The 72,089-nt window shown below is 34.3% G+C and overlaps 2 protein-coding genes and 2 long non-coding RNA genes across 8 annotated transcripts; 2 read left to right on the top strand and 2 right to left on the bottom strand.

The window, feature by feature from the left end:
* The first annotated feature begins 23,788 nt into the window (after positions 1 to 23,788).
* LOC103489630 (glyceraldehyde-3-phosphate dehydrogenase GAPCP2, chloroplastic) lies at positions 23,789 to 27,629 on the top strand. Its single transcript, XM_008448864.2, has 13 exons — positions 23,789 to 23,875; positions 24,152 to 24,302; positions 24,428 to 24,466; positions 25,595 to 25,695; positions 25,787 to 25,899; positions 25,989 to 26,088; positions 26,213 to 26,359; positions 26,449 to 26,509; positions 26,596 to 26,693; positions 26,785 to 26,927; positions 27,048 to 27,131; positions 27,360 to 27,449; positions 27,543 to 27,629. Exons 1-13 carry the CDS (start codon positions 23,789 to 23,791, stop codon positions 27,595 to 27,597), a joined length of 1,269 nt encoding a protein of 422 aa, XP_008447086.1. The 3' UTR covers positions 27,598 to 27,629.
* A 761-nt stretch (positions 27,630 to 28,390) lies between these two features.
* Positions 28,391 to 32,895, top strand: LOC107990846 (uncharacterized). Of its 3 annotated transcripts, none has more exons than XR_007821728.1 (4): positions 28,391 to 28,510; positions 28,654 to 28,756; positions 30,602 to 30,876; positions 32,326 to 32,895. It is a non-coding gene; the product is annotated as an uncharacterized LOC107990846 (long non-coding RNA). The 3 variants fall into 3 exon arrangements; XR_001762620.2 differs by lacking the exon at positions 32,326 to 32,895 and adding an exon at positions 29,872 to 29,995 and having other exon boundaries at positions 30,602 to 31,010; XR_001762619.2 differs by lacking the exon at positions 32,326 to 32,895 and having other exon boundaries at positions 30,602 to 31,010.
* Positions 32,896 to 44,589: 11,694 nt separating this feature from the next.
* LOC127149867 (uncharacterized) lies at positions 44,590 to 47,284 on the bottom strand. Its single transcript, XR_007821690.1, has 4 exons — positions 46,946 to 47,284; positions 45,553 to 45,618; positions 44,853 to 45,358; positions 44,590 to 44,776 (listed from the first exon to the last, which is right to left on the bottom strand). It is a non-coding gene; the product is annotated as an uncharacterized LOC127149867 (long non-coding RNA).
* Positions 47,285 to 48,721: 1,437 nt separating this feature from the next.
* On the bottom strand, positions 48,722 to 53,073 carry LOC103489629 (uncharacterized). 3 transcript variants are annotated; one of them, XM_008448862.3, is made up of 11 exons: positions 52,905 to 53,073; positions 52,459 to 52,520; positions 51,361 to 51,497; positions 51,170 to 51,228; positions 51,011 to 51,034; positions 50,388 to 50,470; positions 50,236 to 50,300; positions 50,064 to 50,113; positions 49,837 to 49,938; positions 49,291 to 49,359; positions 48,722 to 49,120 (listed from the first exon to the last, which is right to left on the bottom strand). In XM_008448862.3, exons 1-11 carry the CDS (start codon positions 52,905 to 52,907, stop codon positions 48,983 to 48,985), a joined length of 792 nt encoding a protein of 263 aa, XP_008447084.1. In that variant the 5' UTR covers positions 52,908 to 53,073; the 3' UTR covers positions 48,722 to 48,982. The 3 variants fall into 3 exon arrangements, with proteins under 3 accessions (XP_008447084.1, XP_008447085.1, XP_050942104.1); XM_008448863.3 differs by having other exon boundaries at positions 49,300 to 49,359; XM_051086147.1 differs by lacking the exons at positions 48,722 to 49,120; positions 49,291 to 49,359 and adding an exon at positions 49,580 to 49,614 and having other exon boundaries at positions 49,764 to 49,938.
* Positions 53,074 to 72,089: the final 19,016 nt, after the last annotated feature.

The following is a 72,089-nucleotide window of genomic DNA, read 5'->3' as shown; positions in this document are numbered from 1 at the left end:
TATTTACAATTTAATTTAAAAATATTATACCACATAAAAAATTAATTAACCCAACCCATTTAACAATTATCCAAAATAAAATTTATCACAAAATCCACCTAAACCTACCCACCTAACCCTTCCCCCAAACACATTTTATCATAAAATTCCCATAAAACTACCCACCTAACCCTTCCCCCAAACACATTTTATCATAAAATCCCCATTAAACTACCCACCTAACCCTTCCCCTAAACACATCTTATCATAAAATCCCCATTAATCCTCCCCACCTAACCCTTCCCCCAAACACATTTTATCATAAAATCCCCATTAACTCTTCCCACCTAACCCTTCCCCCAAACACATATTATCATAAAACTACCTTTTTAAACCCTTCCCCCAAACAAGGGTTATGATAAAACTAGGTTTAACTTAATACTAGTTTTATCTTAATACTAACCCTTCCCTAAATCAACCCTTCCCCCAAACGCACCCTAGGTGTGTGAGATAAACAAGTTTTTATTTGTTTTACATGTAATTTCTTTGCTCTCGAAAAAATTTTATCTTTGTGATATCATATGACATCAATAAGATTTCTCTTAAATTTTTCATAAATTCAATGATTCCCTTCATATTACCTACTAATGTAGTTGTTTATCATTGTGGGTTGTATCTCTAACCATAACATTTGTTAGGGCAATTCTTTACCATTTTTATAATAGCTTATTCTTGATACATGACGTACATATATGCATTATTTTGATATTTTTATGCAGAATCTGATAACAGTTTGCTACGAATCTAATGCAATGAAAATCACCTCAAACGAAGTCCGAATGAAGGAAAACGAGCAATTTAAAGATCCAGGACATTTTGGTAAATATCACAAAATTCATAGACACATGTCGTCTTCTCATTCACCCGTGCCACCTCTAAGTCACCAATTTGAATCCAAGGCGTGATATTCTTTTCTAAATTTTCCAATACCAAATACGTCATTGTTTTGATCAAAGTCCACCTTCAATGCACGCGTTCGAACCTTACTTAACGTGAAATAAATTCAAATCTTTTTTTACCAATCCGAGGCATTCTCTTCCGCATGTCCCTACTCGTCACGTACGTGTCAACATACTGTGCGTCGCACCTTCTTCAGGTCTCTGATTCGAGTCCTGCATGCATTACTTTTATCTTTTTTCATTAAATCCATATATGAAGCTTTCAGCCTCATCTTCTTCACTATTTTAGCTGGTTTTCCTCCATTTTGACTAGAAGTTACATCCTCAACCGCCTTAAAGCCTTATAAATCCCTTCCCTCACTTCCATTCCTTCATTCATCAACTCTCCAACTCAAAATTTCTAAAAAATATCTCTCAAAATACATTTCCAAAACACTCTTAGATTCCATTTAAAATCTATTCCAAATCCACAAATCTTCTTCCATTTTCAAGATTCTCATGAACGGGCAAGTTTTCTTTGAGGTAAAGAGAGTTTGGTAAAGTTTTCTTTTAAGGGATTCTATTATTTTTTAAGAACTTTATGAAATTTTTTTCTTTCTTTCTTCGAGAATTACTACATTGCTTTCTTTTTTAATTGTTGTAATTGATTTTCTTGTGTAGTAATGATTCTTGATTAATTCAAGCAATTTTCTTTGTATGTAATGTACTCATTTTAAGAAATAAAGAATTAGATTTTTTATGATAATTTTTGTTTCTTTGATAATTTTTGTTCATAGTCTTGATTGAGCTTGCTAGATTTACTTTAATTTCTCTAAAAATTGTGTTTAATTGACATCTTTTCTCATGACCAGTTTAAATTTTTTGTACTCAATTTGTGATTTGATTTAAAGTATGCAATATACCTCTTTTGTGAAATTAGGGTAAACTTTGTAGATTGATGATATTTTTAATTCTAGTATCAATTCTTTAGCATTATAATAGGCAATCTTTAAATTTAGCCAAAGTCTTGGAATAAAGATTAATTCCCCAATTTTTTCGTGGAACAAATGATATGTGATGGAAGCAATTTCTTTTATGCATTTTTGTTTGATTCTTGGTATGTAGAAAGGTTCTGAATCTTGATCAAATTAATTTTGTTGATTCAAGCAATTTGATCCCAAAATTAAATGGACCAAGAACTCTTAAAACCTCTCAATCTTTACTTTGTATTTTTTCTCTGACGATAAAGAAAATTCTCCATACCTAATTACTCTGGCCTCATTTTAATTCATCTGTCGAGTAGTTTTTACACATTCCAATCCCTTGAGTCGGAACAACCTAGGTAGCATTCACTTTGTTACTTGTCACAACTTGATTTTTGAAATTTCTTGCTTGACCTTTTAATGCTTGCTTAGTTTGTCTAACAAATTTTCCAAGTTTGAATTCAATATTGAATCTCCTCCACTCCCTTGGGTTTGACACCCTCGCTTGCCACCACACTACGGTAATAAGTAAGGGTTTTATTTACAAATAATCTTTTGCCAAGGCAATTCATTAAATCTTTACCCTTTTCCTAATTCCTTTCATTTGCAACTAGTTTTCCCTTCTTCATATTAATTAGCATATATTGTTGCATAATCGTTCTTTAAACGTCTTTACCAATTAAATATTACACATACCTATCAAGTCTTGTCAAAAAATAGCGTTGTTGTTGGGGAGTGGCATGACTTAGAAAATCTTGAATTCTTGCTTGCATATATATATATATATATATATATATATATATATATATATATATATATATATATATTTGTTTAATATCTTTGAAAAACATTCTACTTTTGTAGTTTCTTTAAGAAAAATAGAAAAACATATTAAAAGTTAGTCTTTTAAAAAATATAACAAAGTGGCAAAATATTTACAATCTATAGAATAACTCCGAAAACGGAAAAAGCCCACAGGCCCACAATGGAAAATATAAAATATGTCCATTAACCACACCATCAACAATGCGCGCAATATATTTAGTACACGATCGTTTAGATTTGACTCCAAATCTAAACAATTTATTTTTTCAATTAATTTAGTTACATGGTCGTTTAATCTGATTACACGATCATTTAGATTTATTTGCACGATCGATTAAATTTGATCGTTGTAGCCAAATCTAAACGTTTTTTTTTTCAAAATTTGTTACATGACCGATTAGGATAAACGAATTTTTTCAAGATTCTTTTGATACACGATCGTTCATTTTTTCTGATTCTTTGGCACACGATCGTTTAGATTTGGTTAAATGATTTTTTTAATTCTTTTGGTACACGATTGTTTAAATTTGTCTACACGATCGTTTATTTTTTTTATACGATCATTTAGATTTGGCTACTCCAATCTAAATGATTTGTTTCAAGATTTTTTGTACACAATCCTTTAGATTTGGATATTTTTTTAGATTTGGTTACCCAAATCTAAACAACATAAAAAAAGTGGAAAAGAAGAAAGACGATGAAAAGAAATCGTAGCGAAAAAAAGAAGAGAAAAAGAAGAAAGATAATAGAAAGAAATCGTAGTGAATAGGAGAGAAACACGGAAGGGCAAACCTAGAATATTTAAAATATAGCTAACTTCATGGGATTTGTTACATGAGCTGTAAATATTTTAGTGGTTTGTTATATTTATGAAATTTTCCTTAAAAGTTTGTATGTAATCTTTTTTTCTCTGCTTTCCTTAATGCATGTTTAGATTGTTAAAAACATCTAGTCTTCAATATTTTGATGATATTACTTTGCGTGAAAGGAAACTAAGAAAAGAAAAGAAAAGAAAAATGCTAATAGCTCATATAACTTAGAATCTCACATACTCTTTGAAGAAAAGCCACCACTATGAGAATTTTCGCCTTTGTTGACATAGGAAATGTGGACAGTTCTTACGAAAGACTTGGGCAGAGCTTCTGTTGACTTTTTTTTTTGTGTGGGCAGTTATGTGGCTGAAACACGTCGTCTTTTCCTTTGTCCATGTTTTTGATGTTGCATCGGCAAAAATACCGCTGGATGTTAAAATAGTGGATAGAAAAGATATTTCTAGCCATGAAAAAAACGTTTGCACAAAGATATTTTTGCCTACGATCATCATCACGTCGACAAACATATTTTCTGACCACAAAAAAAAAACGTCGATAGAAAGGTATTTTTACCCACGGTCATCATCACGTCGATAAAAATAAACTTTCTAGCCACGTTTGTTTCGTGGGCAGAAATTGTTTCTGCCAAGAAAAGGAGTTTTGTCGGAAAAACAAAATTTCTCCCCACACTAAATTTATTTTTAAATAATATTTGTTTCTTTTTTGCCCACGCATCGAACATCGCCAGAGCTTTCTAATTCCCAACATATTTCTAGCCACACAAAGAACGTGGAAAAAATGATTTAATTTTTTTTACATTTATTATTAATATTGTATGCTTCTAAATTAAATTTCAAACATAGAATAAATTTCTTGCCTATAACAAAATATACTGAACACTGCAACCAAAAATTTAAAAATGAAAATATTTCCAACCATTAATATTTTGTCAAAATATGACAAAAAATCATTCTCTAGTGTGCCAAGGTTCATGAGTTATATTAAATTTCATTTTGGCATACCAAAATGAACAAAAAAAAAATATTACATACTAACAAAATGGTTAACTCAGTCAGAAAGTCTTCATTTCTCGCTCTTTCAAAATTCATAAACCTGAAAAGGTACATTAAAATGGGACTTATTAAAATGAATAAGTCCCATTTTAATGTGAATGTTCAAATTAAACAAGATTCATGGTCTACGTACTACTTTCAAACCCAAACCAACCTAAAAAGTCCTCAAAAAGTGTCTAGGTGACACCTTAACTCTCAAAACAACCCTTACAGGCCTCAACTGTGGTTAAAGACATGAAATTTGGAAAAACATTCATATTTTAATCAATATAACAAATAGAAAGAATTGAAAATGTTATGACCATCGAGTAAAAAACATATAGACAACAAAGAACCAATAAATATATATTATAATGAAGATACTTGTTAACATGATAGGACTTACCAAGTAAACAATAGGCCTGGCCGTGAGCAATTGAAAAGTATTGAGAATCTCAACATCAACAACTTTCCAATCACCTAAACGAACATCTTTACCTTCCTCAATCGACGCCTTGACCTGTAAATGTAATTACAACATTTCGTTCTAAGGTTTCTTGGGATATCATTCTCATGTGAAATAAGAGATTAACTGAAAAAGAAAGATCAAAACACTCTCGAATTATGTTTGAAGTATTTTCTAATTCCATAGCAACCAAAACCAAGAGCTAACTCAATTTCTTGTTTGAACAGATAACTTATATTTGTGTCAAAAGATTGAATCGAGACTGAGGTATTAGTGTAAGTATGACTTATTCTTTTTTTTTTTTTAAGACAGCAACAACTTTCATTGAAAAGAGAAAAATGAAAAAAAGTACACGGACATATAGAAAACCAAGCTAGCTCCCAAAACCATCACGTTAGGGGCTCTAAACCATGCAGAAGAACATCTATAGAATATTTACAAAAGATATTCAAAACCAAAATTGACAAAGAAACGTGAAAATGGATAAGAGACTAAACTTTGCTAGAGTTCTTATCCAATAAACATGAAAGTGTTGAGCAAGAGTATGAGTACTCATTGAAATGGAAAGAAATTAGAAGTACCTCATCACAAAGAGGCTAAAAAACCAAACTTTCCTTTTTTACAGTCTTTCTTAATCCATTAAATGCCAATCTATCATATGCAAATATATAAACCAAACAATCATTTTGCTGAGTAAAATTCTCAATGTTTAATTGCAAGATATGAGATGGAAGAGAAATATTACAAATACACATTATTGTTTTTATAACGTTAGTCAGCTTGTCCAACCACACTTAAATTGGAAGCACCTCCACATTGCAAAATCTCTATGTTCCAAATGACATAATGTAATTAACAACAATTTATTCCCCAATCAATCTCCATAAAAAATGAAGAAAAATGGAAAAAAAAATAGTAACAAGTATGGTAATATTATTACCTACCCAGTTGGAATTACATGAAGAGATAAGCTCCTCTCCATTAAACGACCACCTTTGCACTGTCGATCGTGAATATATCTAATTTAGTACTTACTTGGCATACTGGTTGCATATGCAGACATAACTCCTAAACTTATCAAGTTAATAGTAGAATGAAGAAAAAGTTCAGAGTAAGTGAGGAGACTCACTGTGTTAATCTCGGATTGTTGGAGCCCATGATCTATAGGTCTAGTAGGTTCCCCTGCTAGCTCATATGGAATAAACTTAGAATAGCATGATGGAATGAGTCGAATTATTTGATTTTGGAGAGGAGAGAGAAACCAACAAGTATATGTGATATAGTCGTCAGTTTTTAGATTACTAATAGAGCTTTATGCTTAAATGAGATTTAAATATTAAAGAGATGAATGCGGATTCATACTCGAAAGCTCGAAAAAGATGGAAATAGTCAAAGTTGAGACAAAATGTGGATTTATGCTCGAAAGGTCAAAATTAGTCAAGATGGACAAAATTGTAAAAGGTCAAAATGTTGACTTTTTGGTTTAAAAAGTGAAAGTTTGAATTTGAAAAAATGACAATTTTACCCTTTGACCAAAGTTAGTGGGAAAATCCAACATTTTGTTGGATAAACCCACTAACTATAGTGCACTAGGTGTTAGCAAACTATGAAGACATTAAACCCACTAATGGTTAGTGGGTTTTGTATTGTTGGTCCATGTGTTTGCATTCACATGCAATCTTGTAGGTAAAGTCTCTATAAATTGGGCTCTTAGGGCATCAAGGAAAAGGGTTGACATTTTTTCTTGTTTTTATAAAAACGAAAGGCCCAACTCTTTTTTCCATATTTATTTTTCATCTTTTTTTCTCTATCCTAGTTTCCTTCATCCAACGAGTCCCACAATCTGGTTTGAGTCCGGAGGATAGTAGGTCAACCTTAGTGGTGGTTCAAGCATCAATCGTAGCTTCGAACGTAAATTTTTCTTAAAAAACCCTATATTTAATCTTTTTTCGGTTTAGGGTTTATTGTTAATTAATTGCAATTAGGGTAGAATTTCGATCTTTCTTCCACCTTGCTCGTTTAATCTTTATCATGTGGTATCAGAGCATGCTAAATTTTACACATTTGCATATGGTGGGTATTTCAATTTATTTGATAAATTGTTATGGCTTGAACTAAAATGGATATATTATGGTTTTGCCCATAAATTAGGTTTAAAATTGTAATAATTGTTGTAATTAGCCGGTTTGTAGCTTTGTTTATTATTGCAAAGGGTCTATAATTTTATTAGAGTCATTAGAGTTTACACTAGGTTGTAATTGCTTCAACCGGGAGAGAGAAAAACTATTTTTTAAGAAAATTAGAGGATAGACCCATTTTTAGCATAGACCCTACCGACCAACTCGAAACCCGACTCGCGAATCGAAACCCGTCCGGCCTGCCCCTCAGCGGTCGTGTACCTATTTAGCCCAATCGTCACATACAACCCAATCATTCGGCCCAGCACGCGCCTATGCGTTCCGCCTTGACTCAGTTTCCACCCTGCACCGCGTGCCTGACCTAATAGGTTGGGCCAGTTCAAGCTTAATGGTTGGTTTTGGACCGGTTCAAGGTGGTTTTTGGGTCAGTTTAGTGCAGATTCTGTGGTTTTTCAGCCGGTTCGAGTTGTTCGGGAGCTGTTTTGTACTACATCAAATTATTATTGTAATATTTTAGTTTTTAGCTTAATTTAGGAGCCAAAACCAGTCCATTTTAGGGTGTTTAATTAATTATGCATGTGATGTATGTTTTAATTAAAACTTATATTATATGTGCATATAGTATGTCATATAGATTTAAAATCCCTCCATAGATTAACATATCATGCATTGAAGTGTGTTATATTGGTTATAATGTATAGTATGCATGTTAGTTAATTAATATGAATATTAGTTAATATAATTAATTAAGTGTTTAATTAATTAAATTAATTTTGATTAAATATGATTTAATAAAATTAATTAACTAATTAATTAGTAATTTATTTAATTTAATTAAATATGATTTAATTGAAAGTTAAATAAATTAAATCCATATTAATTAATTTCTTTATATAATAGTTATATATTGTTAGATGTATGTTATAGGTTTGTCTAAGTTTTTTTTAAAAGTGTTATAAAATGAATTAGACGTTTAAAATCTATAACAAAGATAAGATGCATACTTACCTAGGTTAAAAACATATATTCCAAATTTCATAGAATTAGGTCGATATCTTGTAAAACTAGTTACAAGAGGCTTACCTGATCCGATCTTGTCAACAAGTCAGATAAGATGACTAAGGTTAGAGGTTCTTAAGTTGACGGTTTACGGAACACCTCCTACCTGGAGATCATAATCAGTTCTTGAGCCTAGTTAACCTAGTTTTATGAGCATGCGTGAGAGGTATAAGGTAATAACATTGGTTTATCACCTTGACATCGTAGGTTAAAATCCAATATAATAAGTTATGCTCGGATGTTTCACTTAGACTTAGGATTTGTTTAAGTTAGCCTAAATATAATCCTAAAGTTTTAAATATCCTTAAAAATCATTATAAAACACTTCAGCTAGAGAGAAGTAGTGTACTTTCACCTAGACTTAGGATTTGTTTAAGAGTTCACACCGTGAGGTCCATGCAGGGCTTTGGACCGTGTATAGGAGCGGACTCCCTTCGAAGAGTGTTTGCATGGATCAATATCAAGGTAAATAGGGGAAGTAGTTCATAGTAAGTGGGTGAGGGGTATATGACAACACATCCCACGGTCTCTTCCATTAGGTCGCACCGGGAGATTCCTATAATGCGCTTGCATGTTTATCCTGGAGCAACATTCCCTTCGGAGGGTTGTATTATAGGATTTAAAACATCGTGAACTCCAAAGATGGATAGTTTTTCTTAGATCAGTTTTTCATATTGACTTTCCACTTTCGGAAGCATCTTGATTTTGATCTCTAATATCCGAAAATGGCGGGTTACACTTACAAGAATTACTAAATTGTTAATATATTCTCGACCAAATAAGAGATAACTAAATGCTATAAAGAATAAAAGTTATTCTAGAGTTAGCATCTAGACAAGATTGTCTTGGTTCAAAGGATGAATAATTGACTGCCCTTCGGTGGAGGTCATTGTAAACCTTTGAAATATCGTTGCAAAACATAAATAATGAAGGGTACACTATTAGTAATTGCTAAATTAGATTGGTTTATAAAGGATTATAGTTTTATTTCTAAAGAGAATATGTTTGTTTTTCAGCATGAATAGCTCAATAGTTTAACTGTTAGCTTTCGAAAAACTTAATGGCGATAATTATGCGGCATGGAAATCAAATCTTAACACGATACTAGTAGTTGACGATTTGGGATTTTTCTTAATTTAGGAATGTCCTTAAACCCCTGCCTCTAATGCTAACCGAACTAGTTGAGAATCATATGACCGATGGTTAAAGGCTAATGAAAAAGCCAGTGTCTACATTCTTGCCAGCATGTCTGATGTTTTGACAAAGAAACATGAATCCTTAGCCATGACTAAAGAAATTATGGATTCATTAAGGGCAATGTTTGGGCAACCAGAATGGTTCTTAAGACACGAGGTAATCAAATACATTTACACTAAGCGTATGAAGGAGGGGACCTCTGTTAGAGAACATGTCCTGGACATGATGATGCACTTCAACATCGTTGAAGTAAATGGTGGTGTCATCGATGAGGCTAATCAGGTTAGTTTTATCTTAGAGTCTCTTCCGAAGAGCTTCTTACCATTTCAAACAAATGCGTCTTTGAACAAGATATAATTTAATCTGACAACCCTTCTAAACGAGCTCCAACCACTACAAGAAATTTAACCTTAATTACAAGTAATTTTGAAATCTTTCTTAAATTTTCCATTCTAAACCCTTTAGATTTTTTTTATTAAAGTTCTTAAAAATATTTTAACCTTAATTACAAGTAATTTTGAAATCTTTCTTAAATTTCCCTTTCTAAACCCTTTAGATTTTTTTTTGCTTTAAGATTATATTTTTTAAAAACTCAAAATTAGATCTATGTTTCATAAGATTTCCTAATCAACTTTTTTAATAACCCACATTCATTTCACTAAAAACTCCTACGATGGAATCTAGAAATTTCTTGGAGTTCGTTATTTCTAAATTCTTGAGGTGGGGGGTCAATATCTTTGAGAGTTCAAGATTTGATCCCAAGAAAAAATGAATTTAATCAATGTTTTAAAAAAAATCTTTAATTGTAATAATTTCTCATTTTCTTAAGGTGAGAAATTTTTCCTCAATATTGTCTAATTAATGGAATATATTCCACTTATTTTATGGGATCATTGCTTCAAATATTGGAGCAATGAGTAATGAAATAAGACATAATAATAAGAAAATCTTTGTTTTTCTAAATGAATTTTATTTAAGACATTAAATTTGGCCACCGTTTTCTAGACAGGTGTTATGGGGTGCTAAAACCTTCCCCGTACACAAATAACTCCCGAACTCAACTTTAGTTTTTTTTTTCCGCAAACCATTTTTTTATTTAAAATTATTTACTTTATTTTGGTATTCAATCACACCGTAAAAAAGATTGGTAGAGACTTTTTTTTTATTTTTTTAAATTAACCCCTTTTTTAAGGACGTCGATCGGTTCGCGTCGTCTCAAGTACGTGGCGACAGTCATGATCGATCATTATGATTGATCGTCAAGTTAACTAACGTTTGTTGTTAGCAGTCATCAATGATCAATGGTAAGTGAAAATTTTTCTAAAACATATGACATTCAATTAAAAAAAATATATTCCAAACCCATGGGTTTGGTTTCTTAATCCAAAGAATTTTATTCTAATGATTCAAACATGGGTTTGGTTTCAAATGTCAAACCCCCCTAATTCCAAACCCATGGGTCAAACACCCCTTAAAAGGACTGGTTTTGGCTTCTAAATTAAGCTAAGACCTAAATTATTACAATAATAATTTGGAGAAGCACATATAAGCTCCCAAACCACTCGAACCAGCTTGAAAACCACCAAAAGAAGTTGAATAGACCCAAAAACCATTGAACCGGCCCAAGACCCAACAATTGGGATTGAATCGACCCAATCCACAAAGGAATTAATCAGCTGCACGCGACTCGTAAGCAACTAGACCAGGTCGAAGTGGGCCAGACAAATGGACACGTATCGCGTATAGGGCGGACAAGGACTGGATAGATTTGGGCGCTCAGGCATCAGTTGGGCCGAGACTATTAGGCCGTGCACAAGGCATAGGTCGGGAGGCTATTAGTTGGGTCTGAGCACGGACGAAGCAAACCGGGTCAGCAGGTGTCTTAGTCACGTCAAATTCAGGTTCTCGAGTCTGGAAGGGGGTTTTTCGGGTCTGTCTCTTTCTTTCATTAAATTTTGAATTTCTCTCTCCATATTGAAGTAATTATAGCCTAAAATCAACTCTAATGACTCTAATAAAATTACAGACTCTTTGCAATAATAAATTAAGCCATAAACCAGACTAATTACAATAGTTAAAACAATAAAATACTTAATTTAAGGCCAAAACCATAAACTACTATTTTAGTTCAACCACAACAATTTATCAAATAAATTGAAATACCCACCATATGTAATTGAGTAAAACCATACATGCTCTGATATCACATGATGGATACGAAACTACACAGTGGAAAGCAGAAACAAGTTATTACTCTAATTGTGCATCTAACTTATTAGAAATTAACATGCAAATTACCCTAATGTAAACTAAAAATAGGGTTAGTAGAAGATCATACCTTTGATACTTTCTGATTCCTAAAAAAACTCCTTATGAACTCGAATCGGGACCATCGCTAGTGTTGACCCGCTATCCTCCGAACTTACAACTGGGTTGTGGGACCCAATTTGTGAAGGTAATTTCGAGAGAGATGGAATTTGGAGGTGGAATTAGGTTGAGATATTTTGAAGAGAGAAAATTTAGGAATAATTTTGTAAGACAAAATTATTAAAATGACAAAAGTTCTTCAAATTTTGAAAAGATCGCTTTAAATAGACTAATTACATGCAAAATTGTATGTAATTAGTTTATTAAATCTCAATACCTAATAATCCACTAACCATGAGTGGAACTTAGTGGGCTAAGTGTCTAACAAAATGTTGGCTTTTTCCACTAACTTAGTCCAAGGACATTTTGGTCATTTCACCATTCAAGTTAAAGTCAAACTTTGACTTTTTACCATTTTATCTGTCTTGACTAATTTGGATCTTCCGAGCATAAATCTACATTCCTTTTTTTGAAATTAAAATCACATTTAAATATAAAGTCAGTTAAAGTTTGACTTTTCAAAGTCAAAAGTCAACATTTCGACTTTTTACAATTTTGACAATTTCCATCAATTTCGAGCTTCCAAATATGAATCTGTATTCCTAATTTTAATATTTTAATCACATTTAAATATAAAGCTCTTTCTCAAAGCTATAACCGATGACTTTATCACATATACTTGTCGGTTTTTCTCTCTTTACCTAATTTGAACAATTCGAAGTATTCCAACATGTTGTTCTAAGTTCAATCCGTATGAGCTAGCAGGGGAACCTAATGAACATATAGATCATGGACTCCAACGATCCGAGATTAACTAACTAAATCTTATAGATCGAGCTGATCAACATTTGTTAACTAATGGATCATTCCACTAAAGTCTCGTATTTGCACTCCCCTCACTATAGATATATTTTTGTCCATCCGATATAACCATGATCAGTAAGTTAATCCTTCACAAGTTGTTCATAATCTCAATTGTATCAAAATACTATTTTACCCTTGAGATTACATCTTGTTCCTTAAGTGTAAACTCACATTCCGTTCTCCTTTATTTTATTTATTTAATATTCCCTAAATAGTGAAAAACAAGTTGGAATACTTTTTATATTTCTTGAAGGTTGATTCATTTGAAAAGAAAATTTAGAACCATTTTTAGTTGGGTATAAGATTTGAGTTTTTATTAGATGTTGAAAATAATAAAGTTATAAGGGCCAAAAGTAAGTTTATTTTGAAGCGAGGGGCAATTTGGTCTTTTCAATATATTATTATATTTTTTTTGTAAATAAAGATGAAAAGAAAAGGGGGAGTCTTCTTCTTTGTGGAATCACACACCACTCTCGAAATTTTTCTCCCTCTCCTTCACGCTGACGCTGATGCCTCATTCTGCCACTGTCGATCATTGAGCCACCTCGATTCTTCCCGCATCAATAGTCTAGCCCAGCCGTCGTCGGTTACTCTTCGTGTGCCAGCCCACTTACGACCGTTGAGCTCCAGCCGACGGATTTGTTGAGCCACATACCGATGGGTCGCAACCCAGTCGTAGAGTTGCTGCTCCGTGTTGCGCTATGCCACTTTTTGCCATCTCTAGCCTGACCAAATTTGGAAGATGAGGTAGTTTTGGGTTGTTCAATGATTTTTGTGTTTCTTTTAATTGAATATCTATATTACCCAACAGTCTTTGTCTTCGAATGACTAGTTTATGTCATTGTTTTAGTGTTAGACTGAAGAGATGTGGTGTTGTTTAGTTGTTGTCTAGCGGGTTCGATAAGGTTTTTGTCGAGATTTAGGTGATTACTTAAGGTGAAATTATTAAGATGTGAAATAGAGTTTTAGGTAAAGATTTTCTTATGTTAGTTGTATGTTTTGAAGAGTTTCGACTTTGATTTTGCAATACCCATTACATTTTGTTGTTAGATTTGGACCCTTTGGAGATTTTAGCCGTTGTTCATACCGTGTTTCATTCTAATCCACCATTTAGAGTAAGATTCTTGTGGTTCGGGGTTGTCTTTTGGATGATTTCAAATACCCATTAAGTTTAGAATTGAGTTTAATATTTACCCATTACTTTTCGATTCTAGATTCGAGTTTTAAAAGAGTTTGAGTCGTTGTCCAGCCATTCGAAACCTCGAAATTAGGCGTTTGGCATAACTTGGGTAAGATTTTTATCTTTTTGGAGTCGATCTTGAGTACCCATCTAATCTTAGTGATAGTATTGAGTAAACCACTGTGGTGGATGCTTGATTTTGAACTTAGAAGGTGGTTAGGATGTTGCCCATTGAAGTTAAGAGTACTTTAATTAGTTCTAGGCAAGTTTTAGAGTAATTTAAGTAAATTTTCTTCGGGTTCTTACATGCCCATTGTATTTAAGCATTTAGGTTAGATTACTCATAAGACTCGGGTTCTAAAGTTGAGTGTTAGAGGTCAAGAAGGAACTTTCTTCTAACTTTAAAGATTTGTTTGGGTGTTGTGTATATAAGTTTCGAACACACAGTGGTTATAGATCCTAGATTCGAATTTAGAAAGGTGTTAACGTGTTATTAAGGTGATTTTGACAAGCTTTTGATACGGTTGTAGATAAATTTAGTGGGTTCTCTTGTAGTTCTTAAATACCCATTTAGTTTTAGCGTGGACTTGATTTTACCCATATTGTTTTGGATGAGGAATTGAAGATTTAGAAATCTTGGAAATATTGATCATCCTGGTAAAGGTTGTCTTAAATGAGTTTGGATAAGTTTCTAAATTATTTATTTGTTAGTTTGATATTGAGATTATTAATGGATCTAAACCTCTAAGGTATGAATATTGAATATAAGAGTGAGGAATTAAAAGACGACTTAAGTTTGGCTGCTTGCGGTGTTAAGAATTTAAATTGAAGTTTAAGGGTCCAAAAGTGAAATTTTAGCCTAAATTAACGCACTTGGGGAATAGTTCAATCTAAATCTTAGGAAGTGCTCAAGGTTGTGGGTCTTGTGTGATATAATGGATATAAATCCCAAAACATCATCGATAATGGAGATAAAAGTGTATACACATAAAAGACCCGTTGAGCTTGAACTAAGTTGGATGCTCATTGGGTTAAGTATTTAGACTTCAAGTCTAAGGATTCATAGGTGAAAAGTCTCGTCTAATCCAAGGCAAATTGAGAATTTAGGGACTTTCGAAACATAAAATAGTTTGAGTTGGCTTTACGAAGTATGATGAAGATTGTTGTGTCGTCTTGCTTTGTGAAGATAATTGATAAACCTTAATCTTTGCTTCAGGCTAAATTGAATTAGGGAAAGCATAAAATCCTGGGGGATCGAGTAATTGATTGTGAGTGGCTTATTTTCAAGTATTTTCATTATAAATCTAGTATGATGGTTTCTAGTACGAAAATTTAGAATATGATTATTTAATGAATTATATGTTAGAATGATTTTCAAATATGATTTTCGGGTTTCCATGAACTCTTGTATTTCAGAATTGTGGTTGAACCCAAACTTACTAGTGAATATTAGTGAATTTTGTCTATTAAGTCAACAATTTGGCCACTCTCACCTGAAAAAATTAAAGACACACGAATATGAGTTCATAATACACTTAGGATTAAGACTAAGTTACCTAGGTCATCCTTAGTGGTTACTATTTCGTGGTTCGATCTTATGAAAACTCATTGCATAGGATACTTTCATTTGCAGGTCGCCTACACGAACGTGTTGGATCATTGAGTTTGTATCAAATACAAAGTGAGTCATATTCATAGTGTTAATACGATAAGGTACCCAACCTTATTCCTATACTATAGATCTTTTAAGTTGTATTCTCGAACATTGATCCATGTATGTCTCTACATACAGTTCAAGAAACTCATCAAACAACTTAGGATGTTAGTTTATTGGATTTATGTTATTAAGACAAAACTAATAATCAACAACACTTTATTTAAATTACAATAATAATACTTTATTAATAACAGTCAATTGATTACATTTACTATCTACAAGTTTTAGAACATAAAACCCAACAACAAGAATATGAAGTTACCAACTCAATACAAAGCAATCTCATGTTGAATGCCCTTATGTTACCCAGTTTAGTTCCTTCTTTTACATGCTCATCAATCCATCATCCTATGGTCACACGTGTGGAAAATGACATTTTTAAACCTAAAGCTTTTCTTACAATAGAATTATATAAATATTGAGCCCAATTGTCGTCATTTCTGTGATGCCATGCAAGAAGAATACAAAGCTTTGATGCAAAATCATACTTGGGGTTAACCCACACACCCAATGGTAAGAAAATTACTGGTTGCAAATGTGTATTTAGATTCAAATGCAACTCAAACGTTTCAATTTCTCGATATAAAGCACAACTTATCTCTAAAGACTTTTATCAATCTCCTTACATTGACTATTTTAAAACTTACAGGCTTGTGGTGAAACCCAATAACTATACGTGTTTTGCTTACACTTGCTCTTACTTATAATTGAATTATTTGTTAAGTTGACATTAATAGTACATGCTTTTTTTACATTGATTTTTTTTTTTATATTGTCTACATGGAACAACCTGTTGGTTTTTTCTCTCAGGATGCCTCATCTAATGTCTGTTGGTTAATTAAGACATTGTATGGTCTTAAACAAGCATCATGTGCTTGGTTTGAGAGAGACTCACTTGCTTTCTTCTAAAAGTTGATTTTGTTATTGCAAAGGCCGATAGCTCTTTATTGTTTAAACAAAATTAACACTTATTGGTGTTGTGTTTTAGTATATGTTGATTACATTCTCATTATGGGCAACTCCTCATCTAAAATCTCTCGCTTGATTGCTACTTTGCATGCCACTTTTTCTCTTAAAGACTTGGTTAAACTTCACTATTTCCTTAGTGTCGAAATGTCTTATCCTTCGCTTGGCGGTTTATCTTTATCTTTATCTCAATCTAAGTGCATTTTTTATTTACTTCACAAGACTAATATGGAAATTGTCAAGTCAATTACTACACCTGAGTGGTTCATTACCTTTAGCTCATGGATGTAATGACTTTTCTAATGTGCGATTGTACAAGAGTGTGGTTGGGGCATTACAGTATGCTACCTAACTCGCCCGGGCTTATCCTTTTGCGTTAATAAAGCATGTCAATTTATGCATGCTCCAAAAGTCACTCATTGGAAACTTGTGAAATGGATACTTCGATATTCGCATGGTACTCTTCAACATGGTTTAATGTTTCACAAACCAGTTGACTTGTCTATTCATAATTTTCCTGATTCAGATGGGGCTTCCGACCCTGATTATTGTAAGTCTATATTAGGCTATTGTGATTATTTTGGTGGCAATCTCATCTCACATGGGGGTTGAAAAGGGAGTCACTACTAGAAAAATGGCCTACAATGACAGTTAAACGCTGTCATAGTTAAATTTTGTGACAGTTATTTGGAGTCATTGTTCCGGCAATCATGGAAAGTATATTATGACAATTTGAAAAAACTGTCACGATATGTGTTTTTCATGGCAGAAAATAAATGTCACAAATCTCTTATTGATAACAGATAATAACTGTCATTATTTATATTTTATGATAGATAATAAATGTCATTATTTATATTTTATGACAATGATTAACTATCGTCATTCACTTACCATGACTTTAATTGACTGTCAAGAATACATTTTCCATGAAATTTTTTTTTAATCCAAATGTCATAATTTTTTTTTCAGTCTTTGTTTTTCTTGCCCTATTTTTTTTCAATCCCTGTTTTTCTTACTGCCTTGCCATTACATAAACCAATTTAAGCACAAAATACTATACAACACACCCATATAGAAACAAACCGTGAATGCTTTAATATATATACGTTAACATACACTTTGTACTATCTGTATAATTGTTGGTAAAGGGTTTGTACACTATAGAATGAACATACATGTTTTAGTACCAACAAGCTATTTAAATAAGTACATTTGAACCAAAAATTCGCTACCAAACCTACAAAAAGACCTATAAATCAATCAATTGCTGCAAGTATGACTTCACTGCTCCAATGGATTCTTGCAAAACCTAGTAAGATAACAAAATGAAATTTTAGAGTATGAGTCTACACATCAAGAAAAGAATGTAAGAAAAGGTTTACATTCAGTTCATTTAACTGCAGCACATTCACATACACAGATTCACATACACAGCACATTCACTTCAATGGAAACATAAAGATGGATCACATTATCCAACTCAATGGAAACATAAAGAGAAATAGGAATGATTGTTGAGTATAGAGTAATCAGGGTAAACATGGTCAGAATTATAACCTATGGAAGTCATTATTCAGAATCAACAGCATGAGAAAAAAATGATGATGATGATGATGATAAATAAGAAGAGAGAAAAAGATTAACTAATTACAAGAAATTACTAAGAATCGGTTGCGAGGTTGAATTGGTTTTCACCCCCTCCCCCCTATCAAGAGCTAAGTAGTAGTACTTTTGGTTTACAAACACGCCATTAGAAATTCAAAACATCAGAGAAATAGAATAAATCATCAACAACAAAACTAAAAAACAATGAGTAGAAAAATTATCAATAAAACAAATCAAGTATATCATACCTTCCAATGGCTCCAATCAAACACATGATAAATAGAGTAGCAAATAGCGTAAGTATAAGTTTGTCAAGTTTCTTTTCCAGAGTACTTCTTTTGGAGGGAACATTCATAACATTCATCATAACCTGCATATTTATTCATTCCAAATAGAGTCCACAAAAACATGCATCATTATTCAAACTTAAAATGTTGCAATTTTCATACTGGCTCATAAAAAACATTACATTATTATTTACTAACAATATTTTTTTCTCTCCCCAACACCCTCACCCATTCCCCGCCTAAGTGGGGAATCCCTACCCCATTAGGAGCGGTTCCCCATGGAGAAAATAGAAATTTCTGACTCTAGTCTGAACCTAATAGAGAAGAAAATGAAATCAAACTAATGTACAAATATAAAAATTTATATAAGTTGCAAAAGGCCTCTCTGATAATCAATAACGCTTTTTTCTTTACATGCACATTACAAATCCTCATATATTTCCTCAAGAACTCTATTGTTTATGTCCTTCTAGACATCCCATGAGATAAAAATGATTGATTCCAGTTTTAACTGAATCCTTGAATTTTGAAACTCAGCAAAATAATCCATGAAATCAATATAATAACCTTGGGCACCTAAACCATAATAGTATTGTTATACAATCTAGTATGTCCACTAATTGAAGCAAGATAAGAGATCTTCGTTTCATGGCCAGTAAAAATAACAGCCTCAACAATATACTTAGTATTCCTGAGACTGTATCCCTGAAAACCATCATATGAGAAAGCATAAAAGCTAGTAGTTCAAAGAGTTAAACAAATATAGCATAAATACGAAAGTACTTGAGAGGTAATGCTTGCTTTTAGAGCAAATATAGAAACTCTTTTAGAGCTAAAAAAGTAAAACAAATAGCAAGAAACCAAGTAAAAAGAAAAAATTATACACGCAATAAAAGTTGGTTTGGGCTGAGAGGTAATGTTTGCTTCTGAATGATAACATTGCCTGTGAAAGTGTAGAGTGAATTGTTTGGTTGCTCGCATTGTACTTCACCTGCATTTTGGAGGGGTAAGGATAACTAATATTTTTCATGAATAATAATAATATTAAATAAAATAAAAATAACAAAAATAAACACACACAGAGAAAACTAAAGAAACGAAATCATGCATGGAACTATAGATTATTTTCATAATCAATGACATTCTTTCTAAGGGAGTATAAGAAAGCAAAAACTCAAAATGACTAAGCAATTTGAACTAAATTTTGAATAGTCAATGTTTTCAAGAGATCTGTTCATACCTTGAGATAGCACTGAACATATAAGGGGATATTTTTCACTTTCATAATGATCTATGTTTTGTCATTGTAAGTCCTTACAAACTGTTATTCACATCATTAAACATTTATTAAGTTTTAATATAGATGTTCAGCCTTCAGCTACCACATCCTTGATGCCAACTTCTATAAACCGGTATTACCATGCATTGCATTTATTATGTCATAATGTTCACATTTAATCAACTTCTGAGTCATAGAGTAATCAAGAAATGCTTAATCATTCCATGACATAAATAGCCGCAAAACCCACAAGATGATAAAAATAAATAAAGAATGTAAACCTTTAAATTCAGATGTCTTCTCTAGAGTCAGGTAATCCCAGGACTTTTCCAGGGCCTTCCTAATCTTCAAACTTGTCTCGCCATCAAGGTTAGCGGTCTATGAGGAAAAAAATCAAACATTTGAACTTCCTGGAGCCCTAAATTCATCACTGTTCTAAGGCCATCACTTATTCAAAACTAAATTGCAATTGAGATGGAAAAGAAAACCTCAATGTAGTAGACATCATCTGGATTTGAACTAGCAAGGAAAAGAAGATCCGTAGGAAAAAATCCATCTTGCCGAACTTGCATCCATGACAAGGGTAGTAAGTTAAAGGTCACACGATGGAAAGACCCCAATATATAAAGAACTCAAATACATTATCTCCCTTTCTCAACCATTGGCCTCTAGGTTGTTTCCCATGTAAAACCTCCTTTTGTAGTGAATTTGAATAACTTTTTCTTAAGGATTTTTTCCTAGATTGGTTTTTCGTTCATGAAGGGTGAAAATCGAGTTTTATTGAGATTGAAAAATAAATAGATAGAAGAATGCAAAAGGATATATAAAATGATATCCCAACAAAAGAAGCTAAACAGACCTAAACTAGCTATACAAAAATGAGACTTCATTCTAATAGAATAAAGCCTAATGAATGTTTCTAAGAAATCCTTTTGTAATGATCTTTCTATTCAAGCGTTCATCAATGCTTTTTTTAAACAAGGTTTCATCAAAATCTGTAGGGTGCAAAAATGTCATTGCCCCACATTCACTCAACCTAGCATAACCCTTACTGTACTCATGATCTACCTTAACCTTATATCTACTTCATTCAATGACAACCGAACCCTCAACATAGCCCTACACATCCCATCAAACCGAAGAAGCAATACAACATTTGAAGGGGAACAAATGTTTTCTAATAAGCAACAACCAACAAAGTGATAAAATACATATGCCACCAAAAACAAACCAGCTCATAAAATAAAAAGAATTCCCTCTACATAAAGGGGGCCTCCAATCCTGTGAAATGGAAGGGAACAAGTGAACGTGGAAGTTCTTTTCTTTTTTTTAAAAAAAGAAAACAATGATTTTCATTGATATAATGAAGAAAGTAAAAGCTCAATTTACAATATCACATAAAACAAAAGCGAGGGAAAGAAAAGGAAGCGGAAGAAGAAGAAGAAGCATAAGATAGAAAGTTCTGTAAATAGATTGGATGAAGAACACCAAGATGCAAATGTGGAAGGTAATGGAGATTAAAAATAAGATCACCACTCGAAATATTCTAAATTGAGAAAACACTTTGTTATAAAACCTATTCAACTTTCTCTTCACACTAATCCACCATCTCAACCAAACAATAAATATCATAATCAGAATGCGGAGAAATGCACAAAAAAGGAGGCAGGGCGGTATTCGAAAATCTCAATCTCAATCTCAACAACATAACCACAATTTCAATCATAATAATAATAAAAAGATAAAAGAAGAAGTGGTGAAAATGCGAAGGTATTCGAAAACTAAGACTTACGAAGGGTTTGAGGGAGCGGCGGCGTTCGAAGGGTTTGAGGGAGCGGTGACGTTCGATTGTAGTAGCGACATTTGAACGGTAGCAACAGCAGCGACGTTTGAAGACGGAAAAGTTAAGGGTAGGAGCGACCGATGTTTAGGAAGGAGACGGGAATGGGGACACTGTGGTTCACGAGGAGGGATTTTGCGTTTGAAAAAGGAAAGAGAGATGGAGGGTTTCTTTCCCTTTTATTTCTTTTGTATTTTAAAATAAGTTTTATTTTAATAAATTTGAATCAAAAAAATATTTTAATAATTTTTTAATGCCTTTATATATTATAACAACAAATAATTGTCATGTATTTGTGAAATCTAAAATTTTTTCCGTAAAAAATGCTACATTTTATGACAATTTTTTCTCCCCCTTTTAGTTTGGGATAGAATCAATTATCATAATAGGTCCATTTTCTTGAGTGAGTCAATTCTTTCTCATTCAAGTACTAAGGGCAAATATCATTGTTTGGCTAATGAGGCTATTGAATTGGTATAGTTGAGTTCTGTGATTTTTTATCTTAGAATTATTGCTCTTTGACCTCTCATACTATGGTGTGATAATTTAAGTGTTGTCTACTTGAGTACAAATCCTATTCTTCACTTTGAAACTAAGCATATGGAGTTAGATATTTATTTTGTACGTAATTTAGTGATGCATAAGAAGATTCTTGTGCAATATTTCTCAGGTAACTCTGTAATGTCCCAAGCTTAGGAGGAGGTCATGAATGAACTAATATCACATCTAAATGAGAGGGATCTTGAAGACATGAAAGTAATGTTAAGAAAGACTTAAAAGATCTAAAAGTAACTTTACCTATACCAACAAAGTGCATATTCCTTTTTGGTGGTTCGATTATAGAAACTCCAAAGTTAAGCATGCTTAACTCGGAATAATTATATGTTGGGCGACCTTCTGGAAATTTTCCTATAATGCATGTGAGTGAGGACAAAACATGCTGAAAGAATTCATGCTGGTTGTCTTCGTATTGGGTTGTAGGAACAACTTCCACTTCCATGATATATATGAGTGAGGACAAAACATCCTAAAAGGACTCGTGTTGGTTTGTAGAGACATCTTCCACTCCTATGATATATGTGAGTGAGGACAAAGCATGCTGAAAGATTTGTGTTGGTTGTCCTTGTATGTCCCAATCATGATATTTTGACAAAGTCATTATTTGCCACAAGTTTTTTTGAAGCTCAGATTCAAGCTCAACGTTGGAAAACCCTCCTTTGTTTCACTTGAGGAGGTGTTAAGATTGAGACCCATTAATGTTAGTCTAAGGCCACTTTATTATTATTATTTTTTTATTTCCATTGTTCTATTTATATTGAGATATGAAAGTGATATTCAAGATTTTTAGGAGGTTTTTTTCATTTGTCACCTTGAATATTGGGTGAGTTTTCATTGTCTCAATATTGAATTCTTTTCTTATTTTATGAATATAATATGAAAGATTTTCTCGTGAAAGTTGTTACCTTTTACGTTTGTCTTTTAGGAGGTTTTTGTATTTGTACCGTAAACTATTTCACTTTTTTACATTGCTTTCGACTTAGAGGTATTTTATTTACTTTTTCAGTATGACATGTTTTTATTATTTATTTATTCCCTTTCTTTTGTTATATGATTAGACTTTAAGTTAGAGCGTACTGATTCGGGAAGATAATTGGAGCACGTGCAGAATTTGATAGAGACGGTTCGAACTTTCCTCAAAAGAAGAAGAAGAAGATGTAATGAAGCAAAAAAATGCTATCTTGATTGGGGCCCACATAGAAGTCCAAATCGTGGAAGCAAGGCCCAAAAACGGCCCACATGTTGCCCACGTGGACTTCCTCACGGTTCACATCAGATCGGCCCATTTCACACTCCACATGTCGCATCACCAAGTCACCTAGTTAGCCAACAAATCAGGGTCGTTGAAGTTTCCCAAATCTGGAGATTGAGAACCTTAACAGTGGGACCGGCGTAGAAGATTCCTCAGTTTATATGATATATAAAAGGAAATAGAGGGCATTACGAGAGTGTGTTCGAGGAGAACTGGGAAGTAAGCGAGTTTTGTATTAAGAGCGAATTCCATAAAAAGTTCCGCTCAAACTCAGTTGGCCCTTTCCTCTATTCTTATTCCTCCTCTTTGCTTTTTCCGACTCCCAAAAGGCACTCTCACACACACCTTTTATTTTTCTTCCTTCTTTTATTCTAATTCTATTCCACGCTTTCTCCTCATTCTCCTCAAATTATTTGCTTCAATGGCCGCAACTTCGCTCTTCAGATCCGCTCCGGCTGCTTCTTTTGTTCAATCATCGCCTTCATTCTCTTCTCCCGACCAATCTACGGTCCTCTTCATCATTTCCCTATTATATACCATCTTGTCTAATGTTACAGCACTACAACACAAACACAAATTGCTCTTTACTTTCTTCCCTAACTGAATCTCTTAATAAGTTTATTATCGGCTGCAAATGGCTTCCCGTCATTATTAAGTTTTAGGCATAAGCTTTTCACAACTGACATAGCGCGTTCCATACTCCACAGTCCATAGCTTGTAATTTATTTGCATTGATCACACAGTTGTTTTCTTGCTTATCGTGGACTTCGTTTTATGTATGTAGGCTTCGTGTGTTAATTTGAATTCTTTGAAGTTTCAATCGAGCATTTTCGGTGCTCAAGTTTCAAGCGGATCATCTTCCTTGCAGCTTCGTAGAAGCCATAATATTCAGCCCATTAAAGCTACAGCCACTGAACTGCCTCCCACAGTTCAAAGTACAGTATCAAAATTTTTAATTTCATTTCTCTGACTCTTCTTTTTGTCCTTGTAAAAGATCGTCAATAATAAAGTACAAAAGTACTTCTTGATCCTAATAATTTTAATCTGTTGGCTTCTCAAGAATCAAGGAGCGGTGGAAAGACGAAGGTTGGAATCAATGGTATGAGTTGGTTGATTATTTACTACTCTACTTATAATTAATATCTTTATTTATTTGCTTTCTTTTTATCGATGGCATATGGTTTCTGTTTCTCCTTGTGCTAGATTTCTGTTCCTCGTGAGTGTTTCTGCGACAGTTACTTTTGAATTGTATCAAGTTTTATTGGTCGATATGATGGAAGAAGAAAGTTCTGAATAGGAAAAAGAAGTTGAGAAAATTGGATAATTGATTTACTAAACGACAATCTCCTTATAGAACTTAATAAAAAGCGTTGGTTTTCAATTTTTAAGAGACTTCAATTTCAAATTAGAGCTGTTTTTTTCTCAATTCAGCAATGGATCTTCCATCTTCTAAAGATGGCCGATTTTAAAGTTCGTTATTCATTGGTCACAGGTCATGTTCATGCTACTCTACACTCGTTTCTCTAGACAGAAACTGGCCTTTGTTAGTATCCAAACCTCTGTATGGATTATTGAATTTTACTCCTACAGGAAGTCGTCCTCAGTGATAGACAGCCATGACTGATGAGATTCTTCGTTCATTATTCTTTTTCAGTTTTATTTTTCATTATTGAAGAAATCAGATTATGTATTTTAGTTTACTTGCCTGAATGATGCGACTTATTTGACCAGTGACAACCTGGATACTTAACTTAGATTGGGTTACTTGAGACCTCATGCAACAGTGTACTTTTAACTTGATGTAGTTTTTGAAGGAAGAAAAATATGGCTTTATTACAAATTTGGTTCTTATAGTTTGGAGAAAGGAGTTCCTATTGTTTGACATAACCTTATAATGTTCTATGGTAGGGAATATTTACAAATGTTTTATCAAGTCACAGGACCAAGTTCTAAATTTCTAACTATAGACCATAGGAACTAAATTTAACTTTTTTCCAACCATTGGACCAAATTTGCAATTTAACTAATAAAAGAAGAAGAAAGAAAAGAAAAAAGAAATCTAGTTCGGTATTTGAGAAACAAGATCACTCTCGGTTGTCCCTATTTCTTGAAAATCAGCACCTACTCATATCTTGTAGACCTTGATCATGTGATCTGGACATTGCTTTTTATTTTAAAAAGAAATATCCTCACAAATAAGAACGTGAATTAACTCTTACTAATGCAGGTTTTGGACGTATTGGAAGGTTGGTATTGCGGAATGCAACCTCGAGGGATGATATTGATGTAGTTGCAGTTAATGATCCGTTTGTTGATGCAAAGTACATGGTAATGGCAACCTGGCCTACATACATGTTATACTCTTCATTTTATGTTAGATGTGGAGAAATGCTTTTAATATACTCTTCATTTTATGTAGGCATACATGTTCAAGTTTGATTCTACACATGGAAATTTCAAGGGCACGATTAAGGTCATGGATGATTCAACCTTGGAAATCAATGGGAAACAAATAAAGGTTTTAAGTAAAAGGTATTTCTCTGAAGACCAGAAATAACACAGTGCAAAAGTTTCGCATGCCTTCTAATTACCTGCCATGTATTCTGTGGTTGTTTTTATAGGGATCCAGCAGAAATTCCTTGGGGCGAGTTTGGGGCCGAGTTTGTTGTTGAATCATCTGGGGTTTTCACAACCACAAATAAGGCCTCTGCGCACTTGAAGGTCTATAGACATGCTGATTCAGCTTAGTTCTTATCTATATGTATATATGTGTGCCCCAGCCCCATCATTGTACCCATTTAGTATCGAGACTGAATGTCCCCATTTTCTTGACACCTCTTTGTAGGGTGGAGCCAGGAAAGTAGTCATATCAGCCCCATCAGCTGATGCACCTATGTTCGTTGTTGGAGTTAATGAGATGACATATAAGCCAAGCATGGATATTGTCTCAAATGCAAGTTGTACCACGAATTGCCTTGCTCCTCTTGCGAAGGTGTGTAAATCCCAAATGCTCAAGCATTTTATGAAATAGAATTAATTAACATATAAAGAAATGGAGTAATATGGAAATATGACGAGCAGGTGGTTCATGAGGTTTTTGGTATCGCAGATGGTTTGATGACAACCGTGCATGCAACTACAGGTCTCTCCCCCTCTCTTGTTCTCCCAAAAAAATAAAAGGCAAAGAAAAAAATGAGCCATGGATGATAATTTCCTTTTCTTTCTTAGCTACTCAAAAAACTGTTGATGGGCCCTCGATGAAGGATTGGCGTGGGGGTCGTGGTGCTGCTCAAAATATCATCCCAAGTTCTACCGGTGCTGCAAAGGTTGGTAGTTGAACTTGAGAGACTTTTAATAACTAAGCGTTAAAGGAAATTCAATAACTATCTGTAATTTATCATTACTTTCAAACTGCAGGCTGTGGGAAAGGTTCTTCCAGAGCTCAACGAAAAACTTACAGGGATGGCATTTCGCGTTCCAACACCCAATGTATCTGTGGTGGACTTGACTTGTAGATTAGAGAAGAGTGCTTCTTATGAAGATGTCAAAGCTGCAATCAAGTAAATGATCTATCATTGTGTTCTGACCCACATTATCTTGAGTTTAATCATAATTTGGTCTACTAATTAGTTATTTTTGTTTATCACTAATCTGTTGGTTAATTTGGCTACCAACTAAAGATATGCCTCAGAAGGCCCACTCAAGGGTATCCTAGGTTACACGGATGAGGACGTTGTCTCCAATGATTTTGTCGGTGACTCAAGGTACTGTTTAAATGAGAGAGACCGCATACGAAATATTTCCTATAATCCTATCTCATTCCTGACCTGGTGATTTTTATATGATTAGAATGATTTTTATCATATTTAAATGAACTCCATAACATCGATTTTGGAAGTGATTTTAGATGCGAAAATAGTGATTTTAAACTCAAACGTGGACATAGGTGCCTATGAATTGTGAATATTTAATTGGATTCTAACTTACTCCAGGTCAAGTATATTCGATGCAAAGGCCGGAATAGGTCTCAGCGATTCCTTCATGAAGCTTATCTCTTGGTATGACAACGAGTGGGGATACAGGTACTCACTCTCTCGTGAAGTCATTGGAAATGAGTGCCTACTCATCCGTTTTGTTTTTGGTAAATCTGACAATTATAATACTTGTTTACACAGCAACCGAGTACTGGACCTCATAGAGCACATGGCGTTGGTGGCAGCCAACAAGTGAAGACTATTTATTACCAGAGATTTAGACCTCTGCCATGTTTAACAAGAATTTTGTGGAAGATCACAAATTGTCTAGTCTTTTGGCCCCTCTCTTTTCTCGTTGGTGTTCTTTTCTACACCATCTTGAACAAGGTAAACATTGCATTCAAGTTTTTAAAAAATAAGGATGTTCAGATTGACCCAATAAAACACAATCGCCTTCTTTATCAAATGGTGCAATATATATTTGTAGGTAAGTTTTGTTTCTCAACTTGGGAACATGGAACACTGCATTTCCCTTTCCAATTCCCTATATTCCAAAATGAAATATACGCACAGTGTAAACACCATGTCCTTGCCATCGCGTAGATTTTTCTTTGTTTTCCTCCTTGCAAGTGCAACAATGAGGACCTGAAACAGCACCTCCAATTTTACTTGATTTAAATTTCATACGTTGAAGTGTTATGTTATGAATCGTTGCTAAGACGCAAGGTGAAAAGTAAACACACTTGACATTCTTAAAATGCAATTAAAAAAAAATTCTAACTAAAAAGGTAAGAATTTTTTTTTTAAATGTACGTAAATAAAAAAGAAAATCCAAGTATTAGCATTTAAAGAGTTGATTTGGAATGGAGAGTCGCCCACAGATTTGAGTGCTTTTAGCCCTGACGTAGACATGCAACGGAAACGAATGTAATTATTTTGTCATGATAGCCAAAGTATGGTTGTCTTATCCTAACAAAACAGAGAAAGCAACGTCAAATTTGGAAAGAAATATTAAAAGTATGGCTTTTCCAAAAAATATAAAGTGAGGCATCGAAAATAAAGTGTAGGCGTTGGAGTTCAACTTAAGGTAAGAAAGAAACAACCCATGGTGGGAGACGAATTAAGAAAGCTCACAATTCTTCTGCTCGTCTTCATAACCCTCCTTTCTGGTACTTGATCCTGCTCGTTCATTGTTTACTGTATAAAGGTTTATGAGGAGAAAAAATAAATTGTAATTGGGATTAAACAATCCAAAATATATATATATAAAATGAGAAATTGGTTCTAATAATTTAGGGTTTTGTTTGAATAGAATTTGTGTTCGGAGAAGAGGGATGGTGGAGCAGACGTGAGGAGCGACTTGGTATCAACAGAGAAAGAGGGCAACGTTTAGGGGACTGTGTGTTTCGGCTGATGTATGTGCTAGAGCTTGCTATTTTGAGTTGTGGTACCACTGATTTTATTCGGATGATTTATGCATTTGTACCCACCCTTGTCCACACGCTGTATGCTTGGATATGGAATTGACCACACCACACTTCATTCCAATGAATAATTTCGTGCTTTTATGTTTTAGTTGTGTTTTAATTCAATGCTTCACAATCATACACAATAGATAGAACTCGCTTTGTATCGTGTTTGGAAAGATCTTTTTATACTTAAAAAAAAAAAAGTGTTTTTAAGCACTTAAAGCGTCTGTCCATACAGATTTCTAATCTTCAAGATAGAATGTGGACTTTGAAGCGTTCGAGTAGGATGGCTTTACACCTTGCTTTCCCTTATTCCTTATTCCTCGATAGAAACCCACCAAGATAACTACACTTAAAAACTTAATTCTGCTCCTCAACTTGGTATCCTGCAACATGTTGAATCGGGTTTTAATTTCTTAGACTTTAAATACATGTATAATTTATTAATTACGAGTCCAAATTTAGCCTATGAAAAAATATATATAATTTGATTGTCCTGTCTAAAAATGCAATCGAAACTTCAATTTCATATCATTTTATGCAGATTATTAAAGGTAAGTAACGAAGAACCGATTACACTTGTATTTCAATAGAAACAGTTACTCTTACTTCGTTCAGCTTGTTGATTTTCCTTGTGGTTATAATCTTCTTTTACCTTCCATCCAATGGTGCAACAAGGGAAGCTGAGGCCTTTTTTTCTTCTTTTCTTGATCTCCTTTGTTCTTAGTCTGTTTAACTTGTTGCCAAATCACACAATCCCATCAAAATTTTACCAAGTTTCATGTCAATATTCCATCTATCGGCGTGTACTGCCAAAACTAGAAATAAATAAAATAGTATGGATATAGAAAGATTCCACTTTTAAACAAGAATGGCCAACACAGATTTAAACGCTTTTTCTCCCAAGAAGTAATCTTCATTACACTTGAAACTGTCATTCTGGAATTTCAGTAACAGAAACCCATGTGATTATTCTGTTACAATATCCAAAGCGTAGCTGTTCATTCCTTAAAAGCATAAGATTTTCAATAAAACATTAAAACAAATGATGCATTTGACAGAATATATAATGGGGAACCGAAATCCAAGTATTCAAATGTAGCGAAAGTGGAGATAAAGGAATGGGGGGAGAAGGATTAAGAAAGCTCACAGTTGTGGTGCTCATCTTCCTAGTCTTTGCTTCTGGTAATTTGATCCTCCTGCTTGTTCATGGTTTATGCCTTAGGACTCTGGAGAGCTAAATTAGACTGATATGTATTACTAATCAAAGAATCAAACTGTATTGTTTTTGTTTATCTTATGAAACGTTCAGCAAAACTTTTTTCCTTTTATTTATTTTACTGCTAGAAATGGATTACAAATTTTCTTAAGTGGATATACACAGTTTGATACCCGAATTGGAATTTGCAACATCTACAAAAGAAATTGGTAAACTCTATTTAGACTTGCGGAGAATTCAGTTGAAGTATGTAGGCCAGAAATTTTCATGGAAAAAAGAAATACAATTAGAAATTTTTGGTTGATAATGTAAAAAGAAGATTGATGATTGTATGCATAAATGTATGTTACTGTGATAAAGTGCAAACTATGGGAATTGGTATTGAATATAAAGAACTATAAGACAGTCGAGTGTTTCGAGTTACTTAATCCTTTTCTCTCAAGATCTCTTTCAAGCTCACCAAGTGTTTATTCTTTTCCATTCCCTCTGTGTTTATAACCAAAATAGCATTAGCAAATGCTCTAACTAATGACTAATATATCTCTAATGACATTCTTATCATACTGCTACAGGCTGGATGGTGGTGCAGACAGAGGGGCTGACTTGTTATAAACCGAGCACGGCGTTTCAGGGAACATGCAATTCAGCTGAGGAATGTGGTAGAGTTTGTTTTTATCAAGAGGGTTGGGATGATGGGTTTTGCTCAGGTGATAAATGCATCTGTACAGAGAAATGCTGCTGCTAAGTTCAGGCATCAATGGGTTTGGATATTACCAATGTTCTTACTCCCTCATGAATAAAATAAGCTCCTCCTATTCTAATCAAACACGCAAGTTTGCTCATTAAGGTTCTAGCTCCATCCTCCATCTTCCAAGTTTACTCATATGACATATTGTATAAATCTAGAAGATGAAACGGTAAGGACACATTTACAAAAGAAAATTTAATGTTAATAGGTTGATCATTTATATGTTTTAAAACTTAGCTTTCTGTGTTTCAATTAAAATAGTTGTTATTATTGTCATACGGATTTTCAGTGTACTCAACAAGTGTTCTATGCATGCCTAACATATTTGGTTTACTAAAAAATGTACGATATGTGTATTGGAGTGTCCAAATGTCCAACATGTGTCAGACATGGACATGCTAGCCAAACTAAGGTGTGTGCTTCTTAGCAATGATCTAAATTAAACACCTAAATTCGTTCAAACTAATTGGTTCAAAATAAATGTAGTTTCTCCTTCAATCTTAAGAATTTGAGATCCTTGTGGACACAAAATTTCTGTTAATAGATAATCATGGTTCAATGTTTTGTTCAAAATCAATTGACAATAAGAAAAGTAATCACATAATTTATAAAAATTGTGAGGCCTTTTTGTTTTTCTGATATGATATCCTCAACCATGTCCCTCAAGATGGTGTCTCTTTGAGTTCTAGTCCGTCATTCTTGGATGAGTCTTAAAATTTGGACCAAATACTCCTAAAGCTTTCATGTGCTATGATGTCATATTAGATAAATAGAAGTTTCATCGAAAAAATTATTAAAGCTACGCTCAGGTGACGTATATTTAAATTATTTAGGTCATGTTTCATAATCATTTGACTTTTAATAATTGTGTTTAGTTTCTCTTAATTTCTTTATCATAATCATCTTTTTCAAGAAAATATTTGATTTTCTTAACCACTGAAAATAAAATTTTAAAACCAAGGCCTTGATTGATAATGATTTGTTTTTTATTTTTGAAATTTACATTTGTTTTCTTCCAATTTTCTTCGTATAGCTTTTACTTTGTTTCTTTTAATAACCCATTTATCAACGCTCAGTGAAATTTAAGAACTGCTAGTTTTCTTCTTTAGAACTTCAATTGTCTATTACAAATTTTAAGTCAGTGTTTTGCTTGTTCTGGCTTCTAACAATGCATTTGCATTCTCGAATAATATATATATATATATATATATATATATATATATATATATATATATATATATATATATATATATATATATATACATATATATATTATGTATGTTATATGTGCTGACCGTCAGGATTATAAACCTATTTCAAAGGATATATAGTCTATTCATTGACTGCTGGAATTTGTAAGGACAAGAAATGAGATATTAAACCAAATTTGTCTTTTTTCCGATCAAGATACTTCCACTTTGTTGAGACTTTATTTGAAGATAATGTCAATATAATATATCTCATACTATATTCATTGATGACAGCTTTAACTTTCTAAGTAAACTAACTGCTAAAACGTGCTTATTTGTTATTTGTTGGTGATTTCAGGGTTATGTTTGAGATAGGAATTCAATGTGGAAATGAGACAAAATGAGCCTCAATATGCTCAAAGAAATCAGTCTTCCCATTTATGCTTTAAAAAGATGGAAGAAAGGGCAAAACAACGCAAGGTAGAGCACGTTGCACTCTCCTAAGCACTCAACAACGTAGAGCTAGCTAGTTGTATTGCCCTAGGTGGTTCTGCGCTTCGAATCAAAAGTTAAGAGTGTAACTATGCGCTACTTGGGAGCAAAACGACACTCGGTTAATTTTGAAAAGTGTCTTCATCTATATAATGTTATAGGATTGTTGGTTGCAAATTACAATCAATTACACCACAAAATTCGGATATTTTGAGAGAGTTTTTAGTCTAAAAAAAGTTAAGAAAGTTGGAAGTTCGTTTAGGGGTTGTTCGAGATCCTGAGGTGAAAATCAAGGTAAAATTGACGAACTTTAATAGAGGAGATTAGAGCGTGGTTTTTTTCATCCTCTTTACTTTACTTAGCATGGTTGTTGCTATGTATGAGAGTACTTTGTAGCAATGATGTGTGGTTAATTAATAGTTGTCAGTTGTAGAGTATCGATGAACTTATTTATTTTATGAATTTATGCTAATGCAAAGTATTTTCAATGGATGTTTCTCTTTGACTGCTTTTCAATATTATTATTGTGTTTTATTACACATGTACAATTGAATCTATAATATCGAATCATTAACTGAATGTTTGACAAAAGTAGATAAGTTGTTAACGAAAGGTGATGATTTCTCTTAATGCTATGCTTCTTAAATTGTCATCAAGGAATTATTTATCAGTTAAGGTTGGATGAGAATAAATTGTTATTAAGAGATAATAATCTTGAAAATAGTTTCTAGACTTAAGCATATTATCAGCATGACAATTTATAGGAACTTTTTGCGAGACTTAATAAAATAATTAAGAAATTTAATACCATGAAACATCCATGTCTCATGAGTTTCAAATTTATCTTTATTTGCTCTTTTTTAAAAAAAAAAATCAAAATCTTGTCACAAGTCTAATCCTTGAATATAATCAACACAATTCTTAAACAGATAAGTTTAATCTGGGAATTTGATCCCAGAGGATGATATTCAATCTCTTAATCATTCTACTATAACTTGATTTGTGCACTTACAATAGCAACACGTTTTTTGTCATCACTAACCTGCTAGGCCACTAAACACCAAAACATATAGAAGGAGGGGTAACAAGGAAATTGCAACCTAAACAGTATGGTTGTTAGGAAAGTCATTGGTCCTTGCACCACGTGGCAGCAATAGAAGAGAATTATATATGTAGGAGTTTTGTGCTAGGGTTGGTATTCTAGATATTTTGTATTTTGAATGAATGAGTTCATAGGGAGATAATAACCCTCTTGCTTGGTTGTAACTATTGTGACCTTTTGGTATTTTGTGTTTGATATTACTGTGTTTGAGTAGCTGGATAGGAATATCCCTATTGTGTATGTGTATGTTGGTTGATATTCTGTAGGTATATTGAGAGCCTAGCATTGGTATTAGAGACAGTCGATACCCTGGGGAGGTGGAAGAACATTATGCAAAAAACTAATCAAAGAATGTTTGGATGCTTTGGAAGCCGAGATCGAAGCGATTAAATAAGAGGTTCGAGTACCTATTCTGGAGAAAACGATGGAAACAATGCACGCAATGTTAACTAAGATGTATGAAGACCGTCAGAGGAATCCAGGAGGATCAGAACTAATCGAGGTAAGCATCGAAAAGATGAAAATTCGAACTGATGACTTCGTCAAAGGGGATGAAGAAGGAGAAACATCTCTGAGCTTAGAAACAAGGGCAGGGTAAGATCACATCAAATTTAAAAAACTGGAGATGTCGGTTTTCAACGGAGAAGACCCGAATGGTTGAATTTATAGAGCGAAACACTATTTCCAAATGCACCTTCTGAATGAGCAAGAGAAGTTGAAAATTGCAAATGTCAATATGAAAGGGAAAGGGCTGTATTGGTTTCATTAGGCAGAGAATCGGAAGCGTTTTCAATCGTAGAAAGATTTGAAGGAAAGGATGTACAACCATTTTCGTAGTAGGAAACATGGCACTAGTTACACGTGATTTTTGGTTATAAAACAAGAGAGTTCAGTGGGACAATAGCTACAACGCTTTGAAGAATTATCGATACTGTTAACAGAGATTGCTGATGACGTTTTGGTGGTGACGTTCACGAACAATCTGGACCTAATGATTAGAACATAAATTTTTGTGATGCAGGTCGTGAGCCTGGAAGATATGAAGGACACATGGGCCTAGAAGATATGATGGACGCGACTCGATTGGCTGAGGAGAGGTTAGATATGGCTCGGGCTTCACAAGACCCATGGAAAACCAGCCAAGAAGCAATAACAAAGATTTCGGAAAACCCTACAACTAAAATGGTAACATTGGCCGAGGGGTTCCCACAAATTCAAATGCTTCGAGCACTTTGCAAACCTTCGCATCTGTAAGTGATGTCTAGTGAGAAAGTACTTTTTGAAGATGGACTGATTTTGAACTGCAAGCAAGATGTGACAAAGGGCTTTGCTATCTATGCAACGAGCCATTTAGTAAAGGGCATTTCTGCAAAAACAAAGAGCTCCACCTCTACATGGTAGGGACGATTTAGAAGATACATAGATGGAAGACATCGCACACGTAGAGACAATGGTTGAAGTCAGTTCGGTCGTGGAATTATCACTGAATTCGGTTGTGGGACTAATAGGGTCGGGTACGTTCAAGATCAAAGGAACAGTGGAAGATAGAGAAATAGTGATCATGGTGGATTGCGAAGCCACCCACAATTTTATCTCCTTAAAGCTGGTGGATAGTCTCAATTTACCTATGGTTGAAACAACCAATTATGGGGTCATTATGGGGTTCGGGAACGTAGTACAAGCCAAGGAATGTATAAGGGCATCATCGTGGGGCTGCCAATATTGACCATAGTAGAGAATTTCTTATTATTGGAACTAGGTAACTTAGATATGGTGCTTGAGATACAGTGGCTTCGAAAGCAAGGCATCATGACCGTGAATTGGAAGGCATTAACCATGACCTTCATTGTTGGGGACACTAAGGTAATCTTAAAAAAGGGACCCCTCCTTGACCAGAAGGAAAATATCCTTGAAGGTGCTAGTTAAAACATGGCAACTAGACGAACAAGGATTTTTAGTTGATTTCAGGACCATAGGTATTCCTAAAGCTGATTGACTATTAGTGGTGACAGACTGATCAATTGAAGAGTTCCAACCAAAATTTGAACGATTCCAACATGAATTCATTGATATATTTGATATGCCCGATGCACTGCCTCCGATGCGACAGATTGACCATAGAATCCAGTTGAAAGAAGGGACGGATCTTATCAATTAAGACCATATCGTTACCCACATGCCCAGAAAAATGAGATTGAAAAACTAGTGAATGATATGCTGGCTTCAGGCATTATAAGACCTAGCATCAGCCATTTTTCCAGCCCGACCGTTTTAGTAAAAAAGAAGGATCGGGGATGGCAATTTTATGTTGATTATTGCGCTTTAAATCGAGCTATTGTTGATAAGTTCCCTATTTCCATGATTGATGAGTTGTTAGATGAGTTTAATGGATCAGGTATTTTCTCTAAAATATACTTGAAATCGGGTTACCTTCAAGTCCGCGGTCATGATGAAGATGTAAGAAAGACAGCCTTCAAAACACATGAAGGCCATTACAAATTTCTAGTCATGTTGTTCGGCCTTACGAACGCTCCGACGACATTCTAAGCGCTAATGAATCAATTTTTCGACCCTACTTACGTAAATTTTTGCTAGTATATTTTGATGATATTCGAGTGTATAGCAAAGATGTGGTAGCCCATCTGGAGAACCTCACCTTGATGTTTCAATTACTTTGACAACATAGTCTTTTCGCCAATCGAAAGAAGTGCAAGTTTGCAAAGGATCGAATTGAATACTTAGATCAATGGATTTTAGCAAAAGGAGTAGAGGCTGATAAATAGAAGATTAAGGCCATACTGGAACTGCCAATTCCAAAAAATGTGAGGAAACTTCAAGGTTTTTTGGGGTTGATCGGTTACTACAGACGTTTCGTACCAAATTATGGAGCTATTGCCACTCCCCCAACTCAATTGAAAAAAAAATAATTTCCATTGGAAGAATGAAGCAACCAAGTCATTTGAGTCACTTAAGAAAGTGATGGTTACATTACCGGTTCTAGCAATACCAGATTTCCAAATGCCATTCGAAATAAAAACTAATGCTTCAGAGTTTGATCTTGGTGTAGTTTTATCATAGAATAAAAGACCCATTGCATACTTCAGTTAGAAATTATCAGACACGACTAGGAAAAAATCTATTTATGAGAGAGTCATGATGATCGTATTAGCAATTGAGAAATGGCGGCATTACTTGTTGGCGCTTTGTTGTATATACTTATCAAAAGGCCTTGTGTCATATCCTATAGCAGATGGAGATTTTATAGAGGATTCAGAAATGGATGATGAAATTGATCATATTTGATTTTGAGATCTTTTATCGGGCGGGATCAGAGAATAAGGTGGTTATGTCGTTTCGCATCTTCTAGTGGAGGCTCAATTGAATGTGATTAGTGTGTCCTCCTTGTTGGATCTTGAGGTAGTTGAAAAGGAAGTTCAAAAGGATGAGAAGCTGAAAAATATATTTGATAGCGTGGTTCAGGATCTAAATTGTGTATCTCGTTATTCAATACAACAAGGCAAATTGTTGTTTAAAGGCAGATTGGTCCTCCCAAGGACTTCCAACTTGATTCTGACCATCCTACACACCTTCCATGATCCCGTGATTAGGTGCCATTCGAGACAGTTATGGACCTATAAAAAAATTGCAGCGGAGTTATTCTGGAAGGGAATGAAGAGTGACATCAAACTCTATGTTGATCAATGCTCTGTTTGCCAACAAAACAAGATACAAGCTTTATCTTCAGCTGATTTGTTGCTACCTCTGCCCATTCCCAACCGTATTTGGGAAGATAGATCCATGGACTTTATAGAGGGACTATCACGCTCCAAGGTGTTTGACATGATCCTAGTGATTGTAGACCGCCTTAGCAAATACGCTCACTTTATAACCTTGGGACACCCATTTTCAGCAAAAACAGTGGTCATGTTGTTCATTAAGGAAGTAGTGCGTCTCCATGGGTATCTGACCGGGATTATGTGTTCTTAAGTCACTTTTGGCAAGAGATGTTTCGTTTGCAAGGAACCCTACTGAAGAGGAGTACCGCTTACCACCCCCAAATGGACGGACAATCAGAAGTCGTTAACTGATGTGTGGAGTTGTACTTGCGATGTTTTTGTCATGAAAAACCAAAGACGTGGAGTGAAAAACTAGCATGGGCCGAATATTGGTAGAACATAACCTATCAAGCCTTTATAAAAAAAATACCCCCATATGCGGTTGTGTATAGACACCCCCCGTCCCCCTCCAATTATCTCATATGGACAATCGAGCTCCACACCGAATGATTTAGTAGAATCCCAGTTGCAATCTAGAGATGAGATGCTAGCTGCTCTAGCATCACTTGCAACACGCCCAGAAACAAATGAAGAAGTTTCGGATGTGCACCGTCGAGATGTGATGTTTGACATTGAGGATTGGGTGTATTTAAAAATACAACCGTATAGACAACAGTCATTGGTCAAGAAACGCTGTGAAAAATTGTCGCCAAAATATTTTGGACCATACATGGTCTTTGGAAGGATCGAGGAAGTAGCCTATTTGTTGGACCTACCTAAAACTGCTTGAATTCACCCTGTTTTTCACGTCTCACAACTTAAGAAGGCAGTAGAAGACAAGCATCACGTCCAGCCCGACATTTCTCTGCGTAATGATCAGATGGAATTGGTGTTAAAGCCTAAAAACGTGACTCAACTGCGTTAGAACGACACGGAATGTGATTGGGAGTATTTGGTTCAGTGGAAAGATCAACCAACACACGAGGCCACTTGGGAATCCTATGCGATACTCAAAACCAATTCCCAGATTTCCACCTTGAGGACAAGGTGTCTCTTCTCCATAGGGATATTGCTAGGCCACCAATCACCAAAACATATAGAAAGAGGGGTAACAAGGAAATTGAAACCTAGACAATATAGGAAAGTCAATGGTCCTTGCACTACGTGGCAACAATAGGAGAGAATTATATATGTAGGAGTTTTGTGCTAGGGTTGGTATTCAGGATATTTTGTATTTAGAATGAACTGGGTTCATAAGGAGAGAGCAACCCTCTTGCTTTGTTGTAACTATTGTAACCTTATGGTATTTTGTGTTGATGAATATAGCTTGTATACCAACTATTCCTCACTGATATTATTGTGTTTGAGTAGCCTATCTCTATTGTGTATGTGTATGTTGATTGATATTTTGTAGGTATATTGAGAGTCTAGCATAACCAAAATACTCAATTAACCTGTGAAAATAAACCTAAAGTAAAATTACCAACTGAGCACTTATTATACTTCAATAATCATCCCCCTTTAAACAATAAGAAATTAAGAATGAAGATGGTCAAAGAATAAAATATTTCTTTCTCATGTTTTAATAGAAAATGCGATGGAATGCATTGATTTCAGCATTTCCTTGAAAAAGATGAAAACATTCAAACCATATGGTAAAACACATTTGGAAGAAAACAAACACAATAGTTAGTGAACGAGACGTAAATAATTTAATTACATATCAATCGCATAACTCAACTTCACACGTTGAGAAAATAATCGACAACGTAATTGTAACTTTATTGATGTTTCTTTATTTCACATATGAAATATTACAGCATACAAGTATATTTATACACAAAATTAAGGTTAAATAAGGGAAGAATAATAGTGTTAAATACAGCATAATCTCCTCCATGATATTTGAGCATAATCTCCTCCATGATATTTGAGCATAATCTACTCCATAATATTTGCTCTAATTTCATTAATACCCTCCCTCAAACTCAAGATGGGAGTGTCGAGACCACCTTGAGTTTGTGAATTAACTGAGTGAAACGAGGAGAATGGAGAGCTTTGGTGAATATATCCGCAGGTTGATCGGTGGTAGAGATGGGTTGGAGATGAAGTGTGTTGCTCTGTAGGTGGTGGCGAACAAAGTGACAGTCATTCTCAATATGCTTTGTTCGTTCATGGAATACATCATTGTGTGCAATCTGAATAGCACTGTGATTATCACAATGAAGAATAGTGGGTGATGTCTGTGGGGCCCCCATATCAGTAAGAAGCCAACGCAGCCAAATTAATTCTGAAGTAGCATCAGCCAGTGCACGATATTCAGACTCTGTGCTGGAACGGGAAACAACAGATTGTTTCTTACTTCGCCAGGAGATAAGAGCGTCACCTAGATAGAAGCAATAGCCAGTGGTAGACCGTCTATCAGTAGGATCACCCGCCCAATCAGCATCAGAGAAACCAGAGAGAACCAGGGAGGATTGGGAGGAGAACTGTAGACCATGACCCAAAGTACCTTTGATGTAGCGAAGAATGCGAAGGACGGCAGTGAAGTGAATTGTACGAGGGGCAGCCATGAACTGACTAACAATATGAACTGCATACGCAATATCTGGACGAGTCACAGTTAGGTAAATTAGGCTGCCAACTAGTTGCCTATACAAAGTGGGATCTTCAAGGGGAACACCATCAAAAGGAGTGAGACGCACATTCGGATCCAGAGGTGTTGAGAAAGTGGCAGAATCAGTAATACCAGATCGATTGAGGAGGTCAGACGCATATTTTGCTTGAGATAAATAGTAGCCACTAGATGATGAGGAGATCTCAAGACCAAGAAAATAGTTGAGATTTCCTAAGTCCTTCATCTCAAAATGCTTACCCAGGTAACATTGCAAATCAGATATGGCTTGAGGGTCATCACCTGTAATAATCATGTCATCCACATATAAGAGAAGGAGAACAATACCATTAGGCGTCTGACGAGTAAATAAGGCGGAATCATGAGAACTGGAGGTGAACCCGAGTTGTGTAATGGTTGAACTAAAGGTTGCAAACCAAGCTCGAGGAGCCTGTTTGAGGCCGTAGAGAGCACGACGAAGAAGGCATACTTTCTGTGGTGGTGGAGTAGTGCCAGGTGGTGGTTTCATATAGACTTCTTCAGATAGGGTTCCATTTAGAAACGCATTTTTAACATCCATTTGAAGAAGGGGCCATTGTTTTGCAGCTGCAATGGCTAGAAGACTACGGACAGATGTCATTCGAGCTACTGGAGCAAACGTTTCTTCATAATCAATCCCATATTCCTGAGAATATCCTTTAGCAACAAGACGTGCTTTGTATCGTTCAATAGAGCCATCAGAGTGCGTTTTTATTTTAAAAATCCACTTACAGCCAATAGGTTTCTTACCAGGAGGTAGGTCAACATAATCCCAGGTGTGAGTTTTGGCTAAGGCTTGAAGTTCATTATCCATTGCTTGCTGCCACAAAGGGTTAGTACTGGCTTCTTTATACGAGGAGGGTTCAACTAAAGACATGATAGTAGAAAAACAATGGTACTCTTTGAGATGAGAAGGAGTTTCTCTTACCCGGGTGGATCGTCGGACAGGTGCATGTTCAGGTTCCTCACAGGGGACAGATGGGAGTTCCGGGAGTGCGGAGGTAGTGTGCGATTCAGTGAGCTCAGATGTGAGTGGGGGACAAGATGTAGTGTTGGATGGTGAATCAGGAGTGGGAAATAGAGGGGTAGAGGGATCAGTAAAGAATGAGTGCGGACTAGATAGAGAGGCATGAAATGAAGAAAGACTAGAAAACATACGATGTTCCCAAAAGGTGACATGGCGAGAAATACGTAATCGTTGAGAGATAGGATCCCAACAACGAAAACCTTTATGTTCGGTGCCATAACCCAAGAAACAACAGAGACGAGCACGAGGTTCCAGTTTGGTATGTTCATGGGAATGTAATAACACAAAGCATGCACACCCAAAGACTTTGAGATGAGAGTAAGTTGGAGGAGTACCGTATAGTCGTTCAAATGGGGAAATATTGTGTATGACCTGAGATGGAAGGCGATTGATGACATAAACAGAGGTGAGGGCAGCCTCTCCCCAAAATTTTTCAGGACAGGATCCAGAAAGGAGTTGGGCACGAACAGAGTCTAAAATGTGACGGTGTTTGCGTTCCGCTCGTCCATTTTGCTGGGAAGTGTGAGGACATGAGCGTTGAATCAAAGTGCCTTGTTGTGCAAGGAAGGAAAGAAAACGAGAGTCCTTATATTCCATTGCATTATCTGTGCGAAGAATTTTGATTTTGCTAGAAAATTGTGTTTGAATCATATTTGCAAAATCAACATATATTTGATATAAGGAGGAACGGTTTCTGAGAAAGTAAATCCAAGTGAATCGAGAATAATCATCAATAAATAACACAAAATATCGATAACCATTAACAGTAGGACATGGAGCAGGTCCCCAAATATCAGAGTGAATTAGGCCAAAAGGTTTATCACATAAAGAAGCAGACTTAGGAAAGGACAAAGCAGGTTGTTTCGCCATTTTGCAATGTAAACAATCAAAAGTATTAAACTGAGAAACATTGTTTAAAAGACCAGTAGAAGTTAAACTACGAAGTTTATTAGAGGATGCATGACCTAAACGAAGATGCCACTGAAATAGAGTGTTATCAGTGACGGGAGCAGAGATGGCTGGAAACACAGGAGAATGTAGGGATGTGAGCTCAAATAATCGACCCACCTTCCGTCCCGTACCAATCACTTGTCCTGTCTGAGAATCCTGAACCTGACAACCATGAGAAGAAAAAATAATAGTAAGTCCGAGATCACATAATTGACCAACAGAAGCTAGGTTGAATGTGAGATTTGGGACATGATAGGTGTTGGAAAGTTTGATGGTGGGTGTATTAACGGTGCCAATGTGGGAAATAGACATGGAATTACCATCAGCAGAGTGGATCGGGGGAAGTGATTGAACAGGAATATGAGATGATAATAAGGAAATGTCAGAAGTCATGTGATTACAACAGGCAGAGTCAAGGAGCCAAGAGGTACCTGGGGTGACAGCAAGAGCAGTAGATTGGGAAGAGATCACCTGTTTCAGTAAATCATGAAGATCAGTCAACTGAAGACTCGAAGGTTCAGTGATGTCAGATGTAGCAGCAGCAACAACAGATGAAGAACCGGCTTTATGGGAAAATTTGGGTTTGTGTGAATGACCAGGAGGGCGGGGTGGGCGTGTTGGACAATTATCCAAAATATGACCTCGTTTGTGACAATACCTGCACTCAATAGTAGGACAGTTAGCAAACTTATGACCATGAAGTTTGCAATTCTTACAGAAGATGGTCTCATTAGCTTGTCGGAGATGAGTAGTTGCAAGGGCGACATCAGAGTGCAGGGAGGAGACAATGCCAAGTCTTTTCTCCTCAAATAAGATTTCTTGAATAGCAGCATCAAGAGATGGCAGAGGATTACGATGTAACAGAGCAGCACGAACGGATTCATATTCTGGTCGGAGACCCATTAATACTTTGATGAGACGAATATGATCAGGGCTAATTTTTGCCTGATCCAACTGAGTCCAAATAGGCTGAAGAGTGGCGAGATATTCATTCACAGATTGTCCCATTTCCTGATTGAGACTAACAAGTGTAGAGTGCAGCTGATAATAATGAGCCAGTCCTATAGACTGAAAACGTGTGTATAGAAAATCCCAGAGTTCTTTTGCACTATCAAAGGCATCAAACTGAGTGTGGATGGCTGGAATAGAAGTATTACCTAACCAAGTGATAATTTGGTGATTTTTGCTGTCCCAATCCTCAAGTCTTTCAATGTACTGAATATCCTCTGCACTGGTTTCATGGACAATAGGTTTGACAGGTTTGGTAATATCTCCCGTGACGATACGCCATAATTTTCGACCTATTAGAAAACTCCTCATTTGGTGGGCCCAGGTAATATAGTTTGTGCCATCAAGGATGGTGCTAATGGGGCGAGCTACGTCATTTTTCTCCATCTCGTCGGATAGAGGGGGCGGAATTAATTTCACGACTGATTGGACGAAGAGGTATACAGGAACACAGATTTCAAGTGGGCTAGTGGAGAGGAGTGGGCTAGTGGGCTAGTGGGGGTGATGTTTTATATGGTTTATATAGTGGGCTAGGAAGGCAGAAGTGGGCTAGTGGGCTAGTGGGGGTGATGTTTTATATGGTTTATATAGTGGGCTAGGAAGGCAGAAGTGGGCTAGTGGGCTAGTGGGCTAGTGGGGGTGATTTCATAAACACCTGGATCTGCAATGAAATCCTTCAGATCGGCGTGACAGCGGCAGAAGTGAGGGTTTTGAAATGGCGCCTAGTACGATCCGGAAGGCGGTCGGAGCTCTGAAGGACCAGACGAGTATTGAATAGACTAGTATTGGCGAAGGTGTCGGACCTTGAGGTGGCGATTGTGAAGGTAGTGGAATAGATCGATGCTTGGCGGCAGAGTCCAAACCAATAAGGCGTGTTGGTCGGCCGACGGATGAAGAGACAAAGAGTGAAGGTTGGGAGGACTCGGAGGCGAAGACAGAAACAGGAAGGCCGCGGGAGGACTCGGAGGCGGAAGCTTCGACTGGATCTGCTGACAGAAGTCGACCGGCAGACAGAAATCGGACGAGGACGGATTCGCGGATGAGGACGGATTCGCGGACGAGGACGACCGGCAGAAACTGATTCGCGGATGAGGACGGCGGCGGCGGCTAGGTTAGAAACTTGGCTCTGATACCATGTAACTTTATTGATGTTTCTTTATTTCACATATGAAATATTACAGCATACAAGTATATTTATACACAAAATTAAGGTTAAATAAGGGAAGAATAATAGTGTTAAATACAGCATAATCTCCTCCATGATATTTGAGCATAATCTCCTCCATGATATTTGAGCATAATCTACTCCATAATATTTGCTCTAATTTCATTAATAGTAATTAAAAATAATGAATCTAAAAAGAAAAAGTAGATAAAGTATGGAAAGTAATATCAATAAATAAGAAAAATGTCCAAATAATAGCATTTAGTATAGAAAGAAATATTCATTTCGAATTGATATTCTCCTAACAGATTCAGTTTTTTATTTGCCCAAAATGGTAGACTTCTACACTTTGAATACGTGACAGAAATGCATAATGATTATTTTATAATAATAAGGCAAAAGGGAGCTATTCCATCCCAAAAGCTAGAAAAATAATTTAATTTGTCGAAGAAAACATTAAAATGAAAGGAAATGAGGTAGTCACAATATATAAAAGGGGTATTGACTCCTAAGCAGGGCATTGGAATTAAAGTACAAGAAACTGAAAGATTAAGAAGAAAAAGACATGGCAGGACGATGGAAAAAACTCACATTTGTGGCATTTGTCTTTCTATCCATTGCTTCTGGTACTCAATCTGATGCCATTATTTCATGTCATTTCCAAAATAAAAATAGAGATTAACAGAATCACGTAGTGTTGTTGTTACTTACAGGATGGATGATGGAGGAGACGGAAGGAAAGATTTGCTTCAAGCAGAGCCCGTCGTTCAAGGGAAAGTGTACTTCAAATGATGAATGTGTTAAAGCTTGCGATATCGACATGTGGTATAATGGAGTTTGCTCGAACGGTTTATGCATTTGTACCGTCATTTGTTGACTTTGTCATGGTCGTGTTATACAATTTTAATCTGGTATAAAATTGACTGAAGTTGTTATCTTCGAAATGAATAAATAAGTTGTTGATCGCCGCTGTTAAACTATGGTAGCATGCACATGTTTAATTTACACACGTAGCTTCCTCTTCCATCCCCCTTTTCATCATTTTCTCTCAACTTAAAAAAGAAATTAAGTTTCATGTCAATATTCCATCAATCAGTGTGTACTGCCAAAACTAGAAATAGATAAAATAGTATAGAAAGATAGATTTCCTCTTAAATCAAGAATGACCAACACGGATTTGAATGCTTCTTCTCCCATAACAAAAAGTAAGCTTCACTCTGCATTTCAGTAACAGAAATCCATGTGATTATTCTGTTATGATAGCCAATGCGTTGTTCATTCCTTAATTAAAACATTAAAAATAATGAGGCGTTTCACAGGATATATAATGGGGAATTGACATCCAAGTATCTAAAGTGTAGTGAAAGTGAAGAGATAAAAGAATGGCAGGAGGAGGATTAAGAAAGCTCACAGTTGTGTTCATCTTCTTGACCCTTGCTTCTGTAATTTGATCCTCCTGCTTGTTCATGGTTTATGACTGAGCTAATTTAGATGGAAAAGTATTATTAACCAACTGTATTGTTTTTGTTTATTTTATAGACTGTTCAAGAAAACGTTTCTTTGACCTTTTAAGAAAAAGAGAGTTCGGATTATAAGCTTTATATAAGCAGATACTAGAAAAAGAGAGTTCTGCATTGGGAAAATATCTCTTGAGGCATTTCATTCCATTTCATTCTCACGAGTTACTTCAATGTCCTTATGTGGGATACTCGATTAGGATCTTCCAAAGCCATTGTTCACTATAGTACCTAAATACTTAAATTGTGATTCAATAATTTAGCATGCACCTTTGCAGTTAGGAGCATTATCAATAATCATTTGAATCTGTTAGGGCCTAATTACTTCACTAACCACATCCTTCAACAAATTTGCATAGCCTCAATTTTAAAAAACAACAAATGAAATGATTACAACATGGAAGCCAACATTTTCTAGTTTTAAGATTTTGACATGAATTTTGAAGGCATAATTAAAAAGTGGATAGCAAAACAAAGAAACACCGAGAGTAGAATAAACAAATAGTTATCAAAGAGCACTTAAATAACTTTCATATTTTTATTTTTCATTTTTTAAATTCGGTAAAGAATTTAAATCTTTCCCGCCAAAGATGAAACCCATTGTAAAGAAATCGGGAGAAAACAAATACAATTTTTAGAAACCAAACCCAAACAGTTATCAAACCACACTAAATAATTTAAGAACAGGACAAAAACTGAGCATGCTGAACTGGATTATGCATATACTCACTTGACCTTGGTCTAATGATGGAATCGCTCAAACTCCAATGATTTCAAAAAATAAGATCATATTGGTAGCATTTATGATAGAACATTTTTCAATTTAAATTAATACTAATCTCACAGATATATTTGGTAGTTAGTTTTGGCCGAAATGGTTGTTTTAATTTGTAAATGAAGAGTAGTTAAGACAGGCAAAATGAAACATAAATGCATATGATTTATTCCATCATAATTTGGAAAAGCGTGGTTGGCTGTTCATTCCAAATAAACCAAATTTGTTGAAGAAAAAAGGAAAGAGGTGTAAGACAGCGGAAGGGGGTACAGAGAGTCTTAAGTTGAAGTTATTAGATGATATCCAAGAATCAAATCCTCTCCATAATTAAACTGTAATCTTATCCACATATGATCTCTTGAATTGTATATAAATACCAGCATTTGTATCAAGAAACAATATCAAGCAAAATATATTCTTCAAACAATTTCTCTTAGTTGTTGCAGAATTAAGTGAGGAAAAAAATTGAAAAAGAAAGAGAGAATGGGGGAAGAAGGACGGAGAAAGCTCACGGTTGTGTTGGTCATCCTGTTATCTGTTGCTTCTGGTAACGAGAGATAATCCTGGCTGCTGGTTGTCTAAATTTTGTATGTATTTTTACAAAAATAATGAAAATAAATAGAGTAATAATGGAAGGTGTATTTTGTTGGTTGTTACAGGTTGGATGGTGGCGGAGACGGAAGGAAGGGTTTGCTTCAGGCCGAGGCCAACGTTGAAGGGAGTGTGTAGTTCGGACGAAGATTGTATTGCAGTGTGCGACGGATTTTGCTCCCTTGGAAAGTGCATGTGTGCTGTCCCTTGCTGATTATGTATATATGTAATCTGTGGAACCAACCTGTTTTAATAAATAAGCTGCTGGACGTGTCTGCTTAGCTGCACGCAGTACCAACACATTCATCAATTAATCTCAACTTTTCATATATATCTTCCCATTCTCCTCAAAACCACACCTTTCATCTCCTCTACTAATTTTTATCACACTTTTCCCACAAATTTATTGTGATGTTTGATAATGATGAGAAAAATAATTATTGTACACATCCAAAATAGATGTTTAGTTGTTTGTTGTAGTTGGTAGGTTAGCATAGTTGATATCCATATGAGTTATAACTATCTATCTATATTTAAAGTGCATGTTAATGTTGGATTAGGCTATAATAACATTCAACTTGACACTCAAACACCTGAGTAGTAATTACATATCAATCACTTGAAGGTGATCCCAAGTTAAATTTGTTAGGTCGCAATGATTCTTTTTAAAATTGTTGTCCATTTTTAGTCGTTATTTCTCTCTAATTTTTATCTTTCCTCAATTTTCTATGTAAAGTTTTAACATTCTTTGGTTTTTTTTCTTTTCTTTACCTTGTTCTCTGAATTTCTGCTCTCAAAACTTTTTTGTTCCTCATTTTTTAATTTTATAATTCTCCACAAAGACAATTATTTTATTCCTTAACTTAATTTCTTTATATTGGAAGTTTTGTTCCCCTATTAAGTTTCTTTCGCTAAATCTTCCTCTATGCCTCTTTAACATTTTTTGCCTTTTGAAATTTTTCTTTAACTCCCTATTTCTTCTCACTTAAACTTTTATTTTACCCAATTTTTTTCTGGCTCCAAGTATTTCCAATCTTAAATGCAATATTTTCTAAGTGATTTGATAGTTACGACTAACATTAATCATTTGAAAATATTAACAATTAAATGTAAGAAAATTATTTTAATTGTTTGTATTTGTGATACATCACACAATAGACCAAATGAACTACTTATTTTACTGTATTTTGCAAGCATTTTTTTTTTCATTTTGTTATATTTGAAAATAACCTTTAAATTTAAATCATTTGTTTGGTATGAAACCAAATATAAACCTAATTTATCATAGCTTTACAAAACTAATAAGAATTAAATAATTTAGCTCAAAACACATTATAAAACTTGATTAAAAAATACTCACATACTTGCGTACTTACATACATACTTATATCTCAAAACTAATTTGGTAAAGAGACAGATAACCAGTCTATATGCCTCTCAAGACGGTGCCCCTAATGAGTTGACCATTCTTAATCGGATCCCACCTTTTCACTTTTTTTTGTTAGACTAAACGCCCCATATTTGGACTTTTGAGTCTGTGATACCGTATCGTATTGATAACACAGTTTCTGCCTCGAACAATTGGAAAGGAAAATAGCAGACTATCTACAAGATCCATTCCGTAAGCAAATTGAATAAAAATCGTTCCATGCAGTAAGGTTAAGGTATATTGTAGGTATACCGTGGATGCATAGAAATAAAACACAAGAGGGAAGGGGGTTTGTTCATTTCACAGTATTATTACTATAAAGTCCACTTTCCCACTCAATAATATAGATGATATACCAAATTCAACAACAAATTAAATAAAATGTCTTCACTCGGATGTCAGTCCCTCACTCTTCCCCCCCCTTATATCTTACTTCCCCTCCAATGAATTCATTCATTCAACCAGAGAGGGGTATTCAAATCACACCAACATAAATATTGAATAATCCCAAACCAGTTGCAGTAGCATATCACCTTATTTGACTCGAATCATTTGACTGACTACTACTCTGGATTATGCCATTCTCATTCAGGTATTCAACAAATTCATCGATAAGGTATGGCCAAGCACCTTCGGCATCATAATTTGATAGTGTAGGCTCCACGGTCTACAAAGAGAGACAAGTAAGAAGGGAATGAGCACAATAAATATATGGCATCAACAAGCATCCAAGACACCAACAAACTGCCAGTGCCCAGTGATGCTTCCCACTATCCCCAGGAATAAATAGAGATTTATTTTTTAAAAATAATCATAATAATCGTTCGTTTAAATTACCATTCTTACCCTTGCAAACTCCAGAAGTTGAGACCATGTGTCCCTAGAAATAGCTTTATTATGCCGAGCCTGAATCAAGAAAGATCAAAATATGCATAGATCAAATAAATTATTAAGAATGTATCATCATCATTCATTAGAAAACAGAACAAGCAAATCGAACTTGAAGCAACAGGCAATTCAAGTTCTAAAGCCTTTTTCTTGGTTGAGTGGAAAAGTGTAGACCTTCCATCTCTACGGCAATAATGTGTAATTTTCCCACATTCCTCAGCAGAAAGCAACCAAGAAAACTACTGGCTAACTCTTATGCAGGAAAGATCCTTCCTGTAATACATTCTACAGAAAGTTCAAGATGGATCGCTACTTGAAACAATAAAATATCTAGAGTGTTCTGTCCTTTGTATTCACAAGATAAATAAGCTCCTTGAGTCAAATACCAGAGTTACAAAGGAAAGAAAACGTTATAGTCATACCCCAACAAGAGGAAGCTTTGCTCCACATAACAGAAGTTCGGTCATTTTCAAACAGACAGTTTAGCAACATTACCTGCAAGAACTGACACCAGTGGTCAACCAGGAGCCACTGCTTTTCAGCAAATAGTAACTGCCACATTCCAATTGCGGTGTCCAATGCTAAAGATTTTTGCCCCTAAAACACATATACCCACTTTAGAAGTCCTTGCCTTAGCCTGACATTATGCTGAAATCTAACACACGGCTGGAGATAGAAAACAGTTGTAAATAGATCCTCCAGGGAATATTCAAGCCAAGTACCTTTTCTTTTGCCCAACCAAATGCGAAGTTGTAAATCTCACGGAACTTTTCTGGACAGATAAAATCAACATAAAGAAATCAGTGACCCAATACACACAGCAATCTTGTTTCCAATTATAAGCAAGGGATAACATAAGTTTCAACATGATATAGGCAACAAAAGAATACATACGGTCATCTTTCAACTCAGAACGCATATATGGAATCCTTTCTCGGAACCTCTCCAGAGAATCTATCCTGCCATCATGAATTGAACATTAACTTTATGACAAGATTTATTTTGATCCCATCCATGCTATTTTTGTTTGGCAAACAATTAGTTACCCTAGTGCTTGTAATCCACCTATAAACTCCTGTTTGGAAAACTCACACATTGTGTTTGCCTTCATATGCCAAGAAACAACCAACTGCAGGTCACAGCGAGAGTACATTAAAAGAAAAAAAAAAAGAAAAAAAAAAGAAAAAGAAAACAAAAAGCTATTAATCAGAAGACATGCACAAAATCAAAATCAGTATTTAAACTGAGATTCTTGAAATTAGGTCAAAATATCAACTACTTCCAAACCTTTCAAATAGATAATCCCATGACAGTTCAACCAAATATACATTTAGTGTTAATGATAATGTGAAATTGAAATAATCAGCTTCTTTTAACAAAGGTGAAGGAAGCACTTAATGGGACCTTGAACTTGAATGTCAAGGTCTATACCTAGCTACTGAATTATGAGAGGGAGAATGTAAATATTGCTATCCCGTCGCAAATATCTTCTCCAACATGAAGCATGACAAAAGCTTTTCAGGATAACTATCCATAATTTAGCCCCCACTAAAAGGGATGCATGTATGGGTTCCTGATAACTCTAGGATGAAAAAGATTGCATAAAGTATTCATTTTCAATTTATATACAAATGCCTTGTGTAGCAGAAATTATTTTTGAAGAGCATACCATAACAATATCTTGAGGATCCACCTGCAAAAGAAATGCAATTCACATCACAATAGGTAAACGTAAAAAATAAAACTGCATGGTTAAAATTAAGTAGAAAAATTTATAGCCATCAACTCATCAACACATAAAAAATAGTTGGACACATAAATCAACTACCTGAAGGTCATCGCAGAGCAGTGAGATACCATCAGCCAATATCATATCAACATATGAGTCTGCCCATTTTAGACAAGAAACTTTGTTATTTCCATGCTCATAGAAAACCAACAACTCTTTCACCACAGTTTCACTACTCTTTACAAGTGTACAGAAAGAAAAAGTAATGATGAAATGAATATAAAACTTGCCTTTATATCTGTTATAGAGCTCTTCCAAATGTCTAGAGTCGGTGAATGCTTTAATTTGGGGTTGACTATAAAACACATCAAAAGCTCCTTCGAGATGCCAATCGCTAGCCTTCAAGGCCTGATGAGCAACCTTTTCACTGCATGATCAATAAAATATCTAAATCAATGTAAATACAAGACAAGCCAGAATTCAATATCTATGCTTCTTACCTTGAAATGAAAGAAGGCTACAACATGAGTTCAGAAGCACTAAAAGATTTGATTATCAGTTCTACTCCCTACTTTTCCTATTGATGCAAAAAGAAAAAAAAAAGGAAAGAAAAAAAGGGAAAGGGGCACCACTAAAATGATGAGCCATGAAAACTCGTAAAAAGGTGAAAATATTGATCTCTAATCCAATGCATACAAGCCAACCATCCTCATCCTATTATCTGACATATTAAGAATATTTTTCCGGGTTATTAATTGTTTAGCAATCAGATATGCGCTCATGAGGCTTTACATGTTATAAATATTTTCATACACACTCCCTCTGACCCATTTCTTCTTCACTCTGATATTCTGAATTTTTTCTTAAAATGCTCAAATGGGCTCTCACCTTCAATAGTTGCAGCTCTTTGTATCAAATCAGTTTAAGATCGACTTTCATGGGCAAATTGAAAACGGTTTGAATTAACACAAAAATAATTATTATATATAAGAGGAGGCAGTTAAAAAACAAACAGAAAAATGACAACATATGGGTATCAACTAAGCTAATGTTTGGTGGTCAAAACATGAGATATAATTCAAATCCCAGAAAACTAAAAAGATCTAATTCTCATTCGACATGAATTTTAATTCTTGGATGAAAACAAACAATATATACAAGATTCCACGTCTACCCACTGCAGCTTCTACATCTTTACTTAAGTCCATGTCAGTCGATTTTATCTAATATAACTGATTTCTTAGTTTATTCTCACTTCCCACATAAGGTTAGTCTTTCTTAGACAAACTGACAAAGTGAAGCAACCGCACACATACCCCAACTCGATGCCATAAATTATAGTAATTAGCTCAAAATAAAGTAAAAAAAAAAAAGGTCCAACAGCGTACCTTGTACCAGTTATAGCCATAAATTGATGGAGTTTATCTCGATGTCCTCTAGTTAATTTATGCTGCCGAGAACACATACAATAAAAATTATATTATAGAATGGTGTTTACATGTCTTGGGGTGTGTTGGTGTATGCATACAGATCCACATAAAGGACTGAGCATATCAACATAAAAGTTAATCACATAACAGTTACTTAAAAATAGTATAGTTGCCCCGTCCATCAAACATCAATCGGAACCGGTAAAATAGACAATCAGAAGATAAAATCTAAACCCGAAAATTCATGCAACCGAGGAAACAATACTTCATCAGAATTCCTCCTCGGGAACAAAAGATGAAAAGAATTCAACAACAAAAAACCTTGGGCGATGAGGAAAATAAAGGGATGAGGGAAAGAATATATTAATTGAATTAAGAATAAGGGAAGAGAAGAAAACACTAACCATTATGGAGGTGGTGGGTACAAGCTTAGCGCAGAAAAATGGTAATCGGAGGGTAAACTGAAGGGCGAGAATGGCTTCTCCAATTCCGGAGAACGTCGAGAGAGAATTCTAGGGTTGTTCCTGGAAGCTCTATCTCTCTCTCTGTGAGAAGACAGTGTAGTGAGTTCGATTCTGTTTTTGTAATATTATTATTATTATTATTATTATTATTATTATTATTATTATTATTATTATTATTATTATTATTATTATTATTATTATTATTATTATTATTATTATTATTTCTTAAAGAATTAAAAGGGCAATACTAATCAAAATGCATTTATTTCCAACCATATAGTTGGGTTGTAAATTCATTTCTTAATGTCCACCTGAGCTCATCAAGAGTATAGACCTCCCCGTCCTTACGCCCTTTCCTAGAGGAAATGAGGCATTCAGGATAGTTACACTAATCGCCTTTACATTCGATATTTAACCAAACCTAATACCTTTCTTCAAATAGAAAAAACCAATTTATTATTTTTGATCTATATATATATATATATATATAAAATTCAAAATTATTGGATAAATACCAATTTATATCTACAACTTTACATTGAAGTTGTATCGTTTAAAATAGAAAAATTCTAGCAAATTGGCACAATTTAGGAAATAAACTAAAAATATAGCACAAGAATAATATATCTATAAAAATAATAAATGTTGACTAGCCAATTGCTAAAAAATTTTAAAATGTGAGGTCTGTCCTATAGTAGCTATTATTGATAGAAGCTATTATTAATAGTTGATATCCAGAAATAACACATTTCTCAAATTGAAAACTATGAATGATAACAAGTTATAGCAATTATCAATTACTATTGTTGGGATTTTGTCAAAAAGGATTTTATGAAATTATCTTTTGTTAATGAGTTATTTAATTCCGAAAAGGTAAAAGATCCTCCTTTATTTTAGGAATCTTATATTATTATCTTTTTTAGATTATCTTTGAGGAAATATATATATATATATACACACTACTGAACTTGTGGGTTCTGGTACGACTGATGAACGAAGAAAGCTTTTGGAGCTGTTAGTCGAATCTGTATTGCAATAACTATGAGCTAAAGAAGGTAATGTGATTATCTATCTATGATCTCAACGTGTGATGATTCTTATGATGAGTAATGAGAAAGACGAAACTGTGATCAAAGAGGTCACCTTGAACTCAGAGGGAGTATGAAGACATCGTCAAGTAGACACTCACACATTCAGAGGTAACCTGGAGTCTAAAGCTAACAAGCATGTTATAATAGTCATATAGTTGAACAGAGATCATATGTTGTATCGATGTATATTAACTATGAGTGGATCATAATAATATTACTCCTCAGAGTTGTGCGCAGCTTCCCAGACGTAGGCAACATTGACCAAGCTGGGTTACCAAAGTTCCTTGTGTTATTTTCTTTTGTTGTCCCTCTAGCTATTACAACTATTAATTACTTTAGAATTAACTAGAGGTTTATTTGATTATCTCACTCCGTTTTTCAATTGGTATCAGAGCGAGTTGACGCTGGTTCATTGAGTCTTCAATGGCGTCGAGCAGGAAATGTGGGTCAACAATGGAGATAATCAAGAAAGGTCCTTCCACAACTCGTCTTTCAGTTTTAGATGGTACAAATTATGGCTCCAACAGCATATATTAGAGCAACTTCAGAAGAAAGCATTTTAATAAACCTAATGTCAAAATAGATCGATCTTTAAAGTGTATAGAATGTGAAGGGTATGGTCATTATCAAGTTGAATGCTCTAATTAAATGAGAAGACATAAGAAAAGATTTAGTGCTACGATAATGATACAGACGAAAGTGATGAAAGAGGTGAATGTACTAAAGCATTTATTAGTATTTTATCTAAAGATGAGATTGAAGATTCTGAAGAAGAAAGTGAAGACAACTTGTCCTTTGAACAATTAAAGATTAAATAGAAAGAAGATTCAGAAGCTAGAGCAGTGCAGAAAGAAAAAATACATAATCTTATGGAAGAAAATAAACGGCCATTATCAGTTGTATCTTCCTTAAAACAAAAATTGAGGGATATCCAGATAGAGTATGATTAAACTATGAAGTCAGTCAAAATGTTAAATTCAGGAATTGAAAATCTAGATCAAATACTGAATTCAGGACAATCTAGTTCCAACTGTTGTGGTCTTGGCTTCAACTCATCAGCAAAGTGCACTAGTTAAGCAAATAGGATAAAATTTGTTCCTGCTACTGTGAGCATGAAGTCTGATCAACCAGTTGAAACAAAAGCTGTTAGCTCTTCCACAAAAACAAATAACTGGGTGTGTCATTACTGTGGTTAAAAAGGTCATATTCGTCCTTTTTGTTATGTTTTACAAAGGTATAAATTCCAATATCAGAAAGCTACATATCACTCACAGAAGCACAAACTAAACTCATTTACTCCAATAGGCAAGAGAAGTTATAAGGAATAAAGAGTCAAGAATTCAGGTAAATGTAATATTGCCTTTACAATAGTTCAATCTTCAACTGATGCTTGGTATTTTGATAGTGGTTGCTCCAGTCACATGACTGGAAATAGATCCTTCTTTTTTGAACTAAAAGAGTGTATATTTAGACATGTTACATTTGGAGATGGTGAAAAAGGAAGAATCCTTACAAAAGGAAATATTGAGAAATATAATTTACCATATTTAAATGGTGTACGATATGTTGAAGGACTCAAGGCAAACCTAATTAGTGTCAGTCAACTATGTGATCAAGGCTATACTGTTAATTTTAATAAGAAAGAATGCATTGTGACTGATATTAATAAAAATATTCTTATGAGTGGTACCAGACAAATTGATAACTGTTATCATTAGGCATCTAATAATAATCATTCATTTGTCTATAAAGATCAGACGCATTGCTGATGAAGTGAATGTATCAGATGAACATCACCCATGTTTGAGTATCATGGATTTTTTGGAATCATTGTGGTGGTAAGCTCTCAGTCTTTGCATCTATCTAATGATGAATTGGCTTCTGTCTTATCTCAAGGAACGTTGTCATCTTGGCTAGTGAATGAGATTTTTTATGTACCCTTAGTGTTAAATAAGTCATATTCCATAAGATTGGCATTACAAATTGGTTTCCTTCGTCGCATGCTTCCAGTGCAACTAATCAGTCTCAAGAGTAATGTGCAAAAAGTTGTTTTTTATGGACTACCTGAAGGAGAAGCTGAAGTTTGTTTTTTTTTTTTTTTTTTTTGTGAAGCTTATATGATTATTTCAATGCTGATTGACGAGTTTTTTATGTAGATTATGTTTGTGATGGATTAAGGAGTTTGTGGTAGATATGTTTATTCTATTTTGGGTCAAAAGAGCAGTATATTTTGTCTCTGTGATGTGTCCTATGGTTTGATGCTTCTAGTGATGATGTTTCTGGTGATGTACGTTTTGACTTTTGCAATGGTTTCAGTTTTGACTATTGTCAATTTGATGGGGTTTGTTGAGTTCTTGTTGATATATGCTTATGGAAGTCTCTGCGTCTCAAGATGGTTTTATCAATTCTTTGGCTTCCTCTTGATAATACTTTATTATAGGGCATTTGGTTGAACATAAAAAAATTCTTCTCTTTTTTACTAAAAGGGAGAGTTTGTTGGAGATTTTTGTCAAAAAGAATTAATTAGATTTTTTTTATTATTTAAAAATTATTTAAAAAAGAGGTTAAAAGGATAATTTGTTTTAAAAGATAAAATATCTTCCTCATAAATAGGAATCTTTTATCTATATCTTTTAAAGATCTTGAAGATTTGATAAAATGATTATGTATTGAAGCACTATGCTTGGTATAATGTGGGCATTACTGAACATTCAATTTGAAAGCATTACAAACTGGTCTCTTTATATATAATCAACTTTTGAGACATGTGGGAACATTTGGTGTTAAGATTCATATTCCTCTATCTCGTTTCTTCTCAAGTCTTCTGGTTCATCTAAATGTTGATATCATAACCCTAAATGATACTCCTGGTCCTAACCCAAAGACATTATCATTAAGCTACAAGCTATTTCAAGGAAGTCATGTTCCTAATATAGAACATGATATGAGACCTTCTAAGAACCCCCGTATGTTTGACATTGATGATGTAGATGAGAATGCTGAAGGGTTCTTTGTTCATCATGGCTTAGCCTCCAGAATAATTAATACGCTTACAATTGAGTCTCAAGCTCTTTCTACATCTATAAATTTGCTGTCTGATAGAAGATTGGAGGTTGATTCGCTTGTTCGTCACCTGAAGACACTTATTCCCTCCTCTAGTATCGGTGCTTCAGATAAAGCGTAATATTTCTTTTTTATTCAAAGGGGGAGAAGTTGTGAAGATAAGGGGTAGGAGTAGTTGTTAGCAGGTCGATATCCTGAAGTTGTTTATGTTGTTGTTTCTGTTAAAGCTGTGCAGTTTAGATGTTGTTTTGAAGTTTGTTTTTGTTGGATTTTTCAAGATATTTTGAAGTTGTTTTTTTAAGGTAATATAATCGTATGATGTGTTTTGCTGTTGTAGTACTGGCTACAAGATAGAGAAATGAAATGATGATTTTGTGATGATACGTTGATCTGCTGTGTTGTTATATGGTTGAATATGGACGTTTGCTGACTGATGCTTTATGAGAAGTCTCTGAGATTCATTGATTTAAACTTGAAAAGAAATCTCCTCTTTTTGACAAAAGGGGAAGTTTATTGGGATTTTGTCAAAAAGATTTTATGAAATTATCTTTTATTAACGAGTTATTTAATTCCAAAAAGATAAAAAAATCCTCCTTTAGTTTAGGAATCTTATATTATTATCTTTTTGAGATTATCCTTGAGGAAATATATATATATACACTACGGAACTTGTGGATTCTGGTACGACTGATGCACGAAGAAAGCTTTTTGAGTTGTTGGTCGAATTTGTATTGCAATAACTATGAGCTGAAAAAGGTAATGCGATTACCTATCTATGGTCTCAACGTGTTGATCTGTGATGATTTTTATGATGAGTAATGAGAAAGACGAAGCTATGATCAAAGAGGCCACCTTAAACTCAAAGGGACTATGAAGACATTGTCAAGTAGATTCACTCATACATTCAGGGAGAGCCTAGAGTCTAAAGCTAACAAATATGTTATAATAGTCATATAGTTGAACAAAGATCATATGTTGTATCGATGTATATAACTATGAGTGAATTGTTAGGGTTGATGCCCTAAATCTCGTGGTCTTGTAGTTTGTAATTGTATATATTATACAAACTTTTTTATTTATCTAATAAAATAAAGTGTTTTATTTTATTTGATATTTAGTTGCATTAACTTACAAACCAATAAACTAACATCCAAGGTTATCTTCTGTAACCTAAACGTTTATGTGGAGACATACAAGTGGATCATGTTTAAGTGATAACCTAAATGGTCTGTAGTAAATGGATAAGGTTGGATACCTTATCCTGGTGACACTACGAATACAATCTGCTTTGTAGTTGTTACAATTATTCTAAAGTGCTACAAATGATTTGATCCTAATCATTCATGTCGATACATTAGAGCGGGGGTATTCTATACAAAGAGTTTGTATAAGATCGTACCATGAAATGAATAGTCTCTCTTATTAACACCGTTACTAGTTGAGACTACATTTCACCTGGATGACTATATATGACTTGACCTGAATCCTAAGTGAGTTGTTAACTCCTGTCTATGAAGGCGATCTTTTGATTTGTATGGGTGAGAGTGGCCTATGTAGCCGACTCAATATGCCTACCATTTTGGGGATTTGTCTAATTGGGAAGCTGGGAATACAGCTACACAAGAAGGAATTCACTCCTCTATAGATAGAGTAAGTAGAGAAATTGCTCTCTTAAGGGTTGATTTCAGGGCATGAACAATGTGGCGTCACACCATCTCTTGGCCTGAGAGGAGTTCAGTTATAGTAGGACTATAATTATTGTTCATTAGAGGAATTAGTAGTACTTAAGGAGTTAGATGTAACTACAGGGGCAAAACGGTAATTTTTGGCCGAGCTGTACTTATGAGCAATTTGTGAAGGGTCACTGTACTGTTGATTGGTTATATCTAATGGACACAAAAATGTATCTACAGTAAGAAGAGTGCGACTATTAGTCTTTAGTGGAATGACTAATAGTTAATGAATAAAGATTAATTTAATTAAAGAGTTTAATTAATTAATCTCATTTCATTGGAGCTTCAATCTGTAAGTCCATAAGGTCCCCTTGTTAGCTCAATAAGGATAAATGAGAATCAAATTTATTTTGGTTTAATTTGAATTGTTCAAATTGATTAAAAGGAATAAATTGTATATGATACAATTAATATAATGTATTTGATACATTATAATGTAAAGTTTTTATGAGATAAGTTAATATTTGAATATGATTCAAATAATAATAATAATATGAATAAGATTCATAAATAAACTCTAGGTTAAAATTGAATTCGATTCATATTAAACCTATAGATTATATGAGAGATCTAAACCATTGGTTATATTATATGAGATATAATATAAAGTTTATATTATATGAGATATAATACATCTTAATTAAATTTATATTGATTTTATATTATATGAGATATAATATATATTAATTAAATATATATTGATTTTATTTAATTTAATATATATATATATATATATATATATATATATATATATAGTTATCAAAATTTAATTAAAATGTATTATGTATATTTTTAAATAGAATGAATAACTCCCTTGGGAGTTATTCTACGTGGCAAAGAAGAGGAAGTTATTTTGATAACTTCCCCTGCATGGTTAAGATTTGTTTTAAAAAGAAAAAAAAAAGACAATCTAACGATCCTCAGTATTACAAAGGAAACAAAATTCTCCCAAAAATTTCTTTCCTCACCAAAATTACAGAAGCCCACAACTCTCTGCGATTCTTTACTTAGAGAATAATAAAGAAGATTTTGTGGTGTCTTGAAAGCTTGGAAGAAGAATTGGTTCTACAAAGGTTAGCTTATTTTCACATTTTCCTCCGTGAGAAGCATGCCTATTTTGTTTATTGTTTTTCTTTGAATTTATTGGTTTTATAAATTGAATTTCACTTGCACGGCGTTCATACGCTTCCACTTTAGGAATTCCATTCTTTCAATTAGTATCAGAGCCAGGTCGTGCAATTGTTTTTTCAATTTTTTGAAACAAAATTCAAAGAAAAGGTGGGTATTTTTTTTTTTTTTTTGCATTGTTGAATGTGGGTTTGCAAAATAGATGTTTTCGATTTTGGCACCTTAGATTACAATTTTTTCATTAATTTGATTGATGTAAGGGGCTGTTGTTTTGGCCATTTTAATTCTCTGTAAGTCGGTGTCGTTCGAGGCAAGTGTTGTCGGGAAGATGGACGATTTTCGGAGACATTATTGAGGATTTTTTCCGAATCTGTACAGTTGCAGCATAGTTTGTTTAAAAAAAAAAAGAAGGAAACAAATATATATTTTATGCGCGTCTTCAAAAATCGTGGATTGATTTTTGGTGCAGCGGCTGGTTATCCACTGTTGTTGTAGGAGGTCGTTCTTCGAATTCCAGATTGTGCAGTTTTTCGTTTTTTTTTTCTTTTTGGTTTAAATTAATTAAATTAATATAATTTGATTATTTTTTTTGGTGCCAAATTCGGTCTATTTTGCTATTTAATCTTTTATTGCATGTGATGTTTGTTTTAACTAATTATATGCATAATGTATGTCATATAGTTTAAAATCCCACCTTAGGATTATAATTATCATGCATCATACTTAAATATAAGTGTTGTATTTTAGTTGCATGATTTTCTAAGCATGCTCATGCATCATATTTAATATAATTGTTATATTATATGATAGCATGTATAACTAATATATCCATGCATCATCCTATATTTTAAAATGTTGTATTATATAGTTTGATTGATGAATGTTTTTATTTTCATTGCATTAATATAATTGTTGTATTGTGTGATGAAAATGGAAATGCATTAAGCATGTCATTACTTAGTGAATATAATTATTAAATGACATTAGAATTGCATGTTTATATGTTTTAATTATTTTCTTTTCTTATAAGTATTATAAGTTTATGAATTTAGAATTAAAATCTATAATAAAGAGTTGCATGCGAACATAAGATCACAATTAGTTTTAAATAGTTTAAAATTAATTCACCTAGACCTTAATGAATAATATTTCTAATGAGATTAGAAATAGGATTAATCTTTTCTCGTTTTAATAGGATTAAAATGATATCAATAAAAGATTAAATTTATAAAATATTTGTCTATAAGGGACCTTTGTCTAAGGAAGGTTCTGTCTAGGCTGGGGTACTTAAGCTGACGGTAATGGAACACCCTTACCTGGGAACTGACTTGGAAGGTGAATTAGTCAAACATTTTATAAGCATGCAATACATGATTATATTTATCAAAGTGTTTGATGAACAATAATCATATATTGTTAAACTATCCAATATAAGAGTTATATTTGGCCAATTTAACAATGGACTTAGATAAATAATTAGTCGTGTTTTCTAAGTTGTTTTTTTAAGTAAAACACTAAGGGGCCGTTTGGGGGAAGGGTTGGGTTATGGGGGGTTAGGGTTATGATAAACCTAGTGTTAAGATAAACCTAGGATTATAATAAGATGTGTTTGGGGGAAGGGTTATGAAGGAAGTGTTATGATAATGTTGTGAAGAAGGATTGAGGAAAAGTTGAAGAAGGGTTGAGAAGTATTAAAGAAGGGTTGAGGAAGGGTTAAGGAGTTAAAACTAGGGTTACATAACCCTTCCCCCAAACGGGGGTTGGATTACATAACCCTAACCCCCATAATCCAACCCTTCCCCCAAACGCCCCATAAGTGAGAGGAAATGAGGTATATGATACTTCATTTTTCTTTTCATGTTTCTCCTTAAACATTCACACCGTGAGACTTATGCTCGGTCTCGAGGCACATTTGCTTGTGTCCCCCTATGGGTGGTGTTTGTGTAAGTCAATAACAAGGTGAATGGAGATAGTGTTTATAGTAAGTGGGAGAGGGATGTGTGTCAACACATCCCGCGGTCTCTTTCATTAGTTTTTAGTAAATTCTCATGCTCGGCCTTGAGGCACCTTTGCTTGTGTCCCCCTACGGAAGGTGTTTGCATTAGATTTTACTCAAACTCCAGAAATGGATATGATTTCTTTAGTTTTTGCTCCAATCAGTTTTTTCCCTACGAGTTACTTATTGGGGCGAAACTCTAGAATCTAAAATGAAGGGTTACACTTACAAGAAATTTTTAAGTAAGTTAATCATTTCTTGACTAAACAATGATGACTAACTATTATAGGAATAAGAGTTATTCTGGTGTAATATTTAGTTGAGATTGTCTCAATTTAGTGAAGGGATAATTAATCACCCTACGAAGGTTTTTATCCTACCTCATTGCAAAATAGATATCACTTGGGATACATTAAAATTTTGCTAAATTGATTGGTTTTATATGGAAAATGCTAGTATAACTAATATAAATAAATTGTATGTTTTCAGCAATTTGATAATGACGAGTGCTACTTTGAATATGCTAGCTGCTGATAAACTTAATGGTAATAATTATGCATCTTGGAAAAATACTATCAACACTGTGCTAATCATCGATGACCTTAGATTTGACCTAGTTGAGGAGTGTCCTCAAGTCCCAGCTGCTAATGCAACTCGAACTGTTCGAGAAGCATATGAGCGTTGGGCCAAGGCAAATGAAAAAGCCCGAGCATACATCTTGGCAAGCTTATCTGAAGTATTGGCCAAGAAACATGAATCAATGCTCACTGCTCGTGAGATCATGGACTCCTTGTAGGAGATGTTTGGTCAGGCCTCTTATCAGATCAAGCATGATGCTCTGAAATACATTTATAATGCCCGTATGAATGAGGGAGCCTCAATACGAGAACATGTTCTCAATATGATGGTTCATTTTAACGTGGCAGAAATGAATGAGGTTGTCATTGATGAAGCCAGTCAGGTTAGCTTTATTTTGGAATCTCTGCTAGAGAGTTTCCTGCAATTTAGAAGCAATGCTGTTATGAATCAGATTGCTTATACCCTTACCACCCTTCTCAACGAGTTACAAACTTTTGAGTCTCTTATGAAAATCAAGGGACAAAAGGGAGAGGAAAATGTTGCTACTTCCACAAGAAAGTTCTATAGAGGTTCGATCTCTGGAACTAAGTCTATGCCTTATTCATCTGACAATAAGAAGTGGAAGAAGAAGAAGGGTGGCCAAGGAAATAAAGCTAACCTCGCTGCTGCTAAAATAAGCAAGAAAGCCAAGGCTGCAAAGGGAATATGTTTCCATTGCAACCAAGAGGGACATTAGAAGAGAAACTGTCCCAAGTACTTGGCAGAAAAGAAGAAGGCCAAACAAGGTAAATATGATTTACTAGTGCTAAAGACTTGTTTAGTGGAAAATGATGATTCAACCTGGATAATAGATTCAGGTGCCACTAATCATGTTTGTTCTTCATTTCAGGGAATTAGTTCCTGGCGACAGTTGGAGACTGGAGAGATGACGATGCGAGTTGGAACTGGGCATGTCGTCTCAGTGATTGCAGTGGGAGGGCTTCAACTTTGTTTACAGAAATATTTTCTTTTATTAGAAAATGTATATGTTGTTCTTGATTTAAAAAGGAACTTGATTTCTGTAAAGTGCTTACTAGAACAATCTTACTCGTTAACTTTTAATGTAAATAAAGTGTTTATTTATAAAAATGGTGTTGAGGTTTGTTCTGCAAAGTTAGAAAATAATCTTTATGTGTTAAGATCATTAATATCTAAAGCCCTTCTTAATACTGAAATGTTCAAAACTGAAATGACTCAAAATAAAAGACTTAAAATTTCTTCAAAAGAAAATGCTCATCTTTGGCACCTAAGATTAGGGCACATAAATCTCAATAGGATTGAGACATTAGTAAAGAATGGACTTCTAAGTGAGTTAGAAGAAAATTCTTTACCTGTATGTGAGTCATGCCTTGAAGGTAAGATGACGAAAAGACCTTTTACTGGAAAAGGTCATAGGGCCAAAGAACCTCTAGAACTTGTACATTCAGATCTATGTGGTCCTATGAATGTTAAAGCAAGAGGAGGATTTGAATATTTCATCACTTTTACTGATGATTATTCAAGATATGGGTATGTTTATTTAATGCAACATAAGTTTGATGTCCTTGAAAAGTTCAAGGAATACAAGGCTGAAGTTGAAAACGCATTAAGTAAAACTATTAAAACATTTTGATCGGATCGGGGTGGAGAGTATATGAATTTAAAATCCCAAAACTATTTGATGGAATGTGGAAATGTATCTCAACTCTTAATACCTGGTACACCTCAACAGAATGGTGTATCAGAAAGGAGAAATCGAACCTTGTTGCACATGGTTCGGTCTATGATGAGTTACGCTCACTTACCTAATTCGTTTTGGGGTTATGCAGTGCAAACTGCAGTCAATATTTTGAATTGTGTTCCAGTTAAAAGTGTTTCTGAAACACCTTTAAAATTATGGAATGATCGTAAAGGTAGTTTAAGTCATTTCAGAATTTGGGGTTGTCCAGCACACGTGCTTGAGAATAAACCTAAGAAATTGGAACCTCGTTCAAAATTATGTTTATTTGTAGGCTACCCCAAAGGAGCTAGAGGTGGTTACTTCTATGATCCTAAAGATAATAAAGTGTTTGTATCGACAAATGCCACATTTTTAGAAGAGGACCACATAAGGGAGCACAAATCGCGTAGTAAGATAGTATTAAATGAACTTTCCGAAGAAACTATTGAACCTTCAACAAGAGTTTTTGAAGAGCCTAGTGCATTAACAAGAGTTGTTCATGTCGGTTCATCTACAAGGACACATCAACCTCAATCGTTGAGGGAACCTCGACGAAGTGGGAGGGTTACAAACTTACCTATTCGTTATATGAGTTTAACTGAAACCTTAACTGTCATATCTGATGGCGACATTGAGGATCCATTGACTTTTAAGAAGGCAATAGAGGATGTGGATAAAGATGAATGGATAAAAGCTATGAATCTTGAATTGGAGTCTATGTACTTCAATTCAGTCTGGGATCTTGTAGATCAACTTGATGGGGTAAAACCTATAGGTTGTAAATGGATCTACAAGAGAAAAAGAGGTGCAGATGGTAAGATACAAACTTTTAAAGCTATACTAGTGGCAAAGGGTTATACCCAAGTAGAGGGAGTTGACTATGAAGAGACTTTCTCACCTGTTGCCATGTTAAAGTCTATTCGAATACTTTTGTCCATTGCTGCAAATTTTGACTATGAGATTTGACAAATGGATGTGAAGACTGCTTTTTTGAATGACAATCTTGAGGAGACCATCTTTATGCAATAACCAGAAGGATTCATAATTCCAGATCAAAAGCAAAAGGTTTGCAAGCTTAATCGTTCTATTTATGGATTAAAACAAGCTTCTCGATCTTGGAACATAAGATTTGATACCGCAATAAAATCTTATGGATTTGATCAAATCGTTGATGAACCTTGTGTCTACAAAAGAATCATCAACAATTCAGTAGCTTTCTTAGTTATGTATGTAGATGATATCCTACTCGTTGGGAATGATGTAGGTTTACTAACTGACATCAAACAATGGCTAGCAACCCAATTTCAAATGAAAGATTTGGGAGAGGCACAGTTTGTTCTGAGTATTCAGATCTTTAGAGATCGTAAGAATAAAACGCTAGCTTTATTTCAAGCATCGTATATTGACAAAATAGTTGTTAAATATTCAATGCAAAACTCCAAGTGAGGCTTACTACCTTTCAGGCATGGAGTTACTTTGTCTAAGGAACAGTGTCCTAAGACACCTCAAGACGTTGAGGAAATGAGACATATCCCCTATACATCAGTTGTTGGCAGCTTGATGTATGCGATGTTATGTACTAGACCTCACATCTGTTATCCGGTGGAGATAGTCAGTAGATATCAATCTAATCCAGGATTAGCTCATTGAACTGCCGTTAAAACTATCCTCAAGTATCTTAGGAGAACGAGGGACTACATGCTTGTGTATGGTTCTAAGGATTTGATTCTTACAAGATACATAGACTCTGACTTTCAGACTGATAGAGATTCTAGGAAATCTACTTCAGGTTCAGTGTTCACTCTTAACGGAGGAGCTGTAGTTTGGAGAAGTATCAAGCAAGGATGTATTGCTGACTCCACTATGGAGGCAGAGTATGTTGCAGCTTGTGAAGCTGCCAAAGAGGCTGTTTGGCTTAGAAAATTCTTGATTGATTTGGAAGTAGTTCCAAACATGTCAAAGCCAATTACTCTTTACTGTGATAATAGTGGGACTGTGGTTAATTCTAGGGAGCCCAGAAGTCACAAGCGTGGAAAGCATATTGAGCGCAAGTATCACCTGATTCGAGAGATAGAACGTCGAGGGGATGTGATCGTCACACAGATAGCTTCGACACACAATGTTGCTGATCCGTTTACAAAGCCCCTCACGGCTAAGGTGTTTGAGGGTCACCTAGAGAGTCTGGGTCTACGTGACATGCCACATTTAATCTAGGGCCAATGGGAGATTTACTGGGTGCATACTATATGCCCTAGTTTCTTGTTTTGTGTAGTATTATAGTATTTTATTTTTTATGCTGTACACCCCACTAGCTTTAGGACAAGTTGGAGATTGTTGGGGTTGATGCCCTAAATCTCGTGGTCTTGTAGTTTGTAATTGTATATATTATACAAAATTTTTATTTATCTAATAAAATAAAGTGTTTTATTTTATTTGACATTTAGTTGCATTAACTCACAAGACCAATAAACTAACATCCAAGGTTATCTTCTGTAACCTAAACGTTTATATGGAGACATACAAGTGGATCATGTTTAAGTGATAACCTAAATGGTCTGTAGTAAATGGATAAGGCTGGATACCTTATCCTGGTGACACTACGAATACGACCTGCTTTGTAGTTGTTACAATTGTTCTAAAGTGCTACAAATTATTTGATCCTAATCATTCATGTCGAGACATTAGAGCGGGGGTATTTTATACAAAGACTTTGTATAAGATCGGACTATGAAATGAATAGTCTCTCTTATTAACAGCGTTACTAGTTGAGACTACATTTCACCAAGATGACTATATGTGACTTGACCTGAATTCTGAGTGAGTTGTGAACTCTTGTCTATGAAGGCGATCTTTTGATTTGTATGGGTGAGAGTGGCATATGTAGCCGACTCAATATGCCTACCATTTTGGAGATTCGTCTAATTCGGGAGCTGGGAACACAGTTACACAAGAAGGAATTCACTCCTTCTCTATAGATAGAGTAAGTAGAGAAATTGCTCTCTTAAGGGTTGATTTCAGGGCTCTCTTGGCCTGAGATGAGTTCAGTTATAGTAGGACTATAATTATTGTTCATTAGAGGAATCAGTGGTATTTAAGGAGTTAGATGTAACTACAGAGGCAAAACGATAATTTTTGGCCTAGCTGTACTTACGAGCAATTTGTGAAGGGTCATTGCACTGTTAATTGGTTATATCTAATTGACACAAAAATATATCAACAGTAAGAAGAGTGCAACTATTAGTCTTTAGTGAAATGACTAATAGTTAATGAATACAGATTAATTTAATTAAAGAGTTTAATTAATTAATCTCATTTCATTGGAGCTTCAATCTGTAGGTCCATAAGGTCCCCTTGTTAGCTCAATAAGGATAAATGAGAATCAAATTTATTATTGTTTAATTTGAATTGTTCAAATTGATTAAAGGGAATAAATTGTATATGATACAATTAATATAATGTATTTGATACATTATAATGTAAAGTTTTTATGAGAGAAGTTAATATTTGAATATGATTCAAATAATAATAATAATATGAATAAGATTCATAAATAAACTATAGGTTAAAATTGAATTCGATTCATATTAGAACTATAGATTATATGAGAGATCTAAACCATTGGTTATATTATATATGATATAATATAAAGTTTATATTATATGAGATATAATACATTTTAATTAAATTTATATTGATTTTATATTATATGAGATATAATATATATTAATTAAATTTATATTGATTTTATTTAATTTAATATATATATATATATAGTTATCAAAATTTAATTAAAATGTATTATATATATATTTTTAAATAGAATGAATAACTCCCTTGGGAGTTATTTTAGGGAGTTATTCTACGTGGGAAAAAAGTAACTTCCCCTCCATGGTTAAGATTTGTTTTAAAAAGAAAAAAAAAAAGACAATCTAATGATCTCTCTGTATTGCAAAGGAAACAAAATTCTTCCAAAAATTTATTCTCTTACCAAAATTACAGAAGCCCACAACTCTCTGTGATTTTTTACTTGGAGAATAACAAGGAAGATTTTGTGGTGTCTTGAAAGCTTGGAATAAGAATTGGTTTTACAAAGGTTAGTTTATTTTCACATTTTCCTCCATGAGAAGGATGCTTATTTTGTTTATTGTTTTTCTTTGAATTTATTGGTTTTACAAATTGAATTTTACTTGCACGGCTTTCATACGATTCCACTTTAGGAATTTAATTCCTTCATGAATCATAATAATATTACTCATTAGAGTTGTACGCAACTTCCTAGACGTAGACAACATTGACCGAACTGGGTTACCAGAGTTCCTTGTGTAATTTTCTTCTGTTGTCCCTCTAAATATTACAATTGTTAATTACTTTAGAATTAACTAGGGGTTTATTTGATTATCTCACTCCGTTTTTTAGTTATCACTAATAACTCTTATAAATGATAGTTTTAATTTGAGAAAATTGAGAAGAAACATTCGTAATGATGACAAATATAAAAGTTATCACCGGTAGCTACTATCGGTGATAACACTGATACCAATTGTCGATGATGGCATCTGATAGTAACTAGCGGTGAATCATTCCAATTTTATCAGATGTTCCCAAAGGTACGATAGTAGTTATCTGTGAATGTCACTGATAGTTGCTATCAGTCATTGTCACTGATAGTTGCTATCAGTCATTGTCACTGATAGCTACTATCATTGATATTTACTAATTGTTGCTATCAATTCTAGCAATAAATAGGAGTTATCAATGACCATAAATGATCGGTGGTATTAGCGGTAACAACTAATAGATGCTAGCAATGATAGCTTTTAATTTAAGAAATTTGGGAAGAGCGTCTAACAATAGTAGCTATACGTGGATATTTTAGTATTTTACTAATTTTTGTACTATATATGCAATTATGTTATCCTTGTGTTATATATTCTATTATTTTTGGGTTAAATGTCATTTATGGAAAGTGACCAATTAAAATTTAAGGTAATAATTGTATCAATTTAAATCTTGATTTTCATAATGTATCAATATTTATTTATACCCTCCTTCATATTTTTATTTTAACCAATATTTGTGTGAAATTTTGAATAATATTCGTGGTTGCTCTCCCACTTGTCTAGAAATAGAAATAAATGCAGGAATAAAAAAGCTTTAAAGGAACAATTTAAAAAACAAAACTTTAAAGGAGTGATTTTGAAAACAAAAAACCATCTCCACATGGAAGTGGGTATGTTTTCAATGGGGGAAAAAACGTCATTAAAGATCTTTCTTTATTTTTAGGAATCTTGTATCAATATCTTTTTTAGATTATTCTTGAAGAAATATATATATATATATATATATATATATGTATATATATATGTATGTATGTATGTATGTATGTACTACGAAACTTATGGGTTTTGGCACGACTAATGACGCAGAGAGCAAGTGCAAAAGATTAGTCGAGTTTACTGTTGCTGAAGCTACAAGCAAAAAGAAGGTAGTGCGAAGTATTATCTATGGTATCGCCATGTTTATCTGTAATGAACTTAATGATAAGTAATGTGAAAGATGAAGTAGTGATCGAAAGGTCATCTTAGACTTGGGGGGCATGAAGACATCAATGAGTGGATTCATGCATATGTTCAGAGGGAGCCTGAATACTTAAGTGATTAAGTATGTTAAGATAGTCATATATTTTAGCAGAAACTACTTGTTGTATGAATGTATATTGACTATTGTGAATCTAAATAATATTACTCATCTGAGTTGTGTGCAGCTCTCCACATATAGGTGGTATATGTCGAACTGGGTTACCAAAGTTCTCTGTGTTATTTTCTTCTGCTGTCCCTCTAGCTATTACAACAGTTAAATACTTGAGATTTAACTAAAAGTTTATTTGATTATCTCACAACGTTTTGCAATTGATATCAAAGCGGTTTGCAAATCCATAGAGATAATTAGGGAAGGACCTTTGACTTCACGCCCTTCTATTCTCGATGGCAAAAATTATTCGTATCAGAAATCTCGTATGATTTTGTTTATTAAAACATTGGATGGGAGAGCGAGAAGAGTTCTTGTGGCTGGATGGGAACCATCGATGATTATTGTAGATGGGTGTTTGTTCCAAAATCTGAAGTAGACTGGACTGATGCTGAAGAACAAGGCTCTGTTAGGAACGTTAGAGCTCTCAATGCTATATTTAATGGCGTTGATCTAAATGCGTTTAAACTAATAAATTCTTGTAGTTCTGTCAAAGAAGCCTGGAAAATATTGGAAGTCGCTTATGAAGGCATTAAAAAAGTTAAAATATCCAGATTACAGTTGGTGACCTCAAAGTTTGAAGTTTTAAAAATGTTTGAGGATGAGCCTGTATCTGAATCTAACGAGAGAGTTCTGGAAATAGCCAATGAGTCATTACTTCTTGGAGGAAAGATTCTTGAATCCAAAATTATGCGTAAGGTGATGCGACTCTACCTAGAAAATTTGACATGAAGGTTACAACTATAGAGAAAGCACATGATATAACTAAGTTAAAACTGAATGAATTGTTTGGGTCTCTGCTGACATTTGAGATGGTCATATCTAACAGAGAAAATTATGCGTAAGTCTGAATGAGTCGATAGCTCTTCTGACAAAACAGTTTTCTAAAGTAGTCAAGAAGTTAAAAAAATATGAATGCAATCAAATCCAACTCTAGAAATCCAACAAATTACAGAAGAAGAAATGGTGAATGTTATAATAGAAGGAATAACAAAAGTTCAAACAGAAGAGATGGTGGCTATGTTCGAAAAAGAGATGGTGAAGGCAGAATGTTTAAATGTAGAGAATGTGGGGGAGTTGGTCATTATCAGGCTAAATGTCCCATGTTTCTAAGAAAGCAAAAGAAAATTTTTTGTACTACTTTATCTGCCGAGGATATTGTTGATAGAGAGGAAGATGATGGTGGCACAAATGCATTCATAGTAAATATTACCGAGACTGACATTATGACTGAAGATGAAAGTGAAGATTTCAAATAAGTGAGTGATAATGAGTTGTCTTTTAAACAACTAAAAATTCAGTGGAAAAATGATTCAGAAACCAAAGTTGTATAGAAAGAAAAGATACAAGGCCTCTTGGAAGAAAATGAATGACTACTGTCTATTATATCCTCGCTGAAGTTGAAATTGAGGGAGCTTCAGACTGAATATGATAAGACTATGAAATCTATAAATTCAGGGTCTGAAAATTTAGATCAAATACTGAGTTTAGGACAGTCTAGTTCTAACATATATGGTCTTGGCTTTGATTCATCTGTAAAGAACACTGGTCAGACAACTGTGATAAAAATTTGTTCATGCTACAGTAAACATCAAGGCTGAACTACCTGTTGGAACAAAAGTTGTTAGCACTTCTACAAAAACAAGTAACTGGGTATGTCATTACTATGGTAAAAAGGGTCATATCAGGTCATTCTGTTATGCCTTACGAAGACTTAGTTTTCGATTTCAAATAGCTGCACATAATTTACAGAAGCACAAACCAAATTCATCAAAAGGCAATAGAAGTTATCAAGAATGGAGAGTCAAGAACTCTGAAAATTGTAATATTGCCTTTACAATAATTTAAGCTTCAGCTGAAGCTTGGTATTTTGATAGTGGATGTTTCAGACACATGACTGGAAACAGATCCTTCTTCTCTGAGTTAAAAGAGTGTGCATCAAGATATATTACTTTTGGAGATGGCACAAAAGGAAGAATCATAGTAAAATGTAATATTGAGAATGTTATTCAAATCATGAATGATCATGAAAAGGAATTCGAAAATGAA

The sequence above is a fragment of the Cucumis melo genome, chromosome 1 (genome assembly GCF_025177605.1).
Source record: "Cucumis melo cultivar AY chromosome 1, USDA_Cmelo_AY_1.0, whole genome shotgun sequence".
Taxonomy (NCBI): domain Eukaryota; kingdom Viridiplantae; phylum Streptophyta; class Magnoliopsida; order Cucurbitales; family Cucurbitaceae; genus Cucumis; species Cucumis melo.
Note: the sequence above shows the minus strand (reverse complement) of the source record. Positions and strands in the feature narration are given on the sequence as shown.

What these genes read in the sequence shown, in the direction of transcription:
- LOC103489630 (XM_008448864.2), top strand. Translation starts at nt 23,789, where the DNA reads ATGGCCGCAACTTCGCTCTTCAGATCCGCTCCGGCTGCTTCTTTTGTT. An exon ending in TTGTTGATGCAAAGTACATG is followed by an intron (nt 25,696 to 25,786) that starts GTAATGGCAACC and finishes CATTTTATGTAG; the next exon opens with GCATACATGTTCAAGTTTGA. An exon ending in GACAACGAGTGGGGATACAG is followed by an intron (nt 27,450 to 27,542) that starts GTACTCACTCTC and finishes TTGTTTACACAG; the next exon opens with CAACCGAGTACTGGACCTCA.
- LOC103489629 (XM_008448862.3), bottom strand. An exon ending in GGTGGATTACAAGCACTAGG is followed by an intron (nt 50,301 to 50,387) that starts GTAACTAATTGT and finishes TCATGATGGCAG; the next exon opens with GATAGATTCTCTGGAGAGGT. An exon ending in ACTGGTGTCAGTTCTTGCAG is followed by an intron (nt 49,360 to 49,836) that starts GTAATGTTGCTA and finishes TTCTTGATTCAG; the next exon opens with GCTCGGCATAATAAAGCTAT.